This window comes from Heloderma suspectum, chromosome 6 (assembly GCF_057233095.1).
Source record: "Heloderma suspectum isolate Gila_16-S chromosome 6, 16-S_ref, whole genome shotgun sequence".
Taxonomy (NCBI): domain Eukaryota; kingdom Metazoa; phylum Chordata; class Lepidosauria; order Squamata; family Helodermatidae; genus Heloderma; species Heloderma suspectum.
The window spans coordinates 51,187,089-51,256,910 of record NC_139463.1 but is presented as its reverse complement, the minus strand read 5'-3'; the positions used below and the strand labels follow the sequence as shown (position 1 = coordinate 51,256,910).

General features: G+C 51.9%; 3 protein-coding genes across 7 annotated transcripts in view; 2 read left to right on the top strand and 1 right to left on the bottom strand.

Annotated features, from left to right (window-relative positions):
• The window catches only part of DDX56 (DEAD-box helicase 56), a 21,197-nt gene extending 14,227 nt beyond the window's left edge, over positions 1-6,970 (top strand). Inside the window, exons 11-13 of one of the 4 annotated variants that reach the window (XM_084804260.1) lie at positions 2,767-2,872; positions 3,263-3,342; positions 4,146-6,970. In XM_084804260.1, coding sequence (XP_084660386.1) covers positions 2,767-2,872; positions 3,263-3,342; positions 4,146-4,241 — 282 coding nt within the window. In that variant the 3' untranslated portion in view covers positions 4,242-6,970. Of the gene's footprint in view, positions 1-2,766; positions 2,873-3,087; positions 3,124-3,262; positions 3,343-4,145 lie in introns of those variants that run through there. The other 3 variants (XM_084804258.1, XM_084804259.1, XM_084804262.1) reach the window with 3 other exon arrangements.
• A 13,141-nt stretch (positions 6,971-20,111) lies between these two features.
• NPC1L1 (NPC1 like intracellular cholesterol transporter 1) lies at positions 20,112-52,187 on the top strand. The gene is made up of 18 exons (XM_084804309.1): positions 20,112-20,174; positions 22,796-24,321; positions 24,792-24,892; positions 27,351-27,523; positions 33,143-33,271; positions 41,396-41,909; positions 42,281-42,408; positions 42,531-42,668; positions 42,799-42,888; positions 44,444-44,634; positions 45,597-45,724; positions 45,872-46,001; positions 46,427-46,482; positions 46,740-46,890; positions 47,901-48,132; positions 49,032-49,145; positions 49,701-49,863; positions 50,544-52,187. Exons 1-18 carry the CDS (start codon positions 20,112-20,114, stop codon positions 50,705-50,707), a joined length of 4,191 nt encoding a protein of 1,396 aa, XP_084660435.1. The 3' UTR covers positions 50,708-52,187.
• A 14,556-nt stretch (positions 52,188-66,743) lies between these two features.
• The window catches only part of SLC20A1 (solute carrier family 20 member 1), a 10,560-nt gene continuing 7,481 nt past the window's right edge, over positions 66,744-69,822 (bottom strand). The window contains exons 9-11 of one of the 2 annotated variants that reach the window (XM_084804305.1): positions 69,418-69,603; positions 67,902-67,986; positions 66,744-67,287 (exon numbers count right to left, since the gene is read on the bottom strand). In XM_084804305.1, the coding sequence (XP_084660431.1) occupies positions 67,126-67,287; positions 67,902-67,986; positions 69,418-69,603 (433 nt within the window). In that variant the 3' untranslated portion in view covers positions 66,744-67,125. The remainder of the gene's footprint in view (positions 67,288-67,901; positions 67,987-69,417; positions 69,604-69,822) is intronic. The other variant, XM_084804306.1, reaches the window with a different exon arrangement.

Sequence of the window (69,822 nt, the reverse complement as noted above, 5' to 3'; positions counted from 1 at the left end):
CTAAGATCATCGCTGATGTCTTTACTCTTTGGCATTGTGTTAACACACACCTGAATGCTCGAGACCAGCAAACTTCTGAGACTTTGGCTTCTATAGAGGTGGCCACACTTGCTGATGATCAATTAATCAAGGGCATTTGATTAGCAGCACCTGGCTGCTACTTGGCTTCTTCATACCTATAGAAGCAGTGAGGGTGTACTTAGTTTTTCACACATGGCTTCTCCATTTTGGCTTTATTTCTGTAAAATAAATAATGACACGTGTAATATGTCAGGTGTTGTTCATCTGAGGTTGTATTTACCTAATTGTAAGACTTGCTAAGGACCAGATGATTTTTATTATGTCCTGATAGGTAAAACCATAGAACTCAAAGAGGGTGTACTTTCTTTTTTACGTGACTGTATGTATTTATTTGTGACACCTGTATATGGCTGAATATAATAAAATCCCTCAGCAGTTCACAGTAAAAATTAAAATACATTTAAATATGATATAAAAACACAACATTAAAAACACCTCCAACTACAGAAAAAAATAGTAAAATGGAGCAGCTTGATTAATTTACTTACAGGTAATTTAATTTACAGTAATTAATTTACACCCAGGTAAATCCTGGGTGATCAAGTGTGTTTTCAGGAGGCGCTTGAAAGACATCCTGTCTTCTGCCTCCTGAGCTGCATGGGGGAGGGCTTCCCAGCGGGTGGGCGCCGCTGCAGCAAAGTCCGCCATGTGGGCGACATTCCATTCATCTTGGAATGCCCAGCAAAGCCTCCTCTGCTGATTTTAATAGTCACCTGGGCATGTATAAGGAAACACGGTCTGCTAGGTATCCTGGTCCCAGGTTGTTTAGGGCTTTATGTGACAACATCGCCGTGTACGTGGCTCAATAGCTAATAGGCAGCCAGTGCAGTTTTTAACACAGGCGTTATGTGAGCACAGCTCAGTGTCCCAGTGAGCACCTGGCTGCTGCATTCTACGCTAGCTGCAGCGTCTGAATCACCCGCGAGGGCAGCCCCACATAGAGTGCATTGCAGTAGTCTAATCGTGAGGTTACCGGTGCATTAGACCACCAGGGCTAGGCTATCCCTAACCAAGAATGGGTGTAGTTGGCATACCATCCAAAGTTGGGAATGGGCGCTCTGGGCTTCCATTGACACAGATGGATCCAGGACCATCCCCAAACTATGGACCTGCTCCTTCAGAGGGAGGGCAACCCCATCCAGAACAGGCGAACACCCCAAATCCCAGACCTGGGGAGTGCCAGTCCATAGGGGCTCTGTCTTACCAGGGTTCAGCTTCAGTTTATTGGTCCTCTAAGCCATAACCGCATCCAGGCGGTAGTTCAGAACATGCACAGCCTGTCCCGCTTCAGATGTCACAGAGAAACAGAGCTGGGTGTCGTCAGCATACTGGTGACACTTTGCCCCAAACCTGATGACTACCCCCAATGGCTTCATATAGATATTAAATAACATCAGGGACAGGATGGTGCCTTGGTGGCACCCCACAGTTCAGCTGTGGGGCTGAGGTGCAGCCACCTAATGCTATTCTCTGGAAACAACCCCACGAGTATGAGTCGAACCACTGCAGAATAGTACTCCCAACTCACGGAAGCGGTCCAAGAGGATACCATGCTCAGTGGTATCCAAAGCTGCTGAGAGATCGAGAAGAAATAACAGGGTTACCCCCTCTTCCTCTCCCAAAGAAGGTCATCCATCAGGGTGACCAAGGCCAATTCCATCCCCAAACCGGGCCTGAATCCAGACTGGAATGGATCCAGATAATCAGTTTCATTGAAGAGCGCCTGCAGCTGAGACGCCACCACTCTCGAGCACCTTACTTAAGAATGGGGTGTTTGTGACCGGATGATAGCATAGATCTCTGGATCCAGGGAGGGTGTTTTCAGGAGTGGTCACACCACTGCCTCCTTCAAGGCAGCAGGGACCACACCATCACGCAATGATGTGTCCACCACTCCCCTTATCCATCTGGTCAGCCCCCGTGCGGCAAGCTCGAATAAGCCATGGTGGGCAAGGGTAGGGAGAGCATGTGGTGAGTTGAACAGATGCAAGCGTCTTGTCCACTTCCTCGGGCTCCAAAAACAAATTGATCCCACGAAGCAGGATAAGACGCACTGGACATCTCAACCGACACTGCATCAATAGCAATGTTCAAGTCGCATGAAGGTGAGCGATTTTATCCTCGAAGTGTCTTGCAGACTCATCACAGCAGACCTCCGAGGGTTCCAGTATTGGATTCACTGGGTTTGTTGTAAGCAAACCCTGAACCACTCAGAAAAGCTCAGCTCGAGGATGCAGTGGAGGTGGCAAAGTAAACCTTTGGTGCCTTCACCGCCACACAGGCACAATTATATGCTCTTACATGTGTTCAATCCCCTTCATGACGATTTTCATGCCACTTGTACTCCAGCCGTCTTCTGACCTGTTCCATTGTCCGGAGCTCCTCAGTAAACCAGGGAGCCTTCGGAGCTCCACAGCGTGGAAGAGGGCGCTCGGGAGCGATTGTGGCAATGGCCCTTTGCACTTCGCCATTCCATAGTGTGACAAGGGCCTTGACAGAACCGCCGGTTCTGGCCATTGAAAAATCCCGCAGAGCATTCAGGAATTGCTCAGATTCCAGGGATGGACCATCTTAATGTGAAAAGGGTGTGCCTGGTGCTGCCTGGGCATGCATTTGGGGCAGGTGGTGGGCTTGGAGGGATAGGACAACGGAGGCAGCCGCTCCTCTTGATGGTTTCTCTCCCAGACATACTTCGAAGACAACCCCCGGGACCTGAGCCTGCTGCGACATGACAAGCCGCTCCACCCGGCCGTCGTCCAGCCCCACCTGCGCAATGTCCCAGAATACCTTGGTATGGGGGCAAGGGGTCTTGGTGCTGTGTCTCCTGTCGGAGGGTGGGCAGGGAAAGTACTGGAAGTAGCAGGCCCATAGCTGGGGGCCGCAGGAAAGGAGGGGGGCTTCCTGCCTCTGAGGGTGTGGCAGTTCGTCTGGTGTGGAGGTCACCTCCCCTCCCACTTTGTAATTTTTACTCCCGTTTATGCATTTTTCTTGTACCTTTTGCCGTAGAAAATCTCCCAAGTTCCTGAAGCTGCCACTGTCAGAGTGAGCTGTTGCTTCCGGGGGGGGGGGGGGGGACAAAAGCCAGTGTGGCTCTTGCCTTGTGACGTTGGTTGGAGCGGGGGGGGGGGGGGGCTCTCCTGTTCAGGTAACAGCCAGCAGCTGCCTCTCCTCTTCCCGACAGTGCCTCCTGCCCTCCGGGCCGTTGCTCAGCCCCTCGGCGGCAAGCGCAAGCGGCGGAAGCCACTGCCTCGCAGCGCCAAGGTTTGTGTTCTCCCTGGACTGCCTGAAGGCCAGGACACTCCCCCTCGGCAGGGGCGACAAGCCCTGATTCGGCCCTTGTGACCTCCCCTTCCTGGTGCTCCCTCCCGCCCGCTCTCCTGCTCGGCGCGCCCGCCTCTGTCATTCTGGGCATCTGTGCTGCTCTCAAGGGCAAACCACGCCTGTGGCCTGCTGTTGGCTGCCCTGCTGCTGTGGGGCAAGTCCTCCCTTGCTCCTCTGACCGCCCTGGCTGTGGCAAGGGGGGCTCATCCTGCCCATGCGGGGTCCGCGGTCCAACTCTCGTGACACTTGGTGGCTTCCCGAGGCATTCAGGAGCCAGAGTTGGCTGCCTTCAGTAAAAGAGCCAGTGAGGGTTAGTGTGTTGAGCTAGGATAGGGGAGACTCCCTGGGTGACACTGGGCCAGTTGTACTCTCAGCTAGCCTACCTCACAGGGCTGTTGTGAGGGGGGAGAAGCATGTGCCACCCTGACCCTGGAGCAAGAGCAGGATAAAAGTAGCAAGTGAAAAACAAGAGAGGAGACCTCTTCCAGGTGGGGCGCTTGGGCCGCCCCCTCATGTTTGCGGCACTCCTGGTGCGGCCGTCCCATGTGCCAAGCATGGGCCCCAAGTGCCGGGAGCAGACGTGGCCAGCAAGCTGCTCTGGTGCTGTGGGGGCAAATGCCCAAGGAGCCAGAGCCTCCATCGGAGGCAGCTGGTGCCTAGCGCTTTGGAGCTGTGATGGGGGGCAGCACCGTGGTCACCTGAGTCGCCTCCAGCTCTCACCTTCGCCTGTTTCCTCCTTGCAGGGCCAGCAAAACCCACTTTGCAGCTTCGAGTCCAGAAGGCAGAAGTCGTGGACCTCGGCCAAGAGGCAGAAAGGCCCTGGGATGCCCAGGCCCTAGCCCGGCCCCGAAGAGGCAGCACCGTTTACATGTGGATTGGGGAGGGGTGATCTGCAGAGCGGCCCTCTTCCACCCCCAGTTCAAGCTGGGACTGTGCTTTTTGCCAGAATGAAAAGCTCTGAAGATGTGTTTGTGTCTGGCTGCAGTCACGTAGCTTTGCAGGGACTTTCCCCTGCTCCCTCTCTCAGAAGGAAATTAAAGTGGCTGAGCCCCATTCGTGTTCCCAGCGCTTTAAGGCACTGAGTGACTTGTCTGCACTACCCAGTCTTCTGTGCCGTGGATTTTGAGCTGCTTGTGGCCTGCGCTGCCTTGGCGCTGCTGCTGGATGGGGCGGCGGGGCTGTGTGCGCCATGGGCCTGCCTCTCTGGGCCAGAGCCGGACCCACTGTGCTCAGCACCTTCTCTCCGGAGCCCCTCTGGCGGCTTGGGGAGGCGGATGCAGCCCTTGTAGGCAGAGGCCTGGGCCCCTCTTGCTGCGCCTCTGTGTGAAGCGCTCTGCTCGGCCAGGCCCTGCTGGCGCCGTGGGGACTCCTGGCCGCTGAGGCCGCGCCTCTGCAAGGCCAGCGTTCGCATCTGCCCTGTGCCCCTCCCTGCTCTTGCTGTGGTGCCCCGTCATCCACGCCAGCTCAGCTGTTTTCTGTAAGTTACGCTGTCCCTTGTGATGCCAGCCGGGGCTGTTCCTCGAAATGATCCTCTGTGCCTCTGAGCAGACGGAATGGAGAGTGTGTTCGTGCGCTGCCACCAGCCCTGCGCCAGGTGCGGCCCCCTCCCGCCCTTCGCCTCTGGACCCCCACCGGCTGCGTCCCACCCCGGCCTTTGTCCTCTGGGTCCGCAGCACGCCGAGCCAGAGGGCGCCTCAGGTCAGCGCAGGTGTGACGACAGCAGCCTTTTGCCTAGATTTGATCTCGTTCCTCCTATCTCCGAGGCCATCACTGGTCGGCGTCTAGTCGCTGGGGGAGCTCCTCTTGCAGCTGGGCTGAGGCATTTGGGCTTGGTGCAGCCCTCAGGCCAGCCCGCCGCCAGTGCGTGTGGTTGGTGGACTATTGCCCGGGCTCTTGGCCTTATCAGGCGTCAAGGCCAGGCCAGGATTGTAAACCTTGAGGAGGCTGGATAACAGGTTCAGGGCGGAGACAGTGGGCTTACATGACGTTGCACACCAAGGATCAGGCAAGTGGGAGGGCTCTGCAGGCCCCTCGACAGCCATGGACAGCACCCCGGCGTCCTGCCCCTGCCTGCACGCCCCACACAGCTGCCCCGCCCTGCTTCACATCGCATCTCCAAATGTCACATAGCAGTAGCTGCCATGGCTATTCCCCCATGGCGTGGACGTGGCTTTGTATTTACTAGTGAGGGCTGTTGGGACTTCTCTGTGGGAGGCACTGCCTCTGAGCATCAGGTTCGGGCGGGGGGGGGGGGGAAAGCAGGATCATAAGGAAAGCAGGATGGGGAAAGGGACTTTATCTGGCTTTCAGGCAGCATCTTTAATGCCTCATCTGGTTGTTTCTTGTGAACTACAGATTATGGGCTTTCCAAGTATTTAGTTATCCAGATTAAAGGTTTGGAGTAAAATGCACCCAAAGGAAGTAGTTCTTCCCCTGGAATTAAGCCACAGTCATTTCGGTTTGCTGAGGAAGCAGAAGGGGAGGCCACACAGCTGGGCTCTCTGTACTGCTGCTTGGTATCTGCTTCCTGGATTGCTGGTGCATCTGGAAGGAAGAACAGTCTGAGCCTGGCTATTCCTCCCTCTTCTGGCTTTGCCGGATCAACAGTCAGAGGGGTATTCAGATGGTCAACGGAGGAAACAGTGCCACATTGGCAGTTTCCCCTGCCGCTGCACATGCCAGTTGCGCAACCGAGATCCCCTAGTTGCATGCGTTGCGTCGCAGGTTGCCATGTCATCCCAACCTGGCAAGCAGCGTGGCCATGGCAACTTTTCAGCCACCCTACAACCCCTACTGCAAGCCATGGGTTGTAGGGTGGGTGAAAAGTTGCCACAGCTACACTGCACGCTATGTTCAAGCAACACAGTAGGCTGTGACACAGCGTAGAAGTCAGGGTAATCCCGTTCTTTCCCCCACTGACCATCTGAACCTAGTCAGAGAGAAGCCCCTGAAGAGGCCGTGCCTGGTCGTCTTGCGGGGGCAGCGTCCTCTAGCAGGAAGCTGCACTTGCCCAAAACGCTTGTCTTGCTCCTGCAAGGTTCTTCTGTGTCAACTATTTTGGGGGTGGGGGGTTGAATGAGTCGGTTTGCATTCTGCCATTATAAGCAGACAGTTGGGGTGGGGGGAGGACAGTAGGTTAGAATCATAGAATAGGTTATGTGGCTTGTACTGAGAAAATTGCTCAGTGGACTGATCTGAAACTTGGCAGTGTAGGAGAGGTCTGCTGATTTTGAGGTAGAATGGGTAAGAAATTACTTATTTATAGGAGTTTAACATTTGAGTAGCCTCCAGCAGTTTGACAGGTATTGTGTAGTATTTCCCCCATGGACTTAGATGGGGCTTACTTTGTAGTAACGTTTCTCCATTTTTACAGCACCTTTTGGAGAACTGTCAGATTAGGTAAGGTAGACAGGGTAGTATGTGCAGTGCTCCAGAAGAAGTATAAGTAGGCTGACCATATTTCCTCGAGACAAAAACAGGATATTGGGATGACAAAAATGGAATGGGGTTATATAATATTCCGTAGTCATGAAAAAGTAAGACAATAAAAGTTTTATTACATGATCATATTGAGCTAACATTCTTCAGTGACAGAACTCATACAAAAACTTAGGTAGTCGTAGAGGATTGTATTTCACCACAATCGTGCCATGAATATTTCTCCGATGAAGTAATCTTACTCAGCAAATTTCGGTCTTTCAACACCTTATCATAAAACTTCTCACACTCCATGGCACAATTTTGTTTTACAACTGACATAGCCCTCATTGTCTTAACACTTAATCTAGATTTCTCCTTTGCCACATACAGTTCATAACAGAAAATATTCTCTTGACAGGTGCTGTACTTCCTATTGTGTACTACACAATATCACAAAAGAACTGCAGGTCCCTTTGTTCTCTCTCAGGCCATAAGAGACCTAAAAAACAACCAAAACTCACCGCAAAAGAACATGGAAAGGGGCGCAAATAAATAACACTAATTTATTGCATATACACACAAAAAACACTCATACATATATAAGATACTTATAAAATATCACATGAGCAGGAAACAAATCTGTATGGCATACCACACTGAGCACTCTAATGCTGCAGTGGTCAGACCGCAAAAAATCATAAACATACACCAAAAAGAAAAGAAAAAGGAACACCCCGACTGCTTTCACAAGCCGGTATATGCTAAAGTCCCACTGGAGAGTTCCGCTGTAATAAAAAAATAGCTAACGGCCTGTTGAACCGAAATACGAGTCTGAAAAGTCTGAATCAAATTGAATGTAGGGCAGAAAGAATCTATGGGCGGAATGATGGTAGAAATAACAGCAAGACTCGCCCGCCTGGCTCCCACGTGCTGAACGGGGCCTGGCGACGCCTCTCAAATTCCCCCAACTGCAGACAAGCGAGGGGGTGGCATCTGATCGTCGCTCGCTCAAGACGCCTGGCCCTGGCTGGACGAAGGAAATGGAGCTTCCTCTTTCGTCACACTAGTAGTGTTACTGCACGCATTGATTAGCATAGAGCCTTATGAGAAACTCGTTCAGTTTCTTACAAAAAATTAAAAACTGGACAAAGTTGACATATTAAAATGACGGGACAGTCGGGAAATAGGAAAAAATGGTACTGTCCTGTTTAAAATGGTATGTATGGTCAGCCTAAGTATAAGGTATTTGTAGGTTTTAGAAAAAGTTATTTTTCACCCCACTTGAGCCTATGGAACTCCATAAGGTTTTATTTGCAGGATGGGAGGGGGAACAGAATGGAGATGAAACAACGATCCGGTGGATCCATAGCTGGCTACAAAATCAGACTCAAAGATGAGGGCTATGTCAGTTGTAAAACAAAATTGTGCCATGGAGTGCGAGAAGTTTTATGATAAGGTGTTGAAAGACCGAAATTTGCTGAGTAAGATTCTCAATGAGACCTTCTCAAACTGGGGAGAGGTAATGAGTGGGGTACCACAGGGCTCAGTCCTGGGCCCAGTGCTCTTCAACATCTTTATTAATGACTCGGAGGAGGAGGTGCAGGGAATGCTGATCAAATTTGCAGATGACACAGAAGTGGGCGGGATAGCTAATACTTCGGAAGACAGAAACAGTTCAAAATGATCTCGATAGACTGGAGCGCTGGGCAGAAAACAGAAGGACATTTAATAGGGATAAATGCCAAGTTCTGCACCTAGGAAAAATAAACCAAATGCACAGTGACAAGATGGGGGTTATGTGGCTCAACCACACTACAAGTGAGAAGCATCTTGGAATTGCTGATCACAAGCTGAATATGAGCCAACAATGTGATGTGGCTGCAAAAAAGGCAAATGCTCTTTTGGGCTGCATTAATAGAAGCATCGCTTCCAAATCCCAGGAAGTACTAGTTCCCCTCTGCTCAACACTGGTTAGGCCTCATCTGGAGTACTGTGTCCAGTTCTGGGCACATTTTAAGAAGGATGCAGACAAACTGGAGAGGGTTCAGAGGAGGGCAACAAAGATGATCAGGGGACTGGAAACAAAGCCCTATGAAGAGAGACTGAAAGAACTGGGCATGTTTAGCCTTGAGAAGACTGAGGGGAGATATGATAGCACTCTTCAAGTCCTTGAAAGTGTCAAGGGCTCCTTGGCGGCCTCTTTCAGTCTAATCCAGTAGCCAAGTCCAGACACAGACAAAGGGATTCTTTTCAGAGCTTTTTTCCTTTTTTACAACTTAACAACTCTACTATCAGCGACTATCTATGAGCCGCAGAGTACCCATGCCTTAAGTTGGAACAGTTGGTCCCCGTTTGAAGGAGAATCACTGGCAGACCCTGAACTTATGGGCTAGGGAGAGTCCCTCCCCTTTTCCCTTGGATCCTCTGGGCGCAACCGTTGTTTGCGTGCCAACCAGGCACTACGCCTCCTTTCCGCACCTTCCATTTGGCGCTGCTCCCTGTGTCGGTGTCGCGCGTCCAGCAAGTCTTCCCGCGCTCTCTCACTCCTGGGACCGCTATTTATGTCAGGAATGCCGGTGGGAGGAATCTCTGCCAGCTGTTGGCCCTGGGAAGGATGAGCACGCTCCTCTCCCAGAAGCGGCTGCTCCACCTCAGAATCAGAACTACTCTGGGATTCTAGGCCAGGATCTCTTCTCCATCATCCCGGAGTGCAGGACACGGAATAATGGGCTCAAGTTCCAGGAAGCCAGAGTCCGGCTGATCATCAGGAAAAACTTCCTGACTGTTAGAGCAAGATGACAATGTAACCCATGACCTAGGGAGGTGGTGGGCTCTCCCGCACTGGAAGCATTCAAGATGAAGCTGGACAGCCATCTGCCAGGGATGCTCTGACTTGGGTTCCTGCATTGAGCAGGGGGTTGGACTTGATGGCCTTGTAGGCCCCTTCCAACCCTACTATCCTATGCTTCTATGGAGTGAGAGTGCAGCCCTTTGGTGAAAGGGCAGCATCTCGACCCCTTCTGATGCTGTTGATCAACTGCAGGACATTTCTTTCTGTGGAGATTGCAAGGAGAGAGCGGGAGACAGGCGGACTTTTCAAGGAAGGCTCTGCCTCCCTGCCCCACCCCACCCCCAAGTTGCCAGACAGGAGATGCTGGAGAACCAACTGCTGGTAACTAGGGATGACGGAGAATTTCTCCCCGAAACTTTGGAGGGCCAATTGCCAACGTGTTCGGCCCCCCGAACAAGTTTCAGGGAGAAATTCTCCGCCCCCCGCCCCCCCCCCCCCCGGGATGGGACTTACCTTTGCCGAATGTCCCTCCCAGCGGCGGGTCTGGCCGGCGGTTCGGCGGGTGTTCGTGAAGGGCGGGAGCGGCAGCCGGTCTTTTGACCGGCTGCCGCCGCCGCCATTCCAATAAAAGAAAAAAAAAACACCCCCGTGATAGGCTACGTGATGATTAACGTAGCCTATCACAGCTAGATTTGCAAAGTCAGCCGTGATAGGCTACGTAAATCGTCACATAGCCTATCACGGGTGACTTAAAAAAAAAAAACGCGTACGGATAATGGCGGCCCCCATAGGGAGCCGCCATTCCCGTTCCTTATTTGGTCGCTGTAGTCTACGTAAAGATTTACGTAGACTACGGCGAAAATAAGGGCAACACTATTTGCGTTGCCCTTATTTTCGCCGTAGTCTACGTAAAGATTTACGTAGACTACAGCGACCAAATAAGGAACGCGACTGGCGGCTCCCTATGGGGGCCACCATTAGCGTACGTGCTTTTTTTTTTTTAAAGTCACCCGTGATAGGCTACGTGATGATTAGCGTAGCCTATCACGGCTGACTTTGCAGATCTAGCCGTGATAGGCTACGTTAATCGTCACGTAGCCTATCACGGGGGCGTTTAAAAAAAAAACAAACTTTAGAGTTCGCGGCCGGGCGAGGCGGGAAGCCTCCCCCCGGCCTGAATTTCAGCCGGGGCGAGGCGGGAAGCCTCCCCCCCCCGGCCTGAACTTCGTGGGGGGAGCAGCGAAGCGCCTCCCCCCCACCGCGAACAAGCTTCAACGACAGGTAAGTGACTTTCATCCACCCCTACTGGTAACTGAGCTAGAGGCAGGTCCTACGTTCAGAAATAGCCTGTCTTTAAGGAATATCTATTGGACTCCCTTCCCTCCCATTTTTATTGTTTCAAGACTTACTTTAAATAGATTCATTGGGGTGTTTGTTTTGTGTCCTCCCTCCAGGGCTGGCTCAAATTGACAAGGACTGGTTCTCTTTGGTTTCTCACATGGTTGAAATATTTTATTTATTATTTATTTATTTTATTAATCGCCCATCTGGCTGGTCACCCTGGCTGGGTGTACAACAATAAAAACAGTTCATACAATAAAATTCAACATTAAAAACATCACATTTCTAAAATTACCCTAGCCCACCCCACATGCCTGACTGAACCACCACGTTCTTAGTGCTTGGCGGAAGCTCATTAAAGAGAGGGCATGGTGGAGTTCCCTGGGGAGGGAGTTCCAGAGTGGGGGCCAGCACAGAAAAAGTGCTCTCCCTCGTCCTCACCAGCCTAGCTGTCCTGGCTGATGGGACAGAAAGAAGGCCATGAGAGGCTGATCTTGTTGAGCGGCCTATCTGGTGTTGCTGGAGGTGCTCCTTGAGATAGGCTGGGCCAGAACCGTATAGGGTTTTAAAGGTCAAAACCAACACCTTGAATTTGGCCTGGAAAACAACTGGTAGCCAGTGCAGCTCCTTCAGCACTGGAGTGATGTGATCTCGCCGGCGGCTGCCTGTAATCAGGCGAGCCGCCGTGTTCTGTACCAGCTGCAGCTTCTGAACCATCTTCAAGAGTAACCCCACCTAGAGTGCATTACAGTAGTCTAAACGAGAGGAGACCAGGGCATGTACTACTGATGGGAGCAGATGGTAGGGAAGGTAGGGACGCAGTCGCTGTATCAGATGGAGTTGGTACAGCGCTGTCTGGCTCACCGCTGACACCTGAGCCTCCATGGACAGCTGGGAGTCTAAGATGAACCCCAAGCTGCAGACCTAGTCTTTCAAGAGTAGCTGCACCCCATTCAACACTAGATCAGCATCCCCCAACCTCCTCTTGTCTCCCACCAAAAGTACCTTGGTCTTGTCAGGGTTCAGCTACAGCTTATTCCTCCCCATCCAGCCACTCACTGTCTCCAGACATTTGGACAGGGATTTTACGGCCAACCTTGGTGAAGATTTGAACGAGAGGTAGAGCTGCGTGTCATCCGCATATTGACACCGCACCCCAAACCTCCTGATGATAGCCCCCAGCGGCTTCACATAGATGTTAAATAGCATCGGGGAGAGGATGGAACCCTGTGGCACCCCACAAGTGAGCGGCCACGGGTCTGAAACCTCCTCTCCCAGTGCTACCCTCTGGTACTTGCCGGAGAGGAAGGACCGGAACCACCAAAATATGGTGTCTCCAATGCCCAACCCCTCCAGGAGGTGCAGGAGGATACCGTGGTCAATGGTATCAAAAGTCGCTGAAAGGTCAAGAACACGGAAGGAGCATTCGCCCCTATCCAGAGCCCTCCTCATATCATCCACCAAGGTGACTGAAGCCATTTCTGTCCCATGCCCAGGCCTGAAGCCCGACTGAAATGGCTCTAGATAATCGGCTTCTTCCAAATGTGCCTTCAACTGCATCGCCACCGCCCGCTCAATCACCTTGCCCAAAAATGGCAGATTCGAGACCGGGCGAAAGTTGTTCAGAACTTGGGGATCCAAGGATGGCTTTTAGGCTGTGTAGTTCCACTTTGTTTCAAAATGCCAGAGAAAAATGGTTGGAGAGTAATTGAATCAGAGCAGCACCCAAGATGCAAAGACTATTAAGTCCTTAATAGCCTTTTGTCTTGTTAAGGGGGTTGGGAGAAAAAGAAAAATAGAGCTAAGAGGCAAAGTTAGGTGCCGCTAATCTACACCTTACATCTTTTTCCTGTTGTTAAAAAAAAACAACCCTAGCTTCCTAACAATATTTCTCGGATATAATTAGCTTTACTGTCTCTCTGTGTTGGGAAAGTTCTGTTAGTCACAGCAACAAAGCTGCTCCCTCAGTATTTTTATTCACAAGTAAATGCCCAGTTGAAGAGATGAAAAGCACTTTGTGCAGCTCAGTGAAACTGCAAATGTTTTACAGCAGGGGTGCAGAATTGTTTTGGGGCGGGGGACGAGATTGCCTTCCACCCCACTCACCAAGGGCCAGATGGCATCAGAGGATGTGGTCACCCCCTTGACATCACCCCCTTCTTTTTTCTTCATGCTGGAAGGAGGCACAGAATTGTCTCCTCCGAGCACAGAGAAAGAGACCCAGGCTGCCCCACATCCACACTACTCCCTCTGATTGGAGGAGCAGTGGGGATGCAGGGTGGCCTGGGCCTTGGGACTCGCCCAAGGGGGGAAGACTGGCTGCTGTCCCTGGCACAAGTGATTCTAGAGTCCAGCAAATGTTGCAGTTGCAAGTATGACCATTCAGCTATCGCAGGCAAATCAGATTTCTCTTGCAAAGCTAAACATGGCAAAAACTTAGCAAAAGCTAAACAAAGCTAAACATGGCAAAAATCACCAGCACCCAGTAATAGATCCAAGGTAAAAATCACCTTGTCCATCAGTGCTGGGAACCATGCAGGCTGCTCCCGTTGGAGAACGCCCTGTCCAGCCCTCCTGAGTGCCACCCACCTGATGCCTGACGCTTGAGAACCCCTCAGAGCTAGGCATGGGGCAGGGCAGGCGCTCTGGGAAGCCCTGCCAGCTGCTTCCCTGCTGTGGCAAATCCCATGGCAGAAAAGCAGTCTCCGGGAAGCCCCCCTGTCCCGCAGCAGCCCAAATGCCTCATCCTCATAGCAAGGCATTCTGTGTGCTGCTGGAGCCACCTGCGCTGGGGAAGACCACGGCCAGCATGAGGCAGTCCGGAGGATGCAGGAGCACAGTGGCCAAGCAGGTGAGGAGGAGCAGAGCTGGCAGCAGCCATGGTGACCAGGCCAGGGGGATGACAGGTGCAAGGGGACGGGAAAGAGGAAGCGGCAGGTGGGAGACGAGTGACGGTGGCAGGTGGGAGACGAGTGGCGGTGGCAGGTGGGAGACGAGTGGCGGTGGCTGGGGGGGCAGAAGGTGAGGGGGGCGCTGCCTCCAGAGTAGGCCAGAGCAGAGACAGGAGGGTGGTGGCACGTCCGCCGGTGGGATGCCGAAGTTCCACCTTGCCCAGGGCGCCACAGTAGGATGAGATGGTCCTGAGCAAACAAGCACATCTGGGACATCGCCCACTGCTCCGCCGCTGACGGCCAACCAGTTCCAAGGCGGTGAAGTTGCTGGAGCAAAGCACCACAGAGGACACTGTACCACGTGCAGATTGCCTAAAGGCACGGCCCGTCACCGCCACAATCCCCCAGCATTTTGGACCTTGAGCCAACACAGAACGCCCTCAAGGCAAGAAAAAGTGAGAGGCCTTTTGTCTGCCGCATATCGCTGCAGACGGCTCCTTTCCCAGCGCTCCGGCTGGAAGGGCGTGCGCTTAGTTCAGCCGGTGATGGCAGACTTGCGTCCGAGCAAAGAGCAACTGCACCTGCTTAAGGGGCAAAGATAACACGAAGGGCTTTGGCGATAACAGGGGCGCGGGCGCGTTGCTCCCGCCCCCCTCCAAACACGGATCGCGGCAGCATAAGGGGCGGCGAGGCTCCTCGCTCTCGCCTCCGCCCGCCCTATCGGCGCTCCTTCGCCGCGGCCTGAGCGCCGCAGCCTTCGGCGGGCCAGCGCCCCTGCGCGGCGCGCTCCGCTCCCCCCGTGCGCGCGCCGGGCCTCTCCCTGCCGCCGGGCCCCGCCCCGCCCCGCCCCGCCCGGGCCTGGGCCAGGCCCGGGCCCAAGCCCAGCATCTCGCTGTCGCCGGGCTGCGGAGCGCGCCGCAAGCGCCGAGGCTTCCCCGGCTCGCGCCGCCCTCGGGCGCCCCGCGCGAGCGTCCCCCGCGCGCTCCTCGGGGCAGAGCTCCGCCTCGCCCTTCGGGAGGCGCGTGCGCGTGGCTGGCGCCTGCCCAAGGGGCTGCGGGGGCAGGGGCTTCCGCCCTGCCGCCGCCCGGCCAGCCGGATCTGCCCCGGCGAAGCTCCGGCGTGCAGGCGGCCCAGAGCGAGGGCTGCCCGCGGAGCGGGCGGGCGCTGGTCTCCTGGCCTGGCAGGCCCGGCCTGTGCTGCGCGGCACCGCGGACAGCTCCAGAGGGCAGGGCGCGCCGCACATCTTCGCGCGTGTGCGGCCGCGTGTTTCTCCAGGCGAGCCCCCGCCGCGCCCCGGCTCCCGCCCCCTTCCCCGAGCGCACGCTGGCGAGGCCGAACGGCGGGGCCGCGGTCGCGAGAGGCTGGACGCGGGGCGGGGGCTCCGCGCCCGCTGCGCCCCGCCGCAGGCCCGCGCCCCTCTGCCGCGCACCACCCGCCCCCGCCCGCTCCTCGCTCCTTTCAGGGCCGCCCCCAGCCCGCCCGGCGGGCTGGCCGTCGCTCTCTGCATCCCGTTCCCCGGGCCTGCCCTGGCCAGCCCGTGGCCTGGCCCGCCTGCCTGTGCTTTCCGGGGGCCCGCGCAGCGCGGCCCTCCGGCCCGGCCGACTTCCCCGGGCGGTCTCTGGGGCCACGTGCGGCACAGCGGCGCTCTGAGGGAGAAAGCGGGCGAGGTGATCCGGGCCTGGGAGCCGCCCTGTGAGGAGAGGCTGGAAGAACCGGGCCTGTCTATCCTGGCGCGGCGGCGGCAAGGAGGCCGGCTGGCGCTCCTCGAGCCCCTGGAAGGCTGCCCCAGGGAGGCCGGCCAGGCCCTCGTCCCTCACCGCAGGGCACGGAGGAGCGGGCTCCAGTGACGGGGAGCCGGTTCCGGCCAAGCATCAGGCGAAGCCTCCTGGCTGTCCGAGCAAGACGGCAGTGGAACCCACGGCCTGGGGAGGCAGGGGCTCTCCCGCACCGGAGGCGCCCTAGGCGAGGCTGGGCAGCCCCCTGCCGCAGAGGCTCTGGCCTGCGCTCCTGCACTGAGCAGGGGGCTGGACTCGAGGGTCTCGAAGGCCCCTTCCAGCCCTACTATGCTGTGATTCAATAGGAACTTCCTGACAGCGCAAGCCATTGCGCCGGGGAGGTGCTGGGCTCTCCTTCCAGAGCCATTTTGAAGCAGAGGCTGGAGATTCCTGCACCAGCAACAGGGCGGCCCTCTTTCCCTTGTGTATGGATAGTGCCAATTTGGGCTACAGCACTCAGAGAAAGAAATTGCTTAAAGCACTTTTTTATCCTGTTCTTCAGCCAAAAAGGCTCCAAAGATTAACACAAATTAATCTTTCTGTTATTCATGTCCCTGTCCTTAGGCTTATAAACTAAAAAGCGTGACATGAAAGGAGGAGGAACTGGGAGGAAGGAGGGAAAAGGTCCGGCCAGGCACTACACCTTCATTTCAGAATTCTCCCCAGCCACCTTTCTGGCAGGGAAGGGCGAAGCAAGCACCCCTTAGCTGCTGTGTCTCCGGCTGGCGGATCGGCCAGGCTGGCCACGGCCTTGCCACAACGTTCTTCCCAGGAGGCAGGGGAGCAGCCTCCCAGGGGCCCACAATGTGTGTGCTACTTTTCAGCTTTACAACCCCAACGCAACTCAACAGAAGATAGCTGATGACCGCCCACCAGGATGAGACATAGTCCAGACATGTTAACTTACGTTCACCTCGGAACACCTAAATATCCTTGTAGTTCCCTTAAAATCAAGTAAAGTATCACATTTAGGGAGCAATCCTATAGCCCCTAGACATCATCTGAAGAGCCATAGGATACTGGAGTTTCCCCCCTCTGAGGAAGGGGGAGTCAGAAATCTGACCCTCTCCCCCACCCCCTCGCAGCCAGTGCAGAAAGAACCACCCCAGCTGCCCTCTGAGGTCAGAAAAGCAACCTCAGAGAGGGGGGAAGGGGGCATTTCAGTGGGAGGGGAGGAGAATGGAGAGACCAGTAGATGAGCGACTCTGAGGCCTCAGCCTCCATCCCTCCCCCTCTGAAGTGCCATCAGTAGATAGGCCAAAAAGCCCGTCCAGGGAAACCTGCAGGGCAGGGGGACGGTGGCGAAGATCAACCCCACTGCTCCCCCCCCCTGCATTGGATGACCAGAAGCCTCCCCCAAGGTCAGGGGCTTGCAGCCATCAAGGCTGCAGTTGATAGGACTGTACCCTTGTTGTGGTTGCTGTTCAGTCATGAAGCCGTGCCCGACTCTTGGTGACCCCGTGGACCGTGGCACGCCAGGCTTTCCTGTCCTCCACTCTCCCGGAGTGTGCTCAAGTTCATGTTCATTGCACTGGTGATGCTATCTAACCATCTCATCCTCTGCCATCCCCTTCTCCTCTTGCCTTCAATCTTTCCCAGCATCAGGGTCTTTTCCAGTGCGTCTTCTCTTGGCATTAGGTGGCCAAAATATTTGAGCTTCAGCTTCAGTATCTGTCCTTCCAGTGAACACTCAGGGTTGATTTCCCTTAGTTATGTTATTAAAAGTTGTTAAGGGTTGCATTGTATTTTCTTATATGTTCTTTTTAAGTTGTATTCTGAAATGTATGCTTGCTGTATTAAGTGTCAGGACAGCAGCTGTTTCTGTGGGCTGGGGGCAATGTATGTTCCATTGTCAGCCCTGCTGTTCTGGTTGGAATGGAATAGTCTGAATTCACTATCAGTGCATAAGACAAGCAACTCTGCTGCAGTCAGCCTCCTGCAACGGGGCTCGGAAGGCTGAGAAAGGGCCTCCACTAGCAGAAAGTGGCCGGATGTACCACATCGGCCACTGTGATTGGCTGGCAGAATAAAGCCTCTGGGTTGGTCAGGCCTGGTGTAAATACTGGGAGGGAGACTGGCTTCCTTCTCACTTTTCCTGGTTCTTGCTGCCTTGTGATCATCATCTGGGCTGTCTTCCAGAGCTGGGGAGGGTGTATCCTCTGTTTGGGGGGCTCTTCACATGGACACTGAAGAGCCCCAAGCAGGCCTGGCCAGAGTGGGTGGCTGTTTGGCTTTTCCATTTCATTCTGAAGGGACTTCTCATCTCTGGCTTTTTCTGCTCCCCACTCAAAAGACACACTCTATTCCAGACTGAGTGTGCTGCTTCCTATAGGAACATGCAGCAGCTAAAAAGGCTAATGCAATTCCAGTCTCCATTGACAGAAGTACAGGGTCCAGATCAGCAGAAATTATGGTACTAGTCTACTCTGCTTTGGTCAGACCTCAGCTGGAATACAGTGTCCAGTTTGGGGTACCATAGTGGATATCGACACAAATTCAGAGAAGGACAACAAAGATCATGAGGGAGCCTGAGGAAAAGTGGAAGGAGTTGGGTATGTTTATAGAATCATAGAATAGTAGGGTTGGAAGGGGCCTACAAGGCCATTGAGTCCAACCCCCTGCTCCATGCAGGAATCCAAGTCACAGAATCCCTGACAGATGGCTGTCCAGCCTCGTCTTGAACGCCTCCAGGGTGGGAGAGCCCACCACCTCCCTAGGTCATTGGTTCCATTGTCATATTGCTCTTACAGTCAGGAAGTTTTTCCTGATGTTCAGCCAGAATCTGGCTTCCTGTAACTTGAGCCCATTATTCCATGTCCTGCACTCTGGGATGATCAAGAAGAGATCCTGGCCTTCTCTGTGACAACCTTTCAAGTACTTGAAGAGTGCTATCATATCTCCCCTCAGTCTTCTCAAGGCTAAACAAGCCCAGTTCTTTCAGTCTCTCTTCATAGGGCTTTGTTTCCAGTCCTCTGATCATCTTTGTTGCCCTCCTCTGAACCCTGTCCAGTTTGTCTGCATCCTCAAAGTGCGGTGCCCAGAACTGGATACGGTACTCCAGATGAAGCCTAACCAGTGCTGAGTAGAGGGGAACTAGTACTTCCCGGGATTTGGAAGCGATGCTTCTATTAATGCAGCCCAAAAGAGCATTTGCTTTTTTGCAGCCACATCACATTGTTGGCTCATATTCAGCTTGTGATCGACAACAATTCCAAGATCCTTCTAGCTTGTCGTGTGGTTGAGCCACATATCCCCCATCTTGTCACTGTGCATTTGGTTTATTTTTCCTAGGTGCAGAACTTGGCATTTATCCCAATTAAATGTCTTCTGTTGTTTTCTGCCCAGTGCTCCAGTCTATCCAGATCACTTTGAATTGTGTTTCTGTCTTCCAGGGTATTAGCTATCCCGCCCAATTTTGTGTCATCTGCAAATTTGATCAGCATTCCCTGCACCTCCTCCTCCAAGTCATTAATACAAATGTTGAAAAGCAGTGGGCCCAGGACTGAGCCCTGTGGTACCCCACTCGTTACCTCTCCCCAGTTTGAGAAGGTCCTATTGATAAGTTTAACCTGCAGAAGAGAAGAAAATGGAGCAAAATGTTTTCCTAGATAATGGAGCAAATTGTTTGCTGTTGCTGTGGAGGGTAGGACCTGAACCAATGAGTCCAAATTACAAAAAGCAAACAAAATAATTTCACTATACATTAGGAAGAACACCCTGATGGCACAAGCTGTTTGACCATGGGACGCGCTGCCTCAGGGCACGCTCCTTTCAAGGTTCTGCGGCAGAGGCTGCACGGTCCCCTTTCTGGGGTGCTGTGGCCAGGCAGCCCCTCCGTCAGCAGAATGTTGGACTTGCTGGTCTGGGAGGCCCCTTCCGGCTCTTAGGATTCCACTATCCCCCCCCCCCCCGGCATGGAGAGTTTCTTTTATCCTTACAATGGGGGGGGGGTGTAGTGGGTCCTGAAACGAGAGTGGATCCTGATGGATTCAAGTGCCTGAACTAGGAAATCGTGGGGCGGGGAATGAAGTCAACAGGGGAGAGGTGGCCATGGCTGCACTGCAGCCCTCAAATGAGTTCATCGCTTGAAGGTGCTGTTGTTGCCACAGGGCCACCAAGTCTCTTTATGGAGGGAGGGCAAGTTGCCAAGGTGCTGCCCAGCGGCAGCACATGCTTCCAGACAGCAGCAGGGTGCCCAGAGAGGAGTGAGGGATGCAGGCGTTGTCCCCGGGAGGCCCAGTCAACATCGGCTGAGGGAGACATCGGCTCCAGAAATTAATGGGGAGCTACCTTGGGAGCGGCAGGGAGAGCCCAGCGTGGTCTCTCGGTTAATGATAGCTGGGATTTTACAGCCCTGGTGCAGCCGGATTGGTTTTCCAGCTGTCAGACCAGGACTTCTGGGTGGAGTGAGGACATACTCCTTGGCTGTGCCGGCACAAGCGCTCCCTTTTCTCTGGCGGAATCTGCTGCCTCCAATCGAGAGCTGCCAGGATGCTGAGCACTGTCTTGCTGGCCTTGGTGCTGGTCAGGGCCAAGCTGGGCCTGGTGAGTAAAGCTGTGGGGTATGGGGAAGAGCTGTCTCAGGAGGGGCAGGCCACAGAACTTGTTTGAAGGGCCTCGGGGCTTCAAGCGACAGGGAACTTGAGATCTATTCCGCCAAGATCCTCCTTTGGAAACTGCTTTCTTTAGGCTAACCTGGGATAACTCAGAGCTGCAAGAAATGTTATTCAGGGTAAGACTTGGATGTTTGCAGGATTTGATCAAAGCTGTGTTTGACTCCTGAGCAAAATGAGCAGGCAGGTGCTGTCTTTGCCTCCAGCAACTGGAGAAACTGAGATCCATGTATGGCTTAAACAGCCCTATGGCCTTCAGTGATGCTACTCTGAGTGTAGCCTTTTGCTGGTATATAAAATGAGTCAAATGAAAATTTGGGTCAATCCTATTGCTAGAAAATTCCTAGATTTGGTTTCAGCTGTCCATAGAAAGCAGGTGCTGTAGCTATGAATTGTTTGGGAACATCAGGAATTTTATTTATTTATTTAGATGGGTAGTCATTTATTATCGAGAAGTTCAAATTGGTTTCCAATAACAAAAATACAATTTAAAACTAACAATGTAATAAAATTGAAACAGACTCAGAAAGCAATACTGTCAACCCAAAACCTGATGTAGGAGGCATGCCTTACACCCCCTCCAAGAAACACCACCAAGGTGGCTTTCCTCGCCTCCTCAGGAAGGACGTTCCACACATATGAGGCAATTGCGCATATTCATAACCAACTCCAATCCCACCCAAGCCCGTTGCAAAGACGGCACGAACAGTGAGGCCAGTGAACTAGATCTTGGCTAGTGAGTAGGTCCATACAGGGAGAGAGAGATTTCCAGGTTGGGCTTCGAACGTCAAAAGCGAAACGGCAACTAGCACAGCTGGTGCAAAGCAGGCTGAATACGTGCCTGTCTCTCATCACCTTCTTGGAAGTGTCTGGCAACATACAAAACTAGGCGAAGCTACCAATTCACCAATTTGCCCCCCCGCCCCCGGCAGGCACCTGCAGTAATCACGCTGGAGGGAGAGAGACGGGCTTCCGCTAGCCATCTGTGAGGGGGGAAAGCGCCGCATTTTGAAAGTGGCACAAAGAAGGTTCACTTACTGTTTAGTGGGCTACTAGGAATGCTGAGGGCGTCGGGAAATGGCATGTGCAGAATTTCTCCCACCAGAGAGCAGGAGCGGGCAGTTGCTGCGCGTATTGGCCCCAGCCCAACGTGTTCCCCCACGTCCAAAGCACTGAGAGGTCATCCATTCTCTTTCTCTCTCTGACACACGCACTGCCCAATTGTAATAAAACGAGACGAGATTTTTTTTTTAAGACGCAATCTCCAGATGTTGGGATGAAGTTAGAGGTAAGCAGGAAAAAGCTGCACAGAGAAGTGAGTGCAAACTGACGTGGGGGACGCCGTGCATAAGAAAGGGGCTGCTCTCTTCAGTCCAGTCGTTTCTGCTGCTCTTCTCGTTCTCCATTCGGGCGTCCCTTTTGCATCTCCCTCCTCCTCCCGCTGCTCTCTTCAGCTCTTCTTCCCACTCATTCAAGGGTGGGCCACTTGTGGTCCTGCGGATGTTTCAGCCTGCAACTCCCATCAGCCCTGGCCAGCCTAGCCAATGGTGAGGGATCATGGGAGTTGTAAGCCAAAATGTCTGGAGGGCCACAAGTTGCCAGCCCTGCGCTAGTGCTCGCCAGCTGACTTTTTCCCTTCATGTGGTGCCCCTCCTTTCGCTCACCCCAGAACCCTCCTCCTCTACCCGAATAATTAACTCATTATCTAAGTGTGGACCATTATGTCGCTTGCCTGGTTTGGTGTGCCGAATAACAGCCCTCCGCACGGCGACGTTTACTTGCCAGTCTCATTTGTCACGACTGCTAGTGAACTGGGTCCTGTGCCTCTCACAGTGGTGAAATGGGGCCATCCAGAGATAAGGAAGGGATGTGCATTTTAAAAAGGAAGGAGAAAGAGGTCCATCAAGGCCTCTGCTCAGGCCATTGGGAGCCATTTTAGACTTTCTCTCTTTGCCTTTGCTCATTGGCCTCCAGGGGCCCTGCAGGACTGAGGCACACTGGGCCCCAGTTGAAGACAGAAGAGGGAAAAGGAGGATGGGCAGAACCTGGGAGTGATTGTGCCCTGGAGACCCCATAGCAGCCTCCCCGGCACCCTCCAGATGTGTTGGTCTGCAACACCCATTATTCCCAAACAGCATGGCCATTGACTTGGACTTACGGGAGCTGCAGTCCAATGCATATGGAGGGCCCCAGGTTGCGGGAGGCTGCCTTGTAGGGCCTTGGGGAGGGGGGTCATGGTCGGGACCTGTCCTAGAGTCACGGAGAATGCCCCGCTGGTCCCGCCCCGTCCTTCCAGAAGACGCTACAAGCAGTCGAGGGCTCCGCTGTTTCAACCAGCCCAGAATACTCATGGCGTTTCACAGTTCTCCCCCGTCTGAAGCTGAATGAGCTCTGAGGGCAGCTGGATCAGAACCGGGGGGGGAGGCATTGGGTCATCGCCCACCCACCTCTCGCAGCTGGGAGTGTCTCCTGGGAGTGTGGAAAGAGGGTTGGGGTCTCCCTGCAGCAGCCCTCTGGCCCGCTGATCTGCTCTCTCCTCCCTCGGGGTCCTGTGGAACCAAGGCCGCTGCTCCGACAGAAATCCACCGGCCCGGATACTGCTCCTTCTACGGCGATTGTGGCAGGAACCCCGAAATCAATGCCAGCCTCATCCCGTCCAGGGTGCCGTGCATCTCCAACACGCCAGCCCGCCTGCTCTCTGGCTCCCACCTCAGCCGCCTCAAGGCTGTCTGCCCGATGCTCTTCACAGGGGCCGGGGCCACCCGTGCCTGCTGCTCCGAGGCCCAGCTGCGAGCCTTGCAGGCCAGCCTTGAGCTCTCCCAGGCGGTGCTGTCTCGCTGCCCAGCCTGTGTGGAGAACTTTGCCAACATCTACTGCCAGAACGTCTGCAGCCCGGACCAGAGCCTCTTCACCAACGTCACCCGCTATTTCAGCCGCACCACCCCGGGTGGCCAGGAGCTAGGCGTCTTGGAGTATCAGTGCTTCTACAGCGAGCGCTTTGCTAATGAATCCTACAACTCTTGTGAGGCCGTCCGGCTGCCAGCCACTGGTGGCTACGTGATCAGTGCCATGTGTGGCAAGTACGGGGCCAAATCATGCAACAGCCAGCGATGGCTGGACTTCCAGGGGGACGTGAGCAACGGGCTGGCTCCCTTGGCAATCGCATTCCAGCTGATGCCGGATGGCAGTGCAGCTGTCGGGGGGGGCATCGTGCCACTCAATGGCACTGCCTGGAAGTGCAGCGAGGCGGTGAAAAACGGGAGTGGGGAGAGGTGCAGCTGCCAAGACTGCCCCCAGTCTTGCCTAGCCAACCTGGCTCCCCAACCTGCGCCCCCATCCTTCAAAGTGGGGGGCATGGATGGGGTCCTGTTTGTGTGCTCCCTTCTCTTCTGCCTCCTCCTGCTGCTGCTGGTGTCCTTCTTGTTGTGGCGAAGCTGGTCCTCACCTGAGAAGCCAAAGGACCAGGGCCTGAAGAGCGCGACGGTCTCTGAGAAGGTGAGCCAAGCCACCCAGAGCTTCCTGGTCAGGACGTTCAGCAACTGGGGCTCACTGGTGGCCTCTCATCCAATCACAGTCATTACCATCTCAGTGGTGGTGGTGGCAGGACTCTCCACTGGGCTGGTCTTTCTCCAACTCACCACAGACCCGGTGGAGCTCTGGTCCTCCCCTGACAGCCTGGCCCGGCAGGAGAAAGCCTACTATGAGCAGTACTTTGGGCCTTTCTTCAGGACCAACCAGGTCATCCTGACAGCCAAGCGCCATCCCAGCTACACCTATGACTCTCTCATCCTGGGCAAGAAGACCTTTGGTGGGGTCCTCTCCAAGGAGGTGCTGTTGGACCTGCTGGACCTGCAGACAAGGTTGCAAAGCATCGAGGTCTGGTCTGAGAAGCATGGCAATATCTCCCTGAAAGATATCTGCTATGCACCCCTGAACCCCCAAAATGCCAGCCTCTCTGACTGCTGTGTTAACAGCCCATTGCAGTACTTCCAGAACAACCACACCCACCTGGAGCTGACAGCCACACAGACGCAGGGGGGAGAGACTGGCACCGTGGACTGGAGAGACCACTTTCTCTACTGCACCAAGTGAGTGGCAGCTTCAGGGTCTGCTTTCCTCCTCTGGGGCTGGGGTGGACATGCTCTGCTCATGCCAGGGGCGGGGGGCCACCAGGGTCTCATTGTGCTGCTGACTCCAGGTCTGGGGGCAGCCCTGCCTCCTCACCACTGCCTGCTCCCTCTTGGCCAAACTTGCAAAGCAGCCCAGAGGGAGTGTCCGGCGGGGCCACTCCGCGAGCGCGCGCATGGCGCTGCCACCAGCCAGAGCTCGGCGGCTTTGCATGCAGAAGGCCCCGCTTCCACGCCCAGCATCTGAGGAAGACTTCTGCAAGCACCAGAGTGCTCCTGCCGGTCAGCCTAGCCAAGACGAGCTGATGGTCTGACTCAGTCTAGGCAGCTTCCTGTGTTGGGGATGTTTCTAGTGTGTTTTCAGGAGGAAGGTGCATGCCATGGAGGAGGCTCCCCCCCCCCATGCCTCACCGTGTGTTTGTTCCTCTCAGCTCACCACTCTCTTTCCAAGACATCACAGCACTGAAGCTGAGCTGTATGGCAGACTACGGAGCACCTGTGTTCCCCTTCCTGGCTGTTGGGGGTTATCCAGGTAGGAGGTGCAATCTTCCCCAAAGAGACCAGCGACTGCAAAATCATGCTGGCATTTGCAGTCTCTCCCATCTCCTTCCCAGGGTTGGCCCTCCTACTTAGCAAAGTGATGCAGGTGGCTTCAGGCAGCAGAATTTGGGCAGGAAGGGATGGCAGGATGGATGCTGCAGCATGTTGGCCCCAGTGTAGGGGAAGGAGCCTGCCATTTTGGTGGACATGGCCAGCACTGCTCATCCAGCGTTCCTCCTTCTCCCAGGCTCTCTGCTGTGCTTCCTTTAAACTGAGATTAAGACAGCTCCAGCTCTGCCTTCAGAAAGCAGCATCCACCTACTCACCCCACTGCTGCAAAGCTTCCCCGTGCCTTCTTGTGCTGACAGCTCCTGGGCCCAGGCAGGAGAGAAACAAGGGAAAGGTGTCGCCAGGGGAGGCCCCAGGAGAGGCCAGGCCCCCTTCTAGTCCAGTGTTTCCAGGCACTGTGGCAAAGGAAAGCTTGGCAAAACTCTGGGGTCTGTGTGGGGGGAGAGTGTTATGGCATGTGCTGGTCGACCTTCATGCATGCACTTCCTATACCCAAGCTGAGCACATGTGTGAGGGATCTTTTAACATCACGTCACTGAGTGCCACTTGGAAGTGGACACCTTGGTACTAGAGACAGGATTTTTAGAAGCATAACATGCCATTTATTAAGAATTAAAACATTGGAAAAATGGGTTAGCTTATTTAAAAGTGTTTAGATGGGAAAACAAGTTCAAAATATCACAGACTCCAACACAGCACATGTGAACTAGTGGTAAGCCAGGAAAGTGTGGGTGGCTCACTATGGAAGGAGGCAGAAGATGGGCACAGTTCTGATCAAGTTAGAGAGTCTTAGGGTGGTGGTGTCGCAATTACGGGGGAGAGGGTTCCGGAGGAAATACGGGTCGGGAAATGTAGTTTGTGTGCAAGTAAGACTGGAAATTGCTGCAAAGAGAGGCAAGGTTGGGAGCAGTGTGCCCAAGGGTAGGAGAGATTGAGAAGGGAGCTGGGAAGACTGCTAGCCATTCAGTGAGGGGCTGCGGGCATTCAGACTTTGGAGAGGGCAAGGCAGCCATTATCTCCCTGGAGCCAACAAAACTTGGCAACAGATAGAAAACCCTGATCAGATCTTAAGGAAAAGCAAAGAAGTCAAGTCTCAGGTGATTAATTGGCCAGCTGGGGAGAAGGGATGTACCTATCCTTGTAGATATTAGAAGAAATACACCTGACCTGACTCTATGCAGCTCAAGATCAGAGTGTGTGTGTGTGTGTGGGGGGGGGGGGCATGTGTCAGTGAGGCTCTTCAGGAACTAAAAGGGAGTGGAGAGAGAGATGAGATTTCCCTCACAGTCTGCAATGAGATTTCTTGGGGGGACAAAGGATTCCTAGCACTTCATGTCCCAAGTCCCACCTCTGATCCCTACCTCCGAGTTTAAGAACTATAATCAAGGCAATGCAGGTATCTGCACTCCCAGGGCCATATCCACCCTGTGGTTGGAAGACTAAAAGGATTCAAGGGTGCCAGTCCCACCACCGCAACACTGACTCCGTGACTTGTGACTATGAATTGAGTTTTGATGCAAGGGAGAGTAAGTGGTCCTTATTAACACACAAGGGAACATACTCCCAGTCGAGCGCTTTCCTGGAGGGAGCCTCAGGCAGGTTTCAACTGTTAAACAGGTGCTATGGAGGGAAGGAAGGAGAGATACTCCTGGAAACAGCCAACACAGGCTCAGCCGGGGTGATGCTCAGGCCATTGCATAGCCCTCACAGGCACGTGCTGGCCTGGCGTCTCTGGCGGAGGTCGGCTGCTTTGCTCTTTCTCTGCGAGGCTGAAGTGGAGCCTTTCCACCCCATTCCAGTTCTGCTACAATATTGTGGTGTGAGCACTGGGTCACAAGAGCACTTGGCTCAGCTCTGGCCTGGCAAAGTGCAGGCAGCTTGTGCTATTAGTGGGCAAAAACCCGGCCCCCAAGGGTCCCATGAGCACTCGTGGCCATGGCATTCAGTCGTATGCTCAGCCCCAGAGGAAATTCCATGCAGGGGGCTCTGGCCCTTACACATGCATCCCCTGCCTGGGGCAAGACCATGAGCAGGAGACCAGCTTCGCTGGCGGAGCTTTCGCAGGTTCTCCCTGGATGGCTGCCTGGCTTATCGTGCTAAGGAGGGCAAGGGACTGGATCAGATGAGCCGGGTGCAAGTGTTGGGGATGCTGCTCAGAACGTGTTCCTGCTCCGGCTGATATGGCACATCCTCCCCTAGCCAACCTCTGGCCTGGAGACGGGGCGCAGGCAGCTTCCACAGCCAGGGCCAAGCACCTCTGGGCTTTTCCAGCCGTGAAGGGAGAAGAGGCAGGGGCTGTGCGGAAGGGGCTGCAGGGATCTGACCGCCTGCCGAGGCTCTGCGTCCTCTGGCTTCTCGGTGACTTTCTCTCTGCCCCACAGGGGAGGAGTACTCGGAATCGCAAGCTCTCATCCTGACCTTCTCCCTGAACAACTTCCCCTCCGGTGATGAGCGTTCTGACTTTGTGATGTTGTGGGAGGAGCAATTCCTGAAGATTTTGCGGGAATTCCAGCAGGAATATGCTGACAACTACACCATTGCCTACATGGCCGAGGTATGAGATGCATGGATCCTCTCATAGTTCAGTGAGCAATTAAAGTAGCAGAAAGAGGAAGGAGATACAATGGGAGGGAAATCGATACAATGGGAGGGAAATCGACTGAAATGTGCCTGCCAAAATAATAGAGTTTTCAGTCCATTTAGAAGCTGGCAGTGAGGGAGCAAGCCAAGCCTTTCTGGGGGCAGCATTCCATAATCTGGGCAGGATTGTGGGAAAGGCCCTTTCCCTCTGCCCCAGCAGGCACCACAGGGAGGGCCTCAGGCACTGAGCAATGTTCTCAAGCAGAACTGTCTGGGAGGAGGTGATTGCGGAGACACTCCGCTGGTCCCAGACTCTTTCAGGCTTTAAAAGGCAATGCTTGAACTGTCTCTGGAAATAAATGAGCAGCCAGTGAACAAGACATAGAACTGGCATAACGTGATCTCTTCTGCTAGCCCCTACCACCAGACAGCAGCAGCATTTTAGTTCATCTGATGCTTCCATACTGTCTTCACGGGCAGCCCCGTGTGAAGAGAATCACAGCAATCCAGCTGGAGGTAACTAGGGATGTGAATGACTGCGTGGCTGGGTCTGGCAGGCCAGCACCATTTTAACAGGGCTGTTTGGGTCCCTTCACTAGGGAAGGCCAACAATGTGTCAGTTTTGACCTGGAAAGGCCTGGACAGTGCAGGGGCCGGTGTTCCAAGGAAAGGCCACTCCCACATCAACAGGTGTGGATGTCACGGTCTTCTACTGCAGCCCTCCAGAGCCACAGCAGGTAGCGACAAGGGAGAGGGCTGTTCCAGCTGTGGCGCCCTGGCTAAGGAACTCCTTCCTCAGAGGGCAGGCCTGGCGCCTACTCTGTTGGTCCACCCCCGAGATACAGTTGTGGATGGAGGACCTGGAGTGCATGACGAGACCTGGGTGGGGGAACTGGGAGGGGTTAGTCTCTCCCAGCTGTGCCCTCCTCGGCACTCACTGCAGCACCAGCATCAACCACAGGGTCAGGGAGGGGGGAGATTGCTGTGGTGTACAGGAATCCCCTCCCCCTCTTTAGGATGCCTGTCCATTCGAGTGCCAGTCTTCAGTGCTGGGTAGCTGGGACAGATCAGGGATTATGCTGTTCCATCCACCCCACTGCCCATCAGTCTCCCTGCCTGAAGTGATGGAGGTGGTCTCGGACTTGGTGTTGAGAATCACTAGGATGCTGATTCTGAGGGATCTCAACTTCCATGCTGAGGCCACCAGATCTGGGGCATTTTAGGCCTTCATGGCTGCCCTGATAACTATGGGGCTGTCCTAACATGTTATCTCCCCAACACATGTAGGGGGACACACTCTTGATTTGGTTCTCTTGATCGGGCAGGTGGATCGTGATCTGAACATAAGGGAATTAACGTCTATCTCCTTGTCATGGTTAGATCAGTTCCTAGTGAAGTTCAGTCTTCCCTGCCTACAAGGGTGGGGGACTTATTAAAATGGTCCACCCACAGACACCAATGGATTTGATGGATCCAGAGGGCTCTGGGAGATTTTCCTGCTAGTATGTCTAGTGCATCCATCGAAGCCCTGGTCACTCTCAAGAATACAGAAAGGATTCAGGCAGTTGACACAATCACGCCCAAGGGCTCATCCACAGGGAAACGCTTCATGAAATGGTTAATGGTTTATCTGCTTAAATCTGGATTTTCATCTATTCAGGCTTGCTTCTCCAGCTGCAGACAGTCAGTAATCTGATGTATACATAAAAAAGCCTGCTTGCCGGGGCCAAAGGGCCCCTGAAACCACATTAATCCAGGGTTGGGTGGGCATGAGGAGAATGGATGTCATAAGCTGCATAGGCAGGGCAATGCATGGGCAGAGGCTTGCGCCCACCACTCTCCTCACTCCTGGGCTCAGTGAAGTACAATGGATGAGGATTACTTCTTCTCAGTAGGCATGTTTAGCAAACACTTCCCTTCATGTCTGCCCTCTCTTGGTTTGCCACAACCAAAGCCAACCAACCAGAAAGCCTCTCTTTTCCCAGCTCTCTCTTTCCCCTCTCTTCCCAGCTCAGCTGTGCTGACCTCTGGCTGGCAATCAACAGCCAAGCCATTTGCCGAAGGAAGCCCACCCGCAACTTCCTTCCTTTGCATCATCAGCGCAATTTCTCTTGTGACTTATGGCAAGGAGCTCGCTTGCTTGCGCTCTTGCTTGCCCTCTGGCCCCCTGCGCTGGAACGCAAAAGGCTGGAACGCTAAAGGCTGGAACACAAAAGGCACTCACTTGATGAAACAGATATCATAACAACATTTACTAGCCATTAAAAAAAACCCAGCGAACATTCACAACAGCCCTCCCCACTCCCGGCAGTCAATGAATATTTAAAACAACAGGCAGAGGAATTCTCCCGACCCCTCTGCTCCAGTACTGGGCAAAGGGCAGACATGCTGAGCCCTCTGCTCTCCCCAAACCCCTTCCCCTTCCACCAGTCAGTGCTGCTCCCAGCAGCCCACACTGAGAGCAGTTCTGGTCACACCAAGTACGTTCAAGCCGCGGCGACAGAGACATCAGGCACAAAACGAGTTTGCCGCAACGCAGGTTTTAAAGCTTGAACAAGCGCACCTGCTATGGAGAGGGCCTTGATCATCTAAAGACTCAGCAGAACTGGAGTCGAAGCCCCATGCAGATTGGCCCCGCGCACCCTCCCCGCAGAGCAGAGCCCGGCCCAGCCCTCATATTCTCTTGAGCTGAGGGCAATGAAGCAAGCGGGAAGATACCTAGAGCGCAGCAGGAGGGTGTGCGCGCCAAGTCTGACCAAACATAGGTTGGAGCCCCTTACTGAGCCTACTCTGTGGTGCCAGGTGTGGCAAAGAGGGAGCTCTTTTCCACCACAGTTGCATCTTTTTGATGTCATCTAGTGAATTCTCCCGAGTGGCTTGTGGCCTGTTGCGACCTGGGCCAGGAAGAGAGTTGGTGGAACCCTTTGTGATAAGTTTGCACAATATGTTGGAGGTAAAAGCTCTATTTAGGCATTCCGTTTTAAAGTGTAGAGGGAGCTGGGGACAAATGCCCCGGCTGCCCTGCTCCACTCTTTACTTTCCTGTGTCAACAGGGAAGGTCTACAGCTCATCCAAATGATTGCCGGTACAAAGATCCATGTCATTATAAAGCTCCTCATGCCTGATCAGGGTTCCTGACTGCACAGAGCTTTGTAATCATGTTCATGTGCCCACAGTTACATCCTCTGCAGATCTTTACAGTCAACATGGGGAGGTCAGGAGCGGAGGGGGAGGGAGGGAGTGCGCATCCCTGGCTCCCTCCATGCAATTTAGAAACCGAACACCTGAACAGGGCTAAGGTCACCCATATCTGTCACAACTTGGACAGCACATTTAATGCAGTTCCATTAGTCCAGAGCAACAACTGGTTTAGTTTTATTGGATGGCTTTCAATTGTTGAGGCCAAAGATGTGGACACGGTACTGGGCTATGAGAGAGGGAGTGGTAACAAGATTGTAATTAGGCCACTCCTGAAGAGGCCTTAAGACATGGAAGATGTCAGCAACTATAGGACAGTTGCCAGCTTCCTCTTCCTGGGCAAGTTGCTCAATTGGGTGGTTCCTGGTTACCTGCAGACACTCTAAGTTGGGCTTCAGGCTTGTTTTTGGAATGGAAACTGCCTTGGTCACCCTGTGGGATGACCTTCACTGGAACAGGGACAAGGGGACTGTGCCCCTTTTGATTCTCTTGGACCTCTCAGTGGCTTTTTATACCATCAGCCATGGTATCCTTCTGGATAGGCTGTATGGGCTGGGAGTTGGAGGTACTATGTTGCAGCGGTTCCACTCCTGCCCAGATGGCCAGTTCCAGAAGGTGGTGCTGGGGGATTATTGCTCTGTGCCTTGGCAGTTATGCCATGGGATGCCACAAGGTTCTATTTTATCTCCCATGCTATTCTACATGAAACCACTGGGGCAGGTTATCCAGATATATGGACTGAGGTATCACCAATATGCAGATGACACCCAGCTCTGCATTTCCTTTTCATCAAATCCGGGTGAGGCAGTGGGTGTTCTGAATCAGTGTCTGGGTGCACTAAGGGACTGGATGAGGGTCAATAACAGGAACACAGTCTGGATGACATGTGGTGCTGTTAGCGGGCAGTTCATCTTCCCAAGATGAGTGGTGTTCAGCCTGTTCGGGAGGAGGTTGCCCTCCCCCTGAAGCCGCAGTGGAGAACCTCTTTCAGCCCAAGGGCCACATTCAATTTCAGAGAATCCCTTAGGGCAGGGTTTCTCAACTGTGGGCCAGGACCCACCAGTAGGTCCCAGCCAACCTTCAGGTGGGTCTCTGCTCTGGACTGTCCCGTCTTTCTTTGCTTGACCACCTTGTGCCATGGCCACACCATGCATAGGCAGGGAGCACAAGGCTAATATTTTTTATAATAATGTTTTTAAAAAAAAAAAAAAACTCAGCATAAGAAAGAAGGGGATAAGAGAGGGACGCTGTTATAGGAGGAAGTGAATGTAAAAGCAACAGGAGGGAGAGATGAAAGAAACTGGCAATTGGGTACAAGTGTGAAAGAGGAAGGGGAGAAGAAATGACAGGAGATAGGTAAGAAGACTTTGAGAGCCATGTGTAGGGAGAGAAAAATACCATATAAACACTATTCTTATAGAAGGCAGCCCCAGTGGCAAAGAGCACCTTTTATCAGCACAGGCTGATATGCCAAGTATGACCCTCTCTGGTCAGAGATGGCCTGGCTACAGTTATCCCTGCCCTGGCAACCTCATGGATTTCTGCAGTGCATTATCCATGGGGCTACCTTTGAAAACCAGCAAAAAACATCAGCTGGTCCAGAACAGGGAAATGGGCTTTCTGATGGGGACTGGCTGATGCGCTTATGTGATGCCACTGCCCTTTGACCTGCACCAGCCTCCAGTCTGTCTCAAGGCCTAAATAAAAGTGCTGGTATTAACTTTTAAACCCCTCGGTGGCTTGTGGCCAGGTTCCCTGGAGGACTGTCTCCTCCCATATCATTCTGCCCAGACCTTAGGCTCATCTCCAGAGGCCCTTCTACAGGCCCCCCACCAAATGACACGAGGCCTTTTCTGAGATGGAAGGCCTCCCCAGGGAACCTTGCCTGGCACCTGCAGTGTCCTCTTTTTGGCACCAGGTGAGGCCTTTTTATTCTCTCAGGCTTTTTAGTCCTCCCATTAAATATATATAATGGTATATATATGCTAGAATATTTTAAAAACATTGTGCTGCTGCTTGCTTTTATATTGGTTTTTATTCCAGCTTTATTCTATTATAAAATTGGTGGTATTTTTATATTATGTTTGATTAAATCCATGTATTTGATGTTTTTAAGTTTTTAGGAACCAGTCAAACTTTTCTGTTCTCCCAGTCTTTTAAAGTAGTTTACATACTTTATAAACACTGGTTGTTTGACTGTGTAGCTAAGCCTGTTGTTCCTTAGTGCTTCTTGTATCTATTGTTTTAATTTTTATTCCACACTGCCACGAAAGGCAGCTTCAACCAGCCAACCAACCACCCAGCGATGGGCTGGCCCGGCCCACTGAACGGTGCTCCTCCTGCCAATACCTAATGAGCTGTTCCCTCTCCGCCCCCTCCTGCCACATGACTGCAGCGCTCCCTGGAGGATGAAATCAGCCGCACTACCTGGGAAGACCTCCCCATCTTTGCTGTCAGCTACCTGGTGATCTTTGTGTACATCGCACTGGCCTTAGGAGACTACTCCAGCTGCAGGAGCATCCTGGTATGAATGGCTGCCACATGCAAGGGGAAGGGGACCAGGCTGGCAGCCAGGGAGACTCCTCTGCATAGGAGAAGACCCCCCCCCCACCCGCCAGAGCATCAGCTCCAGGCCAAAGGTGGGATGCAGATGCAGACCACATGAGCCATTTGCTTTTTCCGCAAAGGAGATGGCTTGGTTGTGAGGGGAAAGTGGCCCACCCTTTGTGGCCCCTCATGAAGAGGCCAGGAATCTTGCGCTAACACATTCTAAATGTTGGGGGCAGCCAACTCAGAAGTCGTAGGCATGTGCTTGGTGTGAGGAGCTCCTGGCTCTCAAGGAACAAGTCCGTTCCCTTGAAGCAGAGGTTGCTGACCTGAAGAAGAGAGGCAGAGAGATTGGTGGATGAGACCTTCAGGGACCTAGTAGCCATGTCCCACTTCCTGGATGACAGCTCCTCTGTGGCCAGGGAGAATGGGGGTCTCGGGGAAGGAGGATGTCATTCTGAGGAAGAGGGAAATGATCCAGATGGGACCCATTCCTCGGAAGATGAGCAAGTATCCTCTCACACAGAGGATGTGCCTCTGGGGGAAGGGGGGCTTGTGGTAGTGGGAGATTCAATCATTAGACACATAGACAGCTGGATTTGTGATGGGCATGTGGACCACATGGTGAATGCCTGCCTGGTGCAAAGGTTGTGGACATCACATGCTGTCTAGATGGCCTAGCAGATAGTGTAAGGGCGGAGTCAGTGGTCATGGTCCATGCTGGTACCAATGATCTGGGGAAATGTAGCTGTGAGGTCCTGGAAGCCAAATTTAGGTTGCTGGGTAGGAGGTTGAAATCCAGGACCACCAAGGTGGCTTTCTCGGAAATGCTACCTGTTCCATGTGCAGGGCCAGCTAGACAGGCGATGCTGAAGAGTCTCGATGCATGGATGAGACGGTGGTGCAGGGAGGAGGGGTTCAGATTTGTTAGGCACTGGGGAATGTTTTGGGACAAGCCGGGCCTGTACCAGAGGGATGGGCTCCACTTGAACCAAAATGGAGCCAGACTGCTGGCGCTAAACATAAAAAGGTGGCAGAGCAGCTTTTAAACTCAACCCTGGGGGAAAGCCGACAGGAGCTGGGAAGCATCCGGTTCAGGTTAAATCATCCCTAGGGGATGAAGATGAAAATGTTTGCCCAAATGTAGAAGGGGAGGAAATAGGCCATGAGTATATGGTGGGACATGATAACCAATCAAAGAGGCCTAAGTGCTGTAGCAGAAGATGCACATGCCAGAGACATCTGGGGAGAGACACCTTGTACGGGTGTTTCTGTGCAAATGCTAGAAGCCTCCAAGCCAAAATGGGAGAGTTGCAGTGCCTGGCATTAAAGGAGAACCTGGATGTAGTGGGCATTCCAGGGTCATCTCTGGATACAAACTCTACTGGAAGGACGTACTGGAGGAGGTGTTGCTCTATACATCAAAGAGATCATAGTGTCGAGCGGGCTAGAACACCTAAAATGGGTAGGCTCTTCCACAGAAGCACTGTGGGTGACAGTACCAGGCTCCAAAACTAATTTAGTGCTAGGAATGTGCTATTGTCCCCCAGACAGAATGCTCAGGGTGACTTTGAGATGGAAAATGAAATCAGGGAGGCCTTTAAACAAGGAAGTGTTGTAATAATGGTGACTTCAATTACCCCTACATTGACTGGATGAATCCATATTCCAGTCACAACAAAGAGGTTAAAATTTCTTGATGCCCTAAACAATTGTGCCCTAGGACCAGAGGGGAGGCGACCTTGGATTTAATCCTAAGTGGTGTCGCCCAGGACCTAATATGAGATGTGAATGTTGTTGAACCACTTGGAAACACTGACCACAGTGCTATCAAATTTTATATATTTAAGTGGGAAATTGCCCAGGAAGTCCAGCTGAGTCACACTCGATTTCAAACAAGGAAACTTCTCTAAAATGGGGGAACTGGTCAAAAGGAAGTTGGATGGGGAAGTCAAGGGGGTTAAATCCCTTCAAAATGGTTGGAGGGTACTCAAAACCAAAATAACAGCTCAGCTAAAATGTATGCTGCAGGTTAGGAAAGGTAGCGCCAAGTCCAAGAGGTCACTGGCATGATTAACGAGCAGTGTCAAGGACGGTAACGGAGAAAAGAGGGCTTCCTTCAGAAAATGGAAGTCTTGCCCAAGTGAGGAAAACAAAAGGGAGCACAAGCTTGCACAAAGGAGATGCAAGCAGACAATATGAGATGCAAAATAGCATTTTGAAGAGCCTATCGCTAACAATATCAAGGCCAACAATACAGAATTCTTTAAATATATCAGAAGCAGGAAACCAGCTAAGGAGGCAGTTGGACTGTTGGATGACATTGGAGCTAAAAGAGTACTAAAGGAGGACAAGGAGATTGCAGAGAAGCTGAATGAATTCTTCTCATCTGTCTTCACTGCAGAAGATATAGGACGGATATTTGTGCCTGAACTGATGTTTTCTGGAAGGGAGTCTGAGGAACTGAGGCAAATAGCGGTGACAAAAGACGAAATCTCAACCTTACTGACAAGTTGAAAGTAAATAAATCACTGGGCCCAAATGGTATCCATCCTTAAAGAATTCGAATATGAAATTGCTAATCTTCTAACCAAAATATGCAACGTGTCCTTAAGATCAGCCTCTGTACCAGAGGAATGGAGAATGGCCAATGTAACATCAATTTTTAAAAAGGGATCCAGGGGAGATCCAGGAAACTACAGGCTAGTTAGCTTAATGTTTGTTCTGGGTAAATTGGTGGAAAGCATTATTAAAGATAAAATTAGTACGCATATAGAAGGACAAGCCCTGCTGAAAAAGAATCAGCATTGTTGTTTATTCGGTCAGCCGCTTCTAACTCTTCGTGACTTCACGGACCAGCCCACGCCAGAGCTTCCTGTCGGCCGACGCCACCCGCAGCTCCCCCAAGGTCGAGTCCGTCACCTCCAGAATATCATCCATCCATCTTGCCCTTGGTCGGCCCCTCTTCCTTTTGCCTTCCACTTTCCCTAGCATCAGCATCTTCTCCAGGGTATCCTGTCTTCTCATTATGTGGCCAAAATACTTCAGTTTTGCCTTTAAGATCATTCCCTCAAGTGAGCAGTCTGGCTTTATTTCCTGGAGGATCTTCTTGCAGTCCAAGGCACTCTCAGAATTTTCCTCCAGCACCACAGTTCAAAAGCATCTTTCTTCCTTTGCTCAGCCTTCCTTATGGTCCAGCTCTCGCAGCCACAGGTTACTACGGGGAATGCCATTGCTTGAACCATGCGGACCTTTGTTGTCAGTGTGATATCTCTGCTCTTAACTATTTTATCAAGATTTGTCATTGCTCTCCTCCCAAGGAGTAAACGTCTTCTGATTTCCTGGCTGCAGTCAGCGTCTGCAGTAATCTTTGTGCCTAGAAAGACAAAGTCTGTCACTGCCTCCACGTTTTCTCCCTCTATTTGCCAGTGATCAATCAAGCTGGTTGCCATAATCTTGGTTTTTTTGAGGTTTAATTGCAACCCAGCTTTTGCACTTTCTTCTTTCACCTTTGTCATGAGGTTCCTCAGCTCCTCCTCGCTTTCAGCCATCAAAGTGGTATCATCTGCATATCTGAGATTGTTAATGTTTCTTCCAGCGATTTTAACTCCAGCCTTGGCTTCATCAAGCCCAGCATGTCGCATGATGTGTTCCGCATACAGGTTGAATAGGTAGGGTGAGAGTATACAACCCTGCCATACTCCTTTCCCAGTCTTAAACCAGTCCGTTGTTCCGTGGTCTGTTCTTACCGTTGCTACTTGGTCATTATACAGATGCCTCAGGAGGCAGACAAGATGACTTGGTATCCCCATACCACCAAGAACTTGCCACACTTTGTGATGATCCACACAGTCAAAGGCTTTAGAATAGTCAATAAAACAGAAATAGATGTTTTTCTGAAACTCCCTGGCTTTCTCCATTATCCAGCGGATATTGGCAACTTGGTCTCTAGTTCCTCTGCCTTTTCTAAACCCAGCTTGTACATCTGGCAATTCTCATTCCATGAATTGCTGGAGTCTACCTTGCAAGATCTTGAGCATTACCTTACTGGCATGTGAAATAAGTGCCACTGTTTGATAGTTTGAACATTGATGCTTCCCTTTTTTGGTATGGGGATAAGTTGATTTTTTCCAATCTGTTGGCCATTCTTGTGTTTTCCAAATTTGCTGGAATATGGCACGCATCACCTTAACAGCATCATCTTGCAAGATTTTAAACAGTTCAGCTGGGATACCATCGTCTCCTGCTGCCTTATTATTAGCAATGCTTCTTAAGGCCCATTCAACCTCACTCTTCAGGATGTCTGGCTCTAGCTCACTGACCACACTGTCAAATCTATCCCCGATATTATTATCCTTCCTATATAGATCTTCCGTATATTCTTGCCACCTTTTCTTGATCTCTTCTGCTTCTGTTAGGTCCTTGCCATCTTTGTTTTTGATCATACCCATTTTTGCCTGGAATTTACCTCCGATGTTTCTAATTTTCTGGAAGAGGTCTCTTGTCCTTCCTATTCTATTATCTTCTTCTGCTTCTTTTTAAACAAGCATTGCTTGTTTAAAAATAATTCCTTATCTCTTCTGGCTAACCTCTGGAATTTTGCATTTAATTGGGCATATCTCCCCCTATCACTGTTGCCTTTTGCTTTTCTTCGTTCTTGGGATGCTTCCAGTGTCTCAGCAGACAGCCATCTTGCCTTCTTGGTTTTCTTTTCCTTTGGGAAGTTTTTTGTTGCCGCCTCCTGAACAATGTTGCTAACTTCTGTCCATAGTTCTTCCGGGACCCTATCTACTAAATCTAGTCCCTTAAATCTATTCTTCACCTCCACTGCATATTCATTAGGAATCTTAGTGAGCTCATATCTAACTGATCTGTGGGTCTTCCCTATTCTCTTTAGTCTTTCTAAATTGTGCAATAAGAAGTTCGTGATCTGAACTACAGTCAGCTCCAGCTCTTGTTTTTACCGACTGCATAGATGTCCGCCACCTTTGGCTACAAAGGATGTAGTCAATCTGATTTCGGTGTCGACCATCTGGTGAAGTCCATGTATAAAGTCGTCTCTTAGGTTGTTGGAAGAGAGTGTTTGCTATGCACAGTGAGTTGTCTTGGCAAAATTCTATCAGCCTATGTCCTGCTTCATTTTGTTCTCCCAGACCATGCTTGCCTGTAATTCCAGATGTCGTTTGACTACCCACCTTAGCATTCCAGTCTCCTGTAATGAAAATAACATCTTTTTTTGGCGTACTATCCAGTAGGTGCTGCAGATCCGCACAGAACTGATCTACTTCTGCTTCTTCAGCATCTGTGGTTGGGGCATATATTTGGATCACTGTGATGTTAAATGGCTTACCCTGAATTCGAATTAATGCTTAATGTTTGTTCTGGGTAAATTGGTGGAAAGCATTGCTAAAGATAAAATTAGTAAGCCTACAGAAGGACAAGCCCTGCTGAAAAAGAATCAGCATAGCTTCCACAAAGGCAAGTCCTGTCTCACTAACCTTTTAGAGTTCTTTGAGTGTCAATAAAGTTGCACGCAGAGGTGATCCAGTAGATATTTACTTGAACTTCCAAAAGGCTTTTAACAAAGTCTCTCACAAAAGACTCCTTAACAAACTTAGCGATCATGGAATAATAAGAGAGGGATATGGATCAGTGACTAGTTAAAGAGAAAGCAAAGAGCAGGAATAAATGGTAAATTCTCCCAATGGAGGGATGTAAATAGTGGGGTCCCACAGGGATCTGTATTAGGCCAATGCTTTTCAACTTGACCGAGTCTACAAACTTATGCATGGTGCGGAGATGGAGACGTTTTTCTCCCTCTCTCAAAACACTAGAAGCTGGGGTCATCCCATGAAGCTGATTGGTGGGAGATTCAGGACAGATATAAGGAAGGACTTCTTCACACAGCACATAGTTAAGCTGTGGAATTCGCTACCACAGGATGTAGTGATGGCCACCAGTTTGGATGGCTTTAAAAGGGGGCTGGACAAGTTCCTGGAGAAAGGTATCAATGGCTACTAGTCCTGATAGCTATGTGCTACCTCCAGTACCAGAGGCAGTGAGCCTATGTACACCAGTTGCTGGGGAACATGGGTGGGGAGGGTGCTGTTATGCTCATGCCCCGCTTGTGGGTGCCTGGTGGACAGCTTGTTGGCCACTGTGTGAACAGAATGCGGGTCTAGATGGACCGTTGGTCTGATCCAGCTTGCCTCTTCTATTATTCTTATGTTCCCACTTCCGATCTATGATTGGAAAATGGTACGCAAAACAGTCACATTTGCATAATTTGCTTTGCTTTGTGTTATGGGTTGGGGAACTGGCAGTTTTTCCAAGGCTCATGAGGCGGTAGCCTTGGACCGCCCAGCAGGTCCTGGGGGTCAGGCAACCTGAGGAAGAGAAGCTGCAGTGAAGGGCACCTGCCTGCCTGAGAGTAGGGATGTCAGAGAATTCTGCCAGGGATCTCGGTGAGGCCGAATGCCAGTGCATTCGGCCCCCCAAACTCCGTGGCGGAACGGCCTGCCCCCCCGCGGATCCCCCCCGGGACAAGACTCACCTGGGGCGGATCTTCCGGGCGGCGGCGGCTCCAGTGGCGGTCGGTCTTCCGACCAGCTGCCGCTGCCGCCATTTCCAAGCTTCTGTGTAAAAAAAAAGAAAGAAAAAAAAAGACGTGATAGGCTACGTAAATCTTTACGTAGCCTATCATGGTTGGGTGGGTTTAAAAAAAAAAACCGTGTACGCAAATGGCGGCGGCTACGGCCACCGCCATTTGCGTTCCTTCTTTTTACCATCTTAATCTATGTAAATATTTACATAGACTATGACGGCGAAAATAAAGGGGAACGCAAATAGCGTAGCGGGCGCTATTTGCGTCCCTTTTGATTCGCCGTTTTAGCCTACATAAAGATTTACGTAGGCTAAAATGGTGAATGAAAGAGAGACGCAAATAGCGCCCGCTATGCTATTTGCATTCCCCTTTATTTTCGCCGTCATAGTCTACATAAATATTTACGTAGATTAAGACGGCCAAAAAGAAGGAACGCAAATGGTGGCGGCTGTAGCCGCCGCCATTTGTGTATAGGTTTTTTTTTTTTTTTAACCTACCCAGAGCCCACTGCAGCCGGATATCCGGCTGCAGACGGCTCTGGCCGGGCCTGGCCAGCTGCTCCGCAGAGCTGCTGCGGAGCACAGCCGGCCGCTCGAGGATTCCGGGGGGAGGAACGGAACGCCTCCCCCCCCCCCATCAACATAATCCGTGAAAGGTAAGTCACTTTCGTACATCCCTACCTGAGAGGCCCAATCCATAGCCTCCTCCCACGTTAGGCAGAGCCCTTATCAGACTTCACGCAAATGGTCCCTCTTGCTCTCAGAGAATGCCACTCCTCTGGGCACAATCCCTGCCCCAGAGACTCTTCTGACCCACCTGGATGCCAGCAGAGATCCCGCTCGGCCCTAGTCACAGCCCACGTGTGCCCCCTCTGTGCGCAGCAGTGCCGCTGGCCCTGGGCAGGGCCCAGGTCAGCCCCTCTCTGCTGGCTGTGGGAGCCAGGCCACGCGGGCCCCCCCTCCCGGGAGCCTCGGCAGGCAGGGCGCTGAGCTGGCGGGGGCATGCATCTGCTCTCTCCCGGGGAGGGGCGCACCCCCCCCCCCACGCCAAGCCTCAGCTGCTCAGAGCAGAAGAAACCTCCGGACTGCCCCACCGCCATCCTCCGGTCTGGAGGCCGGCTGAGCCTTCCCACGAGGCCGCGCGAGGGCGGGAGCAGGTGCCTCACGGCAGCAGGTGCCACTGGCAGGCGCTCCTGGAGCCCTCCCTGCGGCGGGGAGGCCCCTCGCCCCTGCTGAGCTCCTTGCAAGTGGCTCCCAGGAGGAGAAGCGTGCCGACCAGCGGGCGGTGCAAAGCGGGCGTGCGTGAGACCACCCGATGAGCTCAATGGAGGCTCCTCCGCGGATTGCGCGTAGGGGGGAAGCTCTGCAGCAGGGGCGGGCTGATGAGCCTCCGCCCCGGCAGGAGAAGCGCGGGCGCCCCCGGCCTGGGGCCTTGCCAGCGGGCGCAGCGAGGGCATCGCGCCCGGCGGCCACTCTGCTCACACGCGGCCCCTTCCAGGTGGACTCCAAGGTGACGCTGGGCCTGGGCGGAGTCCTGGTGGTGCTGGGGGCCGTCTTGTCCTCGCTGGGCCTCTACGCCTTCGCGGGGCTGCCCTCCTCCCTCCTCATCGTGGAGGTTGTGCCTTTCCTGGTGCTGGCCGTGGGCTCCGACAACATCTTCGTCTTCGTGCTGGAGCACCAGGTGCGAGCCACGCCAGCGGGTGCGCAGACGTGGCCCTCGCAGGGGCGGGGGGCCTTCCCAGGCTGGCGTTGGCCGCGACTGGTGCCCTGCGGCGCGCCCGCGCCTCGGGAGGGGCGCCCAGTCTGCCTGGGGCGCTGGCGGGCCTCTGTGCAGCACGGCCGCGGCTTGGGGCCCGCCGGCGGGAGCGCCTTCTCACCACCTGTGCCTGTTGCGCAGCAATCGGAGCCACGGCCCGGGGAAGCCATGGAGCAGCGCGTCGGGCGAGTCTTGGGGCAGGTCGGCCCCAGCATGCTCCTCTGCAGCCTCTCCGAAGTCACCTGCTTCTTCTTGGGTGAGGGTCTCTCCGCCGAGCCCGGGGGCGGGGCGGGCAGGACTGGTGCCCGGGCACTGAGGCGGCCACTGACAGCCCCGGCCCGGCCCGCAGGGCTCACGCCGCCTCGCCTGCCAGGGGCCGGGCCCTTTGGGTCGCCGAGGCGAGGGGCGCCGCCGCGTTCGCCTAGGGGAGGCGGGCCGCGGACCCACGGGGGGCCGGCTGCGGCGCCGGGGGCGGCCCGGGCCCACGGAGGGTGCGCGGGAGCGGGGCAGGCAGCGCGGCCGGGGAGCCCCGCGCGGGGCCAGCGCTGGGAGAGCGGGCGGGGGCGTCCAGGGCCGGCCCCGCGGGCGCCCTCTCCCGCCGCCTCTCGCCTCGTCCCCGGCCCACAGGAGCTCTGACGCCGATGCCCGCTGTCCGGACGTTCGCCCTCAACGCCGCCCTAGCCGTCCTCTTCGACTTCCTGCTGCAGATGTCCGCGTTCGTGGCCCTGGTCTCTCTGGACGCCCGCAGGCAGCAGGTCAGGGCGCGGCGGGCGGGCGGGCGAGCGGGCGGGGCGGGCGGCGCCCGGCGGGCCCGAGCTGCGTGCGACGGGCGCCCCCGCCGCCGGCCCGTGACGCCGCCTTTGCTGTGCGCCGGCAGGCCTCCCGCGCCGACGTGTGCTGCTGCCTCCGCCTCGAGGACCGCGGGCGGCGGAAGCGGCGCGAGGGGCTCCTGCGCACCCTCGTGCGGCGCTACTACGCGCCCGTCTTGCTCAGCCGAGTCGTCCGGAGCGTGGTGGTGAGTGCGCGGGCGCGGGGGCGGGTCTCGCGGGCCTGGGGCCGCGGGCGCGCGGGCGGCGGAGCTGCGGGGCCAAGGCGCGGGCGGACGTCTCCGCCGCCGCCCGCGCTTCCCTCCCGACTCCCCCCAGGTTGTGCTCTTCGCCGTCCTGTTCTGTGCCGGGATCTTCCTGATGCTCAACATCGAAGTGGGGCTGGAGCAGGAGCTGGCTGTGCCCGAGGTGAGACGCCGCCTTTCTGCTGCCCGCCAGGCGCCCGGGGCTTCTCCGCCGCCTGCTCCGGAAGGCTACAGCGGGCCGGCAGGAGGAGCCCCCCGCCGCCGCCCCTCCACTCTCCCGTAGCCCCCCGTCATCTCGTCGCTGTCTCCCCGGTTCCCAGGCACCTGCTGACCCGCTCACCTGCTTCAGACCCCGATTCCCACTTCCCTCCAACCTAGTAGCATGTTTTGAACAAAGATGCTTTGCCTGGCTGTTTTATTGGAAATATTTAAGCCCTCCTACTATGCCCCCTGGACGCTTTGGACTACAATTCCCAGACTCCCTGAGTATTGGTCATGCTGCCTGGGGCTTATGGGAGTTGTAGTCCAACACCTCCCAAGGGCATCAGGTTGGCTGTTGTTGTTGTTCAGTCGTTCAGTCGTGTCCGACTCTTCGTGACCCCATGGACCATAGCACGCCAGGCCTTCCTGTCCTGCACTCTCTCCCGGAGCGTGCTCAAGTTCATATTCATTGCATCCGTGATGCTATCTAGCCATCTCATCCTCTGCCGTCCCCTTCTCCTTTTGCCTTCAGTCTTTCCCAGCATCAGGGTCTTTTCCAGGGAGTTTTCTCTTTGCATTAGGTGGCCAAAATATTGGAGCTTCAGCTTCATTATCTGTCCTTCCAATGAGCACTCAGGGTTGATTTCCTTTAGGATGGACTGATTTGACCTCCTTGCAGTCCAGGGGACTCGTAAGAGTCTTCTCCAGCACCACAGTTCGAAAGCAACAGGTTGGCTACCCCACTGTAATACCAATGCACATTTAATTTTTATTAATTAAACTGCAAAGCCCTCAAATACCCTTCTAAATTCAAGAGGAGGAAGCACGTATGGCCAGAAGCACAAAGAGAGCTTCATCTAGGGTCATCACGCATTAAAAAGCATTGCACAAAAACTAAATATTGCGGGATCTCAGAGGAGAGAGTGCCCCAATCATAAGATACAGGACAGGGTAGGCCAAAACATATTTTGGGCTGCAGGGGTACAAAAACTTTTTTTTTAAAGATTTTATTAGTTTTCCAAAACAAGATTAAACAAACTAGCAGAAAGAAAAATAAATAAAAAGGAGACACGTTGAATTTAAATCTACTTATTGATAGAGAGTAGCAACTTAACATATTGGTATATTTTCCCTTTACCTTACAGACCAAGATATTGGTAGAATCAATAGGCTGCTTGGAGTTTTTCTTTGGAATTCATGGGCATAGAACCCTTTGTTCCTTATTTGGCTGAGTTCTGTTTCACAGTTATGTACGGATAAGGAACAGGGAACGAGTAGCCCACCGCATCATCACCCATGAAGTGGTGGGGAAAACATTCAGGAGCTCAGCCAGCAGAAGGGCTGGTGTGGGTGTGTCCAGCTGTTGAGCTGGACAGGGCAGATCAGGGCAAGTGACCGGGGCTGATCTCTAGGGCTGCCCAGAGGGCAGCAGTTGTGTCTCCAAAGGCATGGTAGCAAAGGGGCGGTTCATGGACAGAGGGGCAGGCCCCTCATGTTCTCTCACCTGCCATCCACAGGACTCGTACATGCTGCAGTACTTCCAGTACCTGAACCAGTATTTCATGGTGGGCATCCCAACCTACTTTGTCACCACTGGGGGCTACAACTTCTCCACAGTTCCAGGAATGAATGGTGTCTGTTCCAGCTCAGGTTGTGATAACAACTCCATGATGCAGAAGATCCAGTATGCCACACAGTTCCCTGAGGAGTAAGTCACCATGACCAGTCCATGACTGCACTGGAACCAAAGCTCTCTGCTTCACACTCAAGTAGGCCCGCAGGTTGCTGCTCTCCCCTCCCCTCCACATACAGTCATGAAAAACATACAGCCGGGCGGAGAGCGATGTTTCTGTGTCTTGAAGGAGGGAAGAATCCTGCTTCTTGCGTCTCCCTTGCAGTGGGAGAGGGGAAGGCTTCAGCAGGGTGGGGTGGCTGCAAAACAGCAGCTGCAGAGGCTCTGCCCTCCAAGTGGGGGGTGGGTCTTTCAGAGTGTGATGCAGCTGCAGCTGTCCGATGTGGCGGCATACTCTATGCCAGGGGTGGGCAGGAGGTGGAGCTGCAGCTGTTCCGGACTTCAACTCCCAGAATCCCTGGCAATACGGCCAGTGGTCAGGAATGGCAGGAGCTGAAGACCAGAACAGCTGGAGATCTACATCTTGCCCACCCCTGCTCTGCAGAGCTGGCCCCAGTGTGTCTTACAGATTGAACAGCTAGTTGAAAAGGCCTCGCAGCCCTTCTCTTCCACGGACGCTTAGAATCGTTACGCAAATCCAAAACCTAACCTTCAAATATGAACAAAACCAGGCGCAGGAAGCCTTCCGGAAAGGGCATGGGTCTTGCCCTCCAGGCACCTCAGATTGGGTCTGGGTGCTCACCTAGAGAACAGCAAGGCCAGGGCTCCCACAGCATTGTCATTCTGCGCCAGCCGACCTCCTGGGCAGCGCTCAAGGGTAGCCCCACTCCATGCAGCTCTCCTGGTGGCTTCTAAGGCAAGGCCTGTGTGAGCCATTTGGCGCCTCTCCCCGAGGTGAAGCACACAGTCTGGCGGCATCCCTGTTAAAAGGCATCTCTGGGCAAGGCGCCTGTTGAGCCTGGCCCGCTCCTGACGGAGGGCAGGCCTCCAGGGCTGCCCTTGCCCTGGCAAGCCAGGTGACCTCCCTGTACTTCCAGGTCCTTCCTGGCCATTCCTGCCTCTTCCTGGGTGGATGACTTCATTGACTGGCTGAGTCCCTTTTCCAGCTGTTGCCGCATTCACCATTCTGGCCTGCAGCAGGGCCAGTTCTGCTCCTCTACTGACAGTAAGTAACGGGGGGGGGGGGGAGCTGCAGCTGATAGGATTGCAGTGTGAGTGACACAGGGGGGCGGGGCCTGGGGGTCCCTGGGCAGTGCCCCCTGGGTCTGCGGAAGAGCCCTGCTCTGACCTGTCTCCCTTCTCCCGGCGGCAGCCTCCCTTTCCTGTGTGCTGAACAAATGCATGGCGCGCTCAAATGGGACCCTCCGGCCAAACGTGGAAGAGTTCAACAAGTTCCTGCCCTGGTTTCTGCACGACAAGCCCAACCTAAAGTGCCCCAAGGGGTGAGTGGTGCCACAGACGGGGTGGTGTCGGGAGGGCCGGGGCGCCTGCTCCACACCGATGACATCCTTCTGTGTGTGGCTGGCAGGCAAGAGCGCCCTTGCTCTCCCTGCACAGGTGGCTCATGCGGGAGGAGGCGGCCCGGAGGCATGGGATTCCTGCACCAGGGTGATCTGCTCTCAGGCAGGAGCAATCGCAGCTGCCCACATGCCAGCTGGTCAGCTGGCCCAGGTCATTCTCTCCCCTGGGGCAGCAGCGGAGCTTGGTCGGGCCGGGCCAAAGGCCCGCTTGGCTTTTGCCTGGGGCCACGTCCAGTCGCAGGTGCTGCGCGGAGTACTTTCGTCCGGGAGAGGCATGCCACTTGCCTGCACTGCTCAGTGGGACGGGGCTCTTCCTGCCCTCAGTCATGTTCCTTCTCTCTGCACAGGGGCCTTGGTGCCTATGATACATCTGTGCGGCTGGCGCCAGATGGGCCCATCCTGGGTGAGTGGATTCTACAGGTGGCTTGGAGCAAGTAGCCCAGGTGCGGAGTGTGCTGCCCTGGCGCAAGGCCAGCTGCCCCTTGCACTTGTGGGGAGGGGCTCCACAAATGGGGTGGGGTGGGGCGGGGTTCTCCATACGCCAGGGTCTTCCAGTCAGTCGGGTGGTGGCTGGAGAAGCTGCGAAGGGGCCAGGATGGCAGGCCGTAGCCCACAGAAACATCCCATTGGACAGCCCAGTTACAGCCTCGTCTCCAACAGCTTCCCGGTTCATGGCCTACCACAAACCCCTGAAAAACTCGCAGGAGTGCACGGCAGCACTGAAGGCAGCACGGGAGCTTGCAGCCAGCATCACAGCTAGCATGCAGCAAGTGCCTGGCACCGATCCCAGTTTCCGGGTCTTCCCATACACGTAAGACAGCAGCAGAAGCCGGGGCACAGGGCTGCCAGAGATGGGCTCTGAGGAAGCAGCTGCAGGGCCAGGCCAGGCCTTGCCTGACAGGAAGAGACCTGAACGGCAACGCGGCCAGCATGTGGTGTCCTGAGGCCAGGCCCTCCAGTGCCCCTAGAAGTCCATCCCAGCCATTAAACCAGGATAGGCCACAGCCACTGTGCAAGAAAGGCAGCAGGTGGCCTGAGGAAGAGACAGGCCCGCCAGCTGCCCTGAACAAACCAACCATATGGTCGGCAGGGTGCCTGGCGTGGCGTCCTTGCCCAGGCAGGTCTCCTGCCCCAGCAGGTCCTACTCTCCAATCAGCACTCAGCAAAGTAAACAAGTTCGTTTTTACTGAGAACTCTGGAAATACTCCTTTCTGATAGCAAATAGCTTATGCTGGCGTCTGTACGCCCTAACGTATACGCACAAAGATGGAAGAAACGAGCCGCTGTGCCACAAAGCCGCATGAGGCCACATCCGAGGGGAAACTAGAATGTTCTGCCACAGGGCTGTTAAAGGTACATAAAACCAGTGCTGGTTCCAGGCTTTGGCGGGCCCTTGAGCAAGGCCCCCTCCTTCAAAGACTCTGCCTCCTTACCGGAATCCTTGCCACCTGCCTTGTTGTTGCCAGAATTGTTGTCTCATCATTGCTCCATCTGCTTGCTTACCAGGCAGGGCCCCGGATGCTGCAGCATCTCCTGCTCCTTCTCACCATCGCTGTTGTCTGGGCCGGAGCGAGAGGCAGGTGGCAGTGATGGAGAGGAGGAGCAGGTCCAGGGGGCTCTGGCCAGTGGGCCCTCGGCAGTGCCCAACCATGCCAACCCTTGATACCGTCCCTACATTCAGTATGCCACAATTTCTCTAGCTACCCAGGCCAGTGAGCCTCTTGGGAATCCAGAGGTTTTGCTGGAGGACAGCAGGGGGTGGGAGCAAAGTGTGTGTCTCCACTCCTCCGGCACTCTCACGGCTGTCGCCTCTTTCTGCAGGGTCACCTATGTGTTCTATGAGCAGTACCTGACCATCGCCATGGCTGGCTTCCTCAGCTTGGCCCTCTGCTTGGTGCCCACGTTTGTGGTGTGCTATGTCTTGTTGGGCCTGGACCTGCGCTCGGGCCTCATCAACCTGGCCACCATCGTCATGATTGTGGTGGACACCCTGGGAGCCATGACGCTGTGGGGCATCTCCTACAACGCCATCTCGCTCGTCAACCTGGTGACAGTAAGCCGAGCCACATCTGTGCGGATGGAATTCTTTGGGGTACCGGGGGGACCAGAGCAGCTTCCAAGGGCACCAAAGGACGTGGCGGTCCAAGCCTGAATGTGGAGTCAGCCCCTGTGGCTTTCCTGGTCCACAACGCGGGCTGAGAGTTCTGTAGAAACACCCCCACCCCCTCCAATAAACAGTTACACAATTTGATTGGGCATATGGAAGGAAATTCTCTCCTGTTTCCATTAACAAGCGTACTGACGGAGATTAGTAATGTATTCAAGTACATTTTCATGTGTTTGCTTTCCATATTTCAGGTCAGGGTTTCATGGCAGGGGTTTCCCCCACCCCCTTTGGGCATTCTCGAAAGGTGGGGCAATGGGTGTGTGGAGTGCGGAACAGGGAATGGAGATTCCAGGGGGTGGGGGAATGTAGCATGACCGTTTTTCAAGCGCATGCTTCTCATGACAGCTACAGATGTCTTATTTTTATTTTATTTAAAAAAAAAAACAAGAGCAGGGACCACTTCTTATTTTTTAGAATTCTAGAGAAGCGTTGTGGTAGGATTTCCCGGCCCTGGCCCAGGGTAGACGCTTCTCCATTAGAGCAAAGCTGTGTCTGTTCCACACTTCCTCACCTTTTTCTGATTCGTTTACCAATTTATGGGCATTGTAGCATTGGACAAAACATAGCTGACAGCCAGAGAGTACTGGTTTCCAGCTCAACAGTCCTCATCCCATTAAAGCGAGTGCAACATCCAGAATTCAGGCCACATGCTGGGCAAAGTGAGCGTGCTGCTGAGATTGCAGCGGGCTAGTAGGGATCTCGTGCCACATCGACAGCAGGAGGCGGGTGTCAGATAAAATGTTTCCACTGACTTTCCCTCGCTAACTGCCCCGTTATCCTGGCAGGCTGTTGGCATCTCGGTGGAGTTTGTGTCTCATATCACCCGTTCTTTTGCTGTCAGCACGAGGCCCAGCAAGCTGGAGAGGGCCAGAGAAGCCACCACCAACATGGGCAGTGCAGTGAGTGTGGCGGAGGGAGGCCGGGGTAGCGGTGCATGGGTGGCACGGGCTGGCCTTCAGGGTGCTGCTTGAGGGCATTGTGATGGGGGAGGGAGACCCAGGCCCAGTGGTCCTTTGCTTCCACCCAGGTGCTGGGCAGAGCGCTCCAGGCCCCCTTCTCTGCCCTTCCCCACAGTGGTGGACCCTAGTCCTGTACCTCACCCCCCACCCCCAGGCCTGTCATGGCAGCATTGGTGTGGCTTCCCTTTCTTGCGAGAGCTTCTTCCCAGGGTCAGCCTTGCACGGGCTGTTTTGCCATGGCTTACGAGGCAGCCAGGCTGGGCTCTCTTCAAGCGCCCCCCTGCATGAACGGCCCAGACTCTGAGTTGACACGTGGTCGGCTTGGTTCTCCCTCCCCCCCTTCCCCAGTTTCCCTCCTGGGGGTTGTTTGCATCCAGGCAGTGGGGAGTTGGGCACCATGCTGGCGAGGGGCTCCTGGCCTGTGGATCCCGTGAGCCAGCTGTGCCACGCCTGGATATAGCCCCCCGGGCCATGCCTGCTCTCCCTCCCTCTCAGGTGTTTGCTGGTGTGGCCATGACCAACCTGCCGGGCATCGTGGTCCTGGCTTTTGCCAAGGCCCAGCTCATCCAGCTCTTCTTCTTCCGCCTCAACCTCATCATCACACTCTTGGGGATGCTGCACGGCCTGGTTTTTCTCCCTGTCATCCTCAGCTTTTTCGGTAAGCCTGCAATCGGTCAGTCACTCTCTCCTGAGCTGTGCTCCATACAGGGCAGAAAGGAAGTGTTGTAGGAGACTCACGGCTCTCTATCCTGTGGCGGAGCGGGGAAGGGGGCGCCCTCGCTCCCGGGCCAGGGGGCAGTGGCTTCCTGAAGAACTCTGCGCCGAGGTGGCTGCCCACAGAGGTGCGTCGTTGCAGCAGCAGCAGCAGCAGCTCCCTCCCTCGGAGCAAAGCAGCCCCAGCTCCCTTGCCCCTCCAACTGAGCCCCTGCTGTGTGGAGGCCAGCCCCTCCAGGAGGCGGCCCGCCTTTTCTTCGAGAAACGACAGCAGCGCTTGCAAGGCACTCTGCTCCACATGTGATGCTGCCTTCATTTAAAAGACACTTCAGCGTTAAGCATCCTGGGGCAGGAGGGCGGGAGCACTGTGGCCTCCCAAGGCCCAGCCAGTCGACGGAACGCAGTCGGCTTCTGCCCCAAGCCTGCAGCACCGATTTTGCTGAGCTCGGTCCGGGGGCCAGATTGTAGGTATGACTGGAGCGCAGTGGTGGTGCTGGGAGGCCCTCATGGCGGACAGCAGCTGCCCTCTGGAGAGAGCATGTGGCAGCGGGGGCCTTCCCTTCAGGCTAGGGTGCCTGGTGGCCTTCCTCCTGTTCCAGCCCTAACCTCCTCCTCCTCCGCCAGGGCCCGATGTGCAAGCACCGATGAAGCGGCAGGCGCAAGCACAGCAAGGAAAGAGCTGCCTGGCCTTCGCCAACAGCCTCGCTTTTGAAGGCAAGGAGGGTCCAAGCAACGGTGGGACCACTCCAGCCCCAGGCTCAAAGGAGGCCCAGGCAGGGGAAATCTGAGGGGTGGCAGCAGCCACCCATGGGGAGGCGGCAGCACCATGAAGCCCCTCCACACCTACAGCACAGAGACTCTGGCCACGAGTGGGCATTGTCCGATTCAAATATGGAAAGCAGCCACAGCAGCATTGCTGGGCAGCCGTGCAGTGCCTCGGTGCATGCCTGAGGGCAAGGGCCTGTGTGTGTGTATGTTCACGGGTATGCATGCTTTTCACCAGCCCAGATACCCAAGAGCAAGAAACCTTCAATACAGATGTGCGGTATCTCGTAAGCACTGTATGAATTTAGTTCCAACTGTGAGTTTCTAGAACATGGAAAGTTTGTTCGGGAGAGCTGATGTTGTCCCAGCCGACCAGGCACAGTTGAAGAGCTGTCTGAGCCCAGGTCCTGCACACAGCCATGCACCCGGTGCACCGTGAGAGAGACCCCAGCTTCTCTTGCTCTGTGCAAGACCAAAAGCTAACCGAGAGCACCATCTGGAGGCACATGATGCGGCCCTCTTGCTCAACCAGACTCTGGGCCTGGCCAGGGCCTGGGTAAGGACTGCCTGAGACCCCCTTGGATGCCACCTTGAGTTCTATAGACAAGGACAGGATAGAAATGCAATAAATAATGAAACAAAAATAAGTAACCTGCTTCTTTGGAGGGGTGGGGAAGGAGTCAGGATTGTCAGCCAGACAGCATCACGGGTGAACTAGGCAAAGAACAGAAGAGCCCTTCTGGATCAGACCAAGATACAGCTGGGAAGCCCCAGAACAGAGCATGGAAGCAAGAGCCCCTTCCCGTAGCCCAGGGCCAGCCTCTACTTTTACCCATAGCTTCCTGAGCCTTAGCTTCCTGCGCATCTTCTCACAGCTAAATGTGGGTCGTTCCTGCCCTTCCACCACTCAGTAAATTCTTCCTCCACTGCAGTAAAGATAAAGACAAGGTTTAATATGATGTAGTATTCCACATTCCAGGGCCACATCCCATGCTGAACAGTACCTATGGGAGGGGGCTGACTGCCAAATGCTGTTTTTCAAACCCAGGGTACAGCTGCATTAGAAAGGATGGGGAGGAGTTCCCACTTGCAGGCTGAGCCAGTCTGGAGAAGTGCTGCAGGGACCAGTATATGATGGGGATACCTGGCTTTGCAGCAGTACATGCGAAAAGAATCTCAGGATTACTGTTGATCATAAGCTGAACATGAGTCAGCAGTGTGATGAGGTTGCAAAAATGGCTAATGCAATTTTAGGCTGCATTTATGCACCTATAGTTTCCAAGTCACCAGAACTAGTAGTACCACTTTGTTTTGCACTAGCCCAGCCTCCTATACCTTCCTCTTGGGTGTGGAGAATCCAGTTTTGGCAATGTAAGGACTGGCACGCAGAAATTTTAGTTTGCTATTAGTATATAGGATGCTCAGTGTTTATGTAACTTTTTGGATGTTCAGTTCCACACTAAAGATCATCCCACAAATCTTTATAAAAACTCTGAAAGTGAGACCAGTATTATTTGCCTCAGATTGCCAGTCATTGGGGGGGGGGGGGGACAGGTTTGCCTAAGGCTCCCTAATGTGTTTATGACAAAGGCAAAATGTGAACTTCCAAGGGCTCCGTTTTGCCGCCACACCATGTCTTTTGTCTCTGTTGAAGACAGCTCATATCAACAGTCCCTCAATCCCCATGGCAAATTAGGCAACCAACTAATGACTGTTAGTTGTCCAACTGTGAAACCGCTGCAACCTCCTATCTTCTACATAGGGAAGTGTTTTCAGGCAGGTTGCTGTTCAAACTTGTTACATGCACAGGTCGAGGAATCAACCATCATCAGCCGACGAAGTGCCTAAGTACTGACTGGAATAAAAAGGTCTTTACAAGGCAATGAAAACCCACCAAGGAGGAGCCAGTTGGGCTTCCCTAGGCAGTAAACTCCACCAGCTGGGTGCAGCTACTGAGAAGGGTCTGTTTCTTGTCCCAGCCCAACATGCACCACAAAGCAGCGCTCCCCCCCGAAACCTTGAAGAATGGGTTCCATGACCCCAGTCACCATGAACAGGAAAGTAGCCGTCAATTAAGGTGTTCTAGATTCAGTGGTGTCATGGTGAATTTTGGAGCCCAGGCACTCATTGTGACAGTCCCCACAGACAACGCCCCCACCCCAAGGGGAGTCCCCAAATGCAGGCAGCTGGGTTGGTCCTGATCAACTGCCCAGGTCTAGCAGTTTTCATCTCCATATCAAACAGGTCTTTTGTAAAGCTAATGAGTCTTTACTGCCCATTCAAGATGAAGCAACCCTGAAATATGTTTCTTCACAACAGGGATGGCTCACAATATATTGTTGCTGAGAAAATCCATAATGGGGGCGGGGGTGTAGGGAGGCAGGGGGGGCCGATGCCATTCTCCCTGCTAACCAATCCCAGTCCTTCAACCCTGTGAGCCCTGCCTCCACCACGTCACTCTCTATACCCATGCATTCAATGGGCTGTCTGAGGTGAGGCAGGTGGTGAGCAGAGAGAGGGCATTCTCAGTTGTGGCACCGTATCTGTTGAACTCCCTCCTCTCCAAGGAAAATCAGCTGCACAAACATTGCAATCGTTCAGGTGCCAGGCAAACTAGTCAAGGAGTTGGGATCTCAGAGAGCATCTAGTCCCACCTCCTGCTCAAAGCAGGCTCTGCAGGTCAGGAGTGCAGCTACAGCACCCCTGACCTAGGGCCATCCAGACTCTGCTTAAACACCTTCAGTGTAGGAGAGCCCACCGCCTCCTGAAGAGTTCTCACTGTTAGGAAGTTTCTCCTGATGTTTATCCAAAATATGCTTCCCTGCCTGCTTCTAGTCCTGCCCTCTGGAGCAATAGAGAGCACATCTGCTCCATCTTCTGCATGGGGGCCTTTCAAATGTTTTGGAGATGGCTATCATGTCTTCCCTTAATCTTTTCCCCAGGCTAAACATAGCTTTCAACTGTTCCTCCTGATACTTGGTTTTTAGTATATAGCTGTGTATGTTTTGTATTTAAGTATTTTAACACTTGTTGGTCACTCTCCAGCCTGCTGTCTTTAAGCTTTTTCATTTTTTAAGTGTTACTGTTTGATTTATTTACTGCTTAAAAGTACTGAGATGACTTAGTAGATAAAGTAGCAGTTACAGGGACTCTGGGGGAAAGCGACCATGTTATACTTGAGTTCTTGGTTCTAAGGGAAGCAAAAGCCGAGTGTAGTCAAATGTGTACCCTGGATTTTAGGAAAGCTGATTTTAATAAACTCAGAACAATGATAAGGAAGGTCCCATGGCAAGCGACTCTAATGAGAAAAGGGTGCGAGTTTTTAAAAAAGGAAATTCTAAAGGCACAAATACAAACAATTCCAACAAGAAGAAAAGGTGGAAGACAACAGAAGAAGCCAATGTGGCTTCACAAAAAGCTTAGCGATGACCTGAAAACAAAAAAGGACACATACAGGAAGTGGAAGGAAGGCCAAGCTACAAAGAAAGAGTACAGTCAGGTAGCACAGAACTGCAGGGATGGCGTCAGGAAGGCTAAAGCTGAGAATGAACTGAGGTTAGCGAGGGATGCTAAAAAGAACAAAAAGGCTTTCTTCAGCTACGTGCATAGTAAAAGGCAGAGGAAAGAAATGGTTGTTCAGCTATTAAATAAGGATGGCAAAACGATAACAGATGGCAAAGAAAAGGCAGAGGTGCTCAATTCCTACTTTGGCTCATTCTTCTCCCAAAAGAGGGTCTATGACCCCCCCTGGCCAAGGCGTACAGGCTGAAGGGGCAGGATTGCAGCTTGGGATCGATAGGCATATGGTCAAGGAACACCTAATTACTTTGAATGAGTTCAGATCTCCAGGGCCAGATGAACTGCATCCTAGAGTAATAAAGGAACTGGCAGAAGAACTCTCAGAATCGCTGTCTATTCTCTTTGAGCAATCATGGAGGACGGGGGAAGTGCCAGATGACTGGAGGAGGGCTAATGTTGCCCCTATCTTCAAAAAGGGTAAAAAGGAGGAACCTGGGAACTACAGACCAGTCAGTCTGACATCAATTCCTGGGAAAATTCTGGAGCAGATGATAAAGCAATCCTTCTGGAAGCACCTTGAAACCAATGCAGTGATTACTCAAGGCCAACATGGATTTGTCAAGAACAAATCCTGCCAGACGAATCTGATCTCATTTTTTGATCAAGTCACCTCCCTTGTGAACTGTGGGAATGCTGTGGACATCATATACCTCGACTTCAGCAAAGCTTTCGACAAAGTGCCCCATGATATCCTGATGAGCAAACTAGCTCGTGGATCCACAGTTGGCTACAGAATCGGACTCAAACACTGCTTGTCAATGGGATCTTCTCAAACGGGGAGAGGTAAGGAGCGGGGTACCGCAGGGCTCAGTCCGGGACCCAGCGCTCTTCAACATTTGTATTAATGACTTGGAGGAGGAGGTGCAGGGAATGCTGATCAAATCTGCAGATGACACCAAATTGGATGGGATAGCTAATACTTTGGAAGACAGAAACAAAATTCAAAGGGATCTTGATAGGCTGGGGCGCTGGGCAGAAAACAACAGAATGACATTTAATAGGGATAAATGCCAAGTTCTGCACCTAGGAAAAAGAAACCAAATGCACACTTACAAGATGGGGGATACATGGCTCAACCACACTATAAGTGAGAAGGATCTTGGAATTGTTGTAGATCACAAGCTGAATATGAGCCAACAGTGTGATGTGGCTGCAAAAAAGGCCAATGCTATTTTGGGCTGCATTCATAGAAGCATCGCTTCCAAATCCCAGAAAGTACTAGTTCCCCTCTACTCAGCACTGGTTAGGCCTCATCTGGAGTACTGTGTCCAGTTCTGGGCACCACACTTGAAGAAGGATGCAGACAAACTGGAGAGGGTTCAGAGGAGGCCAACAAAGATGATCCGGGGACTGGAAACAAAGCCCTATGAAGACAGACTGAAAGAACTGGGCATGTTTAGCCTTGAGAAGAGAAGACCGAGGGGAGATATGATAGTGCTCTTCAAGTACTTGAAAGGTTATCACAGAGAAGGAGGCCAGGATCTCTTCTCGATTATCCCAGAGTACAGGACTCAGAAGAATGGGCTCAAGTTACAGGAAGCCAGAGTCCGGCTGAACATCAGGAAAAACTTCTTGTTAGAGCAATACAACAATGGGACCCATGACCTAGGGAGGTGGTGGGCTCTCCCACACTGGAGGCCTTCAAGGCGAGGCTGGACAGCCACCTGTCAGGGATGCTCTTACTTGGATTCCTGCATTGAGCAGGGGGTTGGACTCGATGGCCTCATAGGCCCCTTCCAACCTTATGATTTTATGATTCTACTGTAAAGTATCTAGAGATTTTCGGATGGAAAGCAATATAAAACCTTATCTAAATAAAACATATAAACAAATGAAAAATTATAATTTGCATATATTCTGATTCATTTTCTGAATATTGCAACAAATTTGGAGGACCAGAATGTGCCCAGAAATTTTTTTTTAATTCTTTCACGCACTGAAGCAACTGAGATCCTCTTCACACCCAAACTACATATTACCATGATTGGATTGCCCAGCTCTTTTGTTTTTACTTTAGTCCAGAGGTGAATCAAATCAGCAATACTGGTCATTAACTGCACTCCATGCCCTTTTCCTTCACCCCTTGGGCCCTGCTGCTTGAGTTCCCTGTTCAAGTCCCCCAGTGCCTTGTGACTGGGAAATGACCAGGGGCACCAGCCACTTGAGGAAGAGCCACAGAGCACAGGAAGGTAGTGTGACTGGCCAAGAAAGCGATCTTGGGCTTGCGGTGGACAGTGGAATGAAAGTACCCACCCAGCGTGCGGCTGCTGTGAAAAGGGCAAATTCTGTTTGGGTCATAATTAGAGAATAAAAAATAAAATTCGCAATATCATAATGCCTTTATAGGGTGCAACCACACTTGGAGTATTGTGTGCAGTTCTGGTAACTGCATCTCAAAACACTTACTGTAGAGCTGGAAAAGGTGCAGAAAGGGGCAACCAAAATGAGCAACAGTCTTGTGGCACCTTAAATACTAACAAGTTTATCCTAGCATAAGCTTTCATGGACACTTACCCCTCTGCAAAATGATCAAAGGGCTGGAGCAACTCCCCTATGAGGAAAGGTTACAATATTGGGGGCTGTTTAACTTGGAAAAATGGTGATTCAGTGAGGTGGACACAATAGAAGTGGACAAAATTATGCATGGGGTGGAGAAAGTGAATAGGATCTCAGTGGAGAAAGTGGATCTCTCATAATACTAGAATCCAGCGTCAAAGCTGAATGGTGGTAGATGCAGGACAGATGAAAGGAAGAGCATCACACAGTGCATAGTTAAACTATAAGGAGTCTTGTAGCACCTTAAACACTTAACAAATGTGTTATGCCATTAGTTTTTTTGTGGACGCTGACCACTTCATCAGATGTATAAAGTGCAAATTCTATGTTGGACCTAATTAGAAAGCTTATGCCAGAATAAGTGGCAGTCTTTAAGGCGCCACAAGACTCTTTGTTGTTTCTGCTGCAACAGACTGACACAGCTGTCCCTCTGAAAACAGTTGCACTATGGAATTCGCTACCACAAGTTGGTAGTCAATCTTTTAGAATGGGGGGAAACTGCACAAACCTGGCAAACCACCAAACAATTGGTGGACTGGGGGAAAGGGGCCACCTGTGGGATCCTAGTGGGCTGGCTTAGGACCCCCGTAGGGCCAGAGGCTCCTCAGCCTTGCTCTAAGGGGTGGGGCTGTGGCAGTGGGCAATTCGATGATTAGACACATAGACCCCTGGGTTTATGATGGTCATGTAGACCACATGGTGAACTGCCTGCCTGGTGTGAAGACTGCAGATATCACACATCATGGTGCGTATCGGCACCAACGATGTGGGGAAATGTAGTCATGGGGTCCTGGGAGAGTAAAAGTCAGCACATCCAGGGTAGCTTTCTCTGAAATGCTGCCTGTTCCGCAGACAGAACCAGCTAGACAAAGCTGAGGAGTTTCAATGGATGGATGACACAGTGGTGTGGGGAGGAGGGATTTACTTTTACAAAGATTTACAGTTAGGCACTGTGAAATATTTTGGGAGAAGATGGGCCAAGGAAGTTCAAGATGGTCACATTTCACCTCAAATGTGGAAACTACTCTAAAATGAGGGGATTGGTAAAAAGAAAGTTGAAAAGAAAAGTCAAGAGGTCAAATCTTTCCAGAATATTTGCAGGTTACTCAAAACCACTCAGCTAAAATATAGCAGGACTGAAAGGGCAGCACCAAGTCCAAGAGGTCGTCAGCATGGTTAACAAGCAATGTCAAGGAAGCTATTAGAGAAAAGAAGGTTTCCTTCAGAAAATGGAAGTCTTGCCCAAATAAACAAATCCACAAAAATACAAGCAAACAATAAAAGGATGGAAAAACTTATTATATCTACTACTGTGGGCAAGAATCCCTTAGAAGAAATGGAGTAGCACTCATAGTCAACAAAAGGGTGGGAAATGCAGTACTGGGGTACAATCTCAAAAACGATAGAATGATCTCAGTACGAATGCAAGGCAAACCATTCAACATCACAGTAATTCAAGTCTATGCCCCAACCACGGAGGCCGAAGAAGCTGAGGTTGATCGGTTCTATGAAGACCTACAACACCTTCTAGAACTAACACCAAAAAAAGATGTCCTCTTCATCATAGGGGATTGGAATGCTAAAGTAGGAAGTCCAGAAATCACCGGGATAACAGGCAAGCATGGCCTTGGTGTACAAAACGAGGCAGGACAAAGGCTAATAGAGTTTTGCCAAGAGAACACGCTGATCATAGCAAACACTCTTTTCCAACAGCACAAGAGGCGACTCTACACATGGACATCACCAGATGGTCAATATCGAAATCAGATGGATTATGTCCTTTGCAGCCAAAGATGGAGAAGCTCTATACAGTCAGTAAAAACAAGACCTGGAGCTGACTGTGGCTCAGATCATGAGCTGCTTCTTGCAAAATTTCGGCTTAAACTGAAGCACGTAGGGAAAACCACTAAACCATTCAGGTATGACCTAAATCAAATCCCTTCTGAATATACAGTGGAGGTGGTAATAGATTTAAGGGATTAGACCTGATAGACAGAGTGCCTGAGGAACTATGGACGGAGGTCCGTAACATTGTTCAGGAGGCAGCAACGAAATCCATCCCAAAGACAAAGAAATGCAAGAAAGCCAAGTGGCTGTCTGATGAGGCTTTACAAGTCGCTGAGGAAAGAAGGGAAGCGAAAAGCAAGGGAGAAAGGGGAAGATATATCCAACTGAATGCAGAGTTCCAGAGAATAGCAAGGAGAGACAAGAAGGCCTTCTTAAATGAATAATGCAAAGAAATCGAGGAAAACAACAGAATGGGAAAGACAAGAGATCTTTTCAAGAAAATCGGAGATCTCAAGGGAACGTTTTGTGCAAAGACGGGCATGATAAAGGACAAAGAAGGTAGGGACCTAACAGAAGCAGATGAGATTAAGAAGAGGTGGCAAGAATACACAGAAGAACTATACAGGAAAGATCTTAATGTCCCTGATAGCCATGACAGTGCGCTCACTGAACTTGAGCCGGACATCCTAGGGAGTGAAGTCAAGTGGGCCTTAGGAAGCACTACTAACAACAAAGCTAGCGGAGATGACAGTATTCCAGCTGAGCTATTTAAAATCCTAAAAGATGATGCTGTTAAAGTGCTGCACTCAATATGCCAACAAATTTGGAACACTCAACAGTGGCCACAAGACTGGAAAAGGTCAGTTTACATTCCAGTTCCAAAGAAGGGCAACGCCAAAGAGGGTTCAAACTACCGCACAATTGCGCTCATTTCGTATGCCAGCAAAGTTATGCTCAAAATCCTACAAGCTAGGCTTCAGCAGCATGTGAACCGAGAACTACCGGAAGTACAGGCTGGGTTTCGAAGAGGCAGAGGAACTAGCGATGAAATTGCCAATATTTGCTGGATCACGGAGAAAGCAAGAGAATTCCAGAAAAACGTCTATTTCTGCTTCATTGACTACGCTAAAGCCTTTGATTGTGTAGATCACAACAAACTCCGGCAAATTCTTAAAGAGATGGGAGTACCAGACCACCTTACCTGTCTCCTGAGAAACCTGTACGAGGGTCAAGAAGCAACAGTAAGAACCACACATGGAACAACCGATTGGTTCAAAATTGGGAAAGGAGTACGACAAGGCTGCATACTGTCGCTCTGCTTATTTAACTTATATGCAGAGTACATCATGAGAAATGCCGGGTTGGATGAATCACAATTCAGAATTAAGATTGCCGGGAGAATTATCAACAACCTCAGAAATGCAGACGATACCACCCTAATGGCAGAAAGCGAAGAGGATCTCAAGAGCCTCTTGTTGAGGGTGAAAGAGGAGAGTGCAAAAGCTGGTTTGAAACTCAACATTAAGAAAACGAAGATCATGGCATCTGGCCCCATCACTTCCTGGCATATAGAAGGGGAAGAAATGGAAGCAGTGACAGATTTTATTTTCTTGGGCTCCAAGATCACCGCAGACGGTGACTGTAGCCATGAAATTAAAAGACGCTTGCTACTTGGGAGGAAAGCTATGGCACACCTCGACAGCATAGTCAGAAGCAGAGACATCACCTTGCCGACAAAGGTCCGCATAATCAAAGCTATGGTTTTCCCAGTAGCAACGTGTGGCTGCGAGAGCTGGACTATGAGGAAGGCTGAGCGCCGAAGAATCGATGCTTTCGAACTGTGGTGCTGGAGAAGACTCTTACGAGTCCCCTGGACTGCAAGGAGGTCAGATCAGTCAATCCTAAAGGAAATCAACCCTGACTGCTCTTTGGAAGGACAGATACTGAAGCTGAAGCTCAAATATTTTGGCCACCTTATGCGAAGAGAAAAGTCCCTGGAAAAGACCCTGATGCTGGGAAAGATTGAAGGCAAAAGGAGAAGGGGACGGCAGAGGATGAGATGGCTAGATAGCATCACCGATGCAATGAATATGGACTTGAGCACACTCCGGGAGAGAGCGGAGGACAGGAAGGCCTGGCGTGCTATGGTCCACGGGGTCACGAAGATTCGGACATGACTGAACGACTGAACAACAACAACAACCAATAGAACAAGCAAAAGACACTGACATGCTTGAAAAAAGGGGAAAATTTTGGATATATAGATTGAGATCTTAGTCCAAATGGCCTTAATCTGGAGGACAACTCCTAAGCATTACACTACTCATACCTCTGTTTTTTCTGCTAAGGAACTTTCATCTTCAGGCATTACAAACTGTCAGGCCTGATATCCATTTAACAGCACAGATACTGATGAGAGTGAAAGCTGAAACATTTCGCTTAAAATATATATTTTTAATATTCTGTTGTTTGTCTTGCTTTCTTATATATGTATGAATATGGATTTAATTAGCCTATGTTTTATGTATTTACATTTAATAGATTTTGCAAGGGATGTTTGAAACTTACGAAGTTAGATTTCATCTTGTCCAGACCGTATTTGTCTGATTGCAGGACTACTTACAGCAGTGTGTTACACATATGGTGAGTTACCATACATAGTTAACTATGAAATTTTAATTTTTCATTTTTAAGAAAATGACTCCTGATGTAACAGCATGCAACATCATTATTATTTAAAATATTTCTAGTCTGCCTTTCAGAGCAGGAACACTCCCAAGGCAGCTTACAGCGATAACATTCCATAAAGTAAAGACCCATATAATAACATAGCAAACATTTCTAAAAACAACCAACACAGCAATAAAACATCTTGTCTAAACAGTACTAAATACAACAGTGATGGCTACAAACCAGTCCAATAAAACAATCAAGGGAAGGCCAGAGAAAACAAGCAAGCCCTCAGGGCCTTCCTAAAAGCTTGCAACAATGGGGCCTGAATGACAGCCCATTCCACAGGTGTGGGACCACTGCAGAAAAGCCCCTTTCTTGTGAACTGGTCCACCTAACCGCTCCCAAAGGTTGGCAAGTGAGAACAGCCTCAGTTGCTGATCTTAAAGTGTGGACAGGCTAATATGGGTGTTTAAACCAGTATAAGTTTCCCACCTCCCAGCTGAGCTGAGCTGAGCAGAGCAGAGAGCAGAGCAAGCTGCTCCAGCTGGTCTAGGGACTACAGAAGCAGGCAAGCTCCCAGAGAGTGAGCAAGCAAACGGGGAGCAAACAGGAGTTGGCCAGGGGAGCTGCAGTGACAGAAGAGACAAAGGAGACAAAAACAAAGAGGTAAGTGGGCTGGAGGAAGTCCAGAGGACTGTCCATTTCCTGCTGAGTGGCTGTGAGCTCACCAGGTGCCCCTGAGAGCTTCAGTGAATTGGGGTGGTGGTGGCCTGAGTACTCCCAGCAGCTGACTGGGCAGGTAGCTTCAGTCTGACTTCCGGTCGGAGCCAATGTCGCCCTGGTGGCGTTCTGTGGAGTCTCCACGGGACGCTATCTCAAACAGCTTTTAAAAGGTTGAAAAACCTTTTTATCTTCCCCTGGAATGAAAGGGGGAAGCAAGAGCAGCATTCTGGATGAAGCCTTGGAAAAAGAGCTCTTTATGCGACGCAGCAGAGGGGTTGGACTACAAGGCAAGTCTGCCAGAGCTTAATCACCGCTCAAAGTTGCTTTGAAAACTCCTATCTAATTAGGAGGAATCAGGGCTGACATGCCCCAATGTAGTTTTTAGTGTAATATTCGAGGACCTACAAGATTTGTTTAAAAAGAAGGATGGCAACACCAAGGAGGAGAAAAGTGCCATTGATCCCTCCCACACCGCCCTTGGCAATGGCTTCGAGAAGCGATGAAAATATAGAGGAGTTACTTGCTCTGTCTTTGCAAAGCTTTGTCTTTGCAATCTGCTGAACAGGCTAAGAGACTGGATTCAATCCAAAATTCCATCACCACCCTGCAAGGGGCTGTGGATTTAATTAACAACTCTTGGCAAAAAATGGAGGCAAAGGTTAACGAGCTGCAAGATTGAGTGGCAGCACAGGAGACCGTCTCGCAAGCTTTTCATAATAATTTTTCTGCAAGAATCTTGCAATTGGAGGCTTTCACATGCAGAGCAAATGTGCGTACTATTGGTATCAAAAATTTATCTGCTGATATAAATTTGTTTTCTTTTGTAAATAAGCTCCTGCAACTTCCTGACTGTTAGAGCAATACGACGATGGAACCAATTACCTAGGGAGGTAGTGGGTTCTCCCACACTGGAGGCATTCAAGACGAGGCTGGACAGCCATCTGTCGGGGATGCTCTGCCTTGGAATTCTATGATTCTATGAAGTTTAAGGCTGTTCCAAAACCAGCACTTTAAACTGGGATTGGAAACACATCGATGAACAGTGCAACTGGTTCATAGAATAGTATGGTTGGAAGGGAACTTTAAGGCCATTGAGTCCAACCCCCTGCTCAATGCAGGAATCCAAGTCAAAGCATCCCTTATGTAGCAGCCATATCGGGGGTCAGACTAAGTAGCCTCATGCAGTCTCATGCTTCATGTTCTTGCTGAGCTCTTTCTCCCTTGAATATATTGTTGTAAACTGACGAGACACAGGAATTTCTTATCTTGTCAACAAAGGCTAAGGTCATAGTGATATGTATATCATGTTCCTGTTCTTTGCTTATTGTATATTTTGTTCTCTGCTGCTCTCTTCTGTTCTCTGCTTATCATGGCTACCCTATAACCCAGTTCCTGGGATATAAACAATGGTGCTAGAAGAAGAAATGTTGAGGACTGCAACCCCACACGGGAGGGAGAGGAGGAGCCGTTTCCCATGTGTCACAATATCTATAAAAACAATGTGCTGATGTAAATCGGGGCTTCTGGCTCTTTGGAAATGATTCCAGCCTTAAGCCCGCGCGTTAAATAAAGAATCTCTTTTTCCTTCACTCCGTGGTCTCTCTGACTCTGAGTTCTGCAACACTTACAGGTGGCTGTCCAGCCTCGTCTTGAATGCCTCCAGGGTGGGAGAGCCCACCACCTCCCTAGGGAATTGGTTCCATCATTGTATTGCTCTAACAGTCAGGAAGTTTTTCCTGATGTTCAGCCGGAATCTGGCTTCCTGTCACTTAAGCACATTATTCTGTGTCCTGCAGTACAGGCATTATATGATCTGACCGCCTTGCTCCCACCAACACTCAGGCAGCTGCATTCAGCACTAGCTGAATTTCCTGGATGGTCTTCAAAGGCAGCCCCACATACAGCACATCACAGTATTCCAGCCTGGATGTCGCATGGATAATCAAGGCAAGATCCATCCTCTCCACATCCAGGTGGACTCCCAGACTATGTGCTTGGCCTTTGCAGGGGTGTGCTGTGAAATCCCATCAAAGACCAGTTGTAAGCCTCCATCCAGAGTAATTGGTTTCCCAACCCACAGTACCTCCACCTTGTCTGGATTGATTTCTCAGATTGTTCACTCATCCACCCCAAAGCAGTTCAAGAGTTCCACGGCCTCTTTGAGTTTTCAAGACTCCCAGCCTCTACAAGAGGTAGAGTATCATCGGCATACTGATGACACTTCAACCTAAACCTCCGGAAGACTTCCCCCAGCAGTTTCATGTAGATGTTAAAAACAGGGGGGATAGGAAGGAACCCTGCAGCACCTCACTGGCTAATAACCATAGGGTAAATAGAGGTCCCCCAGCACCACCTTCTGACACCACTCCTCCAGAAGGGACCAGAACCACTTTAACACCGTGCCTCCTAATCCCAACCCAGATAAACAATCCATTTACAATGGTTGATGGTACTGAAAGCTGCTGAGAGGTCCAGAACTAACGGGGCTGCACTCCCCCTGTCCATTCCCCAGCATAAGTCATTAACCAGGGCAATCAAGCTGTTTCCATCCCATAACCAGGTCTGAAACTTGATTGAAATCTATCTAAATAATCGGTATCATCTAACAACGCTTGGAGTGGAGAAGCCACAATGAGCTTCAGCACCTTGCCAGAGAATGACAAATTTGACATTGGGCTGTAGTTATCTGAAACCACAGGATCTAAATTTGGTTTCTTCAGCAAGGGCCTCACCACTTCTTCCTTCAAAGCGTAAGGAAGCATTGACCACCTCAGATCTCCAGATACCCAGCTCAGCTATGACAGATCTCACAAACCAGAATGGACAAGGATCTAAAGAGCCAATAGTAGGCTTCGGTCCTCTAAGGAGTTTTGCACAGCCTCAGGATGCACAAGATGAAAAATTTTCATAACATGACTAGATTATGCACTAGCTCCACCCATCTCAAACTGCCAAAACAGCATCCAAGTTAGCATGGATATGGGCGACTACTTGCAAAGGGTCTAGGAAACTGCACACAGACCTTTTAGGGTTTAAGCAGCTGTATTCTAGAGCCTACACTGAGGCCTTTAATTATGCAAAAAAGCTCTGCTGGACGACACTGAGCAGATATAACAGTGGCAGAGATTTCTTTGCTGCCACCACCGCCAGCGAATAAGATCATAAATAGCTTCCTACCCATGCTCAACAGTACTCATTTCATGTCGTCTGCCATTTGTGTTCTAATCGTCAACACATTTGTTTTACTGCCCTCAGCAACTAGGAGTACCAAGGAGCTGACACAGTTCTACGGCTGAGTCAGGAAAATTTGGGAGTGATGGGTTGCTCCTCCCACTCGTTCCAATAGGCAGGAACATGCAAATTAACTGGATCGCCCACTCACGCGGGACAGCAACCTACCTCCAGTTCAGAATACATCTCAGTGGGCAGAATATCCTCCATCCACTGCAGAAAATGAACGTATCATGGCAAGTACCAACATTCTCTTTTCCTGGAGGATATCCTTATATGGGACATCTAACAGTGGTGCCCAAACTGGGTGGGTACGTTGCTGCTAATCCCGATAATTAAACTGTAAACATCTGTTGATGCACTGGCCAAAGCAAAGGTGTCCAACTTGTAATGTCTCACCAATGAAAACTCATGTGCTCAAGCTGCACATGTCAACAAGGGGGGCATTGGACCTGAAGGCAGTAGAGGCAGCTGCACTTTGCACAGAGTGAGCGGAGATCCCCCAGGCCAAGCAGAACCGGCAGTGTCGCAACAGAGGGAAATGTAGGCCTTAATCCACTGTGCCAGCACTGTCTTGGAAGCCTTCTTGCCCATGGTGGAAGGCTGGAATGAAGAGTCGAACTGTAGCTATAAAGGGCTGGAGTGCTTCAGGCTCTACTCCAGCAACCTGCTTGGAGCCGAGGCAGAACGTTCTCCCCCCCCCATATAAGGACATCCTCCTCCACTGCAGGAAAACTGGCTGTGGGGTGGTGTATCTGACCAGGGAAATGGAACCCTTCTAGACCAAGGCTACCCCACTCCCTGCCCCTCTAGTTGAGCTTGGTGCTGCACAAGAAACCCTGGTGGACATGTTTGGGAGAAGTTACCCCTTTCCCCTTCTCCAGACAGGTTTCAGTGACACAAACCAGTTTCGCATGCTCTTCAGCTATTAGGGTCAGAAATTATATGACCCTTTTCACTAGCCAACCTGCCATTCATCAACAGCACCTTCAGGCTAGAGGGGACCACAGGCAAGCCACCAAAATGACTGAGGCTGGAAGGTGGACCAGGTGATACAGCTCACAGCTCTCCGTTGCCTTCTTCTTGACTGACATCTCCACCTCCCACTGCCATAACACCCTCTGGCCTGCACTTCATCTACAGTGGCACCAATTTCTTCCACCCCTAAACACATCATAAACATTAGTTTTCAGAGTGGCTCTTCCATCTACTCTGGAACAGCCAACCAACCACTGCTACTGAAGACAATTGTGTTTGGCAATTTGAACTGTGTTATTCAAATGAATAAGCTATGGATGAGTAACTTTTTTTCTACCTGATATCAAATGTTTCCTTTGATTGAGCTGAGAAGTTTTATGCATTTCATTCTATGATTTTAAAATTGTCTACATTGAGTAAAATGTGTTTTATTTGTATGGTGCTGAATTTATGCACTGTGCCACAGAATAGTAGAGTCACTGCAGCACGATCCCAACTGGCATTGCCCACCAAGAAATTACCCCAGCCTGCTTTTTTATTTAGAAAGATTTTATTTATAAAAGTGGCTCTTCACACATTTCTGCTAGGTTACTCCCTCCTCCTTGTGCTTGCCAGGTTCGAGTTTCAGCTCAGAGAACACAAATGATACGTCTTGACAACATTAATTATGAAGTTAAAGCTCAATACAAAAACAGTATAGAAATGTAGACACAATAATTCACAGCCTGGGAGAAGTGGGACTCCTCTAGTTCCAAGAAAAGAGATTATGCACAAAAGCAGGTACAGCACAAAGAAGATACCCTGCCTCCTCTTGCACTTGCTGGAGTCACTCTAACACTGTTTCAGCCATTTGGCAAGGATATGCATACAGGCGCTTGTGCAGCAAAGCCAAGGGGTTTTCAGCACATCTGCTTCACGCTCCTAGGATGGGGTACTTGAGCAGTGCCATGATGGCAGCACTGATGAGGCCAGAAATGGGGACCGTGACAAACCAGGCCATGAAGATGTTGCGGAACAGGCGCCAGTCCACAGCTTTCTTGGAGCGCAGCCAGCCCACAGAGACCACCGATCCCACCTGCAGCAAGGGGCAAAGCAGAGGACTTAGCTACCTGGCAGTTGAAATACCATTTGCACAGAAGCCGACATCACACACATTTACCAGCTGGACCCTTTTTTGGGTCTGCACAAGTCCTCTTGACAGGAAAATACATCCAACAGCAGACACCAGGACATCAAAGCCCTTCACATTTTTTTCAGAGGGGTCCAGGATTCATCAGGTTCACAGAATTATGAAGCATAAACACACGAACCTAAACTATCCGCATCACATTAAAATCCAGCATGCTCAAGGGCAAGGTTAATTATTTCAAAGCTTATGTCAGGGCCCAGAGGTGAGAGCCAACGTGGTCTGGTAGGTAGAGAGTTGGGCAGATTAGCAAGATCAAGCATCAATCCCTGCTCAACCCAAATCCCTGTGCCCAGAGATGGCCTTGGGAAAACTGCTTTCTCTCAGCATAGCTAGAAGGCTATGGACATTGCTCTCGAGCTCCCTGCAGGAAGGACAAGGCACAAAGATGAGCTGCCTTGCAGGCCAAAGCATGAGTGTGGCAAAAACAGGAGAGCCACACTTGGTACATCCCTGCCAAGTACACGCACACTGGTTTTGCACAGATAAACTTTCCCACTTACTTTACAGTGAGTTGTGCTGATAGGCAAGCCAACATTTGAAGCAATGACCACAGTCAAAGCAGATGCCAGTTCAATGCTGAAGCCACTGTGGACAAGAAGAAGTTGTTCTTAGGTACCTTTAATACTACACTGTAACACTGCTCCAGGCTGCATTCCTCTATATATATGAGGCTCTGCATTCTCTAGTTTGTGGAGATGCAAGGACTAACTGAAAGCCTGGAGCAGCACAGGGGCGGGGAGGGGGGAGAAGGGTCAAGTTCCTTTCATGACAAAGGAAATGACAAACACCCCCCTAAAACTGGGATGGCAACAAGTTAAGTCTTTGTACGCAATTCACATTGCAGCAGGACTCACCATGGCCAGGGAGGCAAGGAAAGGAGGAAAGCTTGGGTATCAAGAATGGGTCAGGAATCATCAACCCCACAGGTGTACGATCACCCCCATCCTTTCTGCAGCTCCACAGTGTGTGTGCAGACTGGGCTGTCATCGCCAAGCTGCTCAGAGTGCTTCAGTATTGTAGGGCCAAACAGGCGAACTCATATCACTCTTTCTGGCTCCAAACATGCCTCCGGAACCAGTGAAAAGGGAGGGTCCTGGCAACTGCAATTTTTGGCTTGGCTACCAAGGTCAGCCCAAAACTGTGAACGCTCGGTCAACATCAAAGGGCAAAACACCTTAATGGAGCCAGGAACTAGTGGAAGGCGTAGCAGCGCTGTACAAAACAAATGCTCACCGCTCCCCTGGTCACCTACACATTCCAGATCACTTAACATGACCATCTGCAGCAGTCAGCTGTCTACACTCAAAGGCTGAAAGCTACAATGCTTTCTGTAGGGTCTAGAAGACAGACCATAGTGTAAAGCTGAAGAAACTGGGCATGCACACACTGGAGAAAGCAGCAAGCAACATAGTAACACAGCAGCAAGCAACATAGGGTTGTCAGAAAGGAAAAGCCAGATGACAAAGGGTTAAAAGGCTGCAGCCTAAATGTTAAAGAGCATCCACTGAAAAAGAGAACTATCAGGGTGAAATGGCTGAGACAGCTTTGGATATCTCTTATTTCACAAGGTAAGCATCTGCCAGGAATGCTCTAAAGCAGGGACAGACAACATGCACCCTCCTCACCCACTGCCTCTATTGTTCCCCCACCCCCACCCCAACGGAGGAACAGCTATGGAGGCTCACAAGGACGCTTTTTCTGTTTGTTTCTGCTGCAGCAGCAGTGGGAGTGAGGTCCGTGGTGGGGGAAACTGGCTCCCACCCACCCCTGCTCTAAAGCGTATACCTTTGGGTACATAAAACACGCAACACTTAACCCTTTCAAGCTATTTTCTGCAAAACTCCTGTGGAGAAACTTTCAAACATCCCAAAAGCAAGCAGAGCAATTCAGAGCTTTTCAGCCAATCAGGCCCTGGGACTAGCCAAACCAATTCCAGCCCAGTTCCTAGGTAACACAGCTTATTTCCCAGCCTATCACATGCTCTCCTGTACAGAGAAGCACTCTCTACCTTCTTACCTAGATGGTGTGATGGGAGTCAGATCCTTCCCCATGGTCTGAATGACTCTCCTCCCCCAGATCCACAGGCCTGTGCAGATCCCAACACCACCATACAGCAGTAGCCAAATTGGAGTTGCAGCCTTTGAAGACACATCACCCGTTTGGTAGACCAAGTACAGGGCGACCAGAGGACCAATAGCATTGCTGCAGAGAGGGAATACACAGTCAAGTGACACAGGAATGACAGAGAAAAATAAAACATGTCTTCTTCCAAAAGCCTGGAGACCTTTCTTTGGACCTTTCCTGTATCAGTAAATTGGGTGGGAATAATTCTGCCAATGGCCTCACATCAGACAGGCTCTGCTACATGAAACAACTTTAAGCTAAACACATCAGGATTTAGATCCTGACAACAGCCCGAGA

Bases quoted from the DNA above. Each gene is read 5' to 3' on its own strand.
- NPC1L1 (XM_084804309.1), top strand. From the start codon at position 20,112: ATGCTGAGCACTGTCTTGCTGGCCTTGGTGCTGGTCAGGGCCAAGCTG. The intron at 44,635-45,596 runs GTAAGTCACCAT...CTGTACTTCCAG, and splicing joins GCCACACAGTTCCCTGAGGA to GTCCTTCCTGGCCATTCCTG. The intron at 46,002-46,426 runs GTGAGTGGTGCC...CTCTCTGCACAG, and splicing joins AACCTAAAGTGCCCCAAGGG to GGGCCTTGGTGCCTATGATA.